At 35.5% G+C, this 72,089-nt stretch overlaps 1 protein-coding gene across 4 annotated transcripts; it reads right to left on the bottom strand.

The window, feature by feature from the left end:
- Positions 1-15,265: 15,265 nt before the first annotated feature.
- Positions 15,266-57,578, bottom strand: LOC121239761 (structural maintenance of chromosomes protein 3). 4 transcript variants are annotated; one of them, XM_041137075.1, is made up of 30 exons: positions 57,253-57,578; positions 56,173-56,213; positions 55,998-56,073; positions 52,247-52,285; positions 52,074-52,141; positions 51,898-51,969; positions 48,972-49,051; positions 48,776-48,854; positions 48,526-48,643; positions 48,274-48,449; positions 47,660-47,905; positions 47,349-47,470; positions 43,971-44,115; positions 30,847-31,019; positions 30,672-30,771; positions 26,206-26,342; positions 25,835-26,036; positions 23,681-23,768; positions 23,454-23,603; positions 22,834-22,985; positions 22,530-22,721; positions 22,203-22,386; positions 22,056-22,126; positions 21,799-21,950; positions 20,245-20,413; positions 19,623-19,769; positions 18,783-18,878; positions 17,239-17,413; positions 16,181-16,372; positions 15,266-15,410 (listed from the first exon to the last, which is right to left on the bottom strand). In XM_041137075.1, the coding sequence occupies exons 2-29, from the start codon at positions 56,185-56,187 to the stop codon at positions 16,182-16,184; spliced, it is 3,615 nt and encodes a 1,204-aa protein (XP_040993009.1). In that variant the 5' UTR covers positions 56,188-56,213; positions 57,253-57,578; the 3' UTR covers positions 15,266-15,410; position 16,181. The 4 variants fall into 4 exon arrangements, with proteins under 4 accessions (XP_040993009.1, XP_040993007.1, XP_040993008.1 ...); XM_041137073.1 differs by having other exon boundaries at positions 15,266-15,761; positions 57,253-57,577; XM_041137074.1 differs by lacking the exon at positions 57,253-57,578 and having other exon boundaries at positions 15,266-15,761; positions 56,173-56,229.
- Between the last annotated feature and the right edge of the window lie 14,511 nt (positions 57,579-72,089).

Consider the following 72,089-nt stretch of genomic DNA (forward strand, 5'->3'; position numbering starts at 1 on the left):
ATCTCTACTTCTTCCCTTCATCATTCCCTTCTCTTAGGAACCTAAGGGTCTCCCTTGCATGGAGGACATGTGGCACCTCCTTTGGGGTGACCTAAACTCCATGCCTCCCTTCATCCATTTTTATCTAGATACATTGACCTTAAGGGAAAGGCAATCCATGGTTGCCAAATGGCACGAGGTAGGCGTGTGACTCTTTCCCTAACCGAGATCTTTCTTGTCTTCTTCCATCCATGGATTCTTCTTAAAGCCTTCATGAGTGGCTTATGACTCTTCCCAAAACCGATCTCTTCACCTTCTTCATCATTACTTCTTCTAGAAACCTTAAAGTCCTATGCATGTGTGACAAGTGGCCAAGAGTAAGTTGGCTTCCATGGGGTTGGGCATGTACTCTAGTAAGCCGAACTCTAACCCTTCTTCTCTCATGTAACTTCTTCGAGAAGCCATCTTGCATGCTTGCCCAAGTGGCACAACCCCTTGTGAATCGAATCTCCCATCCCTATGGATCTAATGATTACATCTTAGGGAGACTCAAGGGCCTTCCATCCAAGTGGCGCCTCTCACTCAATTCAAACCCTAATTAGGTCTTTTCCAAACCCTAAACCCTTAAAAGGGCCAAAATGACCAAGTGTTGGGCTTCTTCATTAGGCTTGGGTGCCTATTGCATCAACAGATCATGGCCTAAGTTAATCTTACACCCTTAACCTTCTCCAACCAACGGACTTATGTCCATTTGGATTAAATCATAAAAATAAAATAAATACGAGTAAGGACCTAACTTAAATCAGGTTATCACGTACCAGACAAAACTACTATTAGATCCACCATGGTTCTCTCCTTTATAACTTTGTATGTCACTCATCTAGACAGGGTGAGCCAAATAACCCCAAAAACATGTTGATCCGATAGATTCCACTCAGCATTGTCCATTTTTTCCATCTTCTTTCCCAATAGAGGAAGGTGAACTCTCTTCTCATAGAGATAATCCTCGATATGCATTCGCCAATAGCCAAAATCTATGTCATTAAACTTCTCGATTCGAGGCTTCACTTCTTCTCCAAACATCGTTCTTTTTTAGATACAAAACCTTGGGCTTTTGATACCAGTTGTTGTGAAAACACCGCACCCACACTAAACAACAATATTGAGACAGACAGTGGAAACAATAATGCATAAATACAGGAATCAAGCACACACAAACACAATACAATATTTACTTGGTTCAAGAATGTGTCTACATCTACAAAGCTGCAGGGGATTTTATTCATACAAGACAACAAACACACAGTGAGTTACAAAAGCTTCCATCTATTCATAATCTCAATTCTCTCTCTCTAGGGCTTCTTTCTCTCACAAGAATGCTCACAAGACACCATTTTCCTCTCTACCATTTTTCACAATTCAATCTTACATATTCTGAATATATATTATAAACATAACATATATATATATATATATATATATTGCAGGGCATCAAAAACCCTAAGGCAGTAAATAGAGTGATTGGCTCGAGTGTTGTGTCGAATGCATCTTGAGCGAACAGCCTATCCAACATTGGCTCTAGCCTACTGCCGTGCGTGTCTCGAATGAACAATCTATTTGAGTTTCACTAGAGCCAACTGTTGAGCGCACCACGAAAGAATTCTCTGCCTAAGCTTCGCTCGAGCGCCTTTTCGAGCGAACTCTCAGCTTAATGTCTTCTCAGTTCAAGATCAGGCTCCATAACCCAATAGAAGCGCAGCAAATTCATGCCACACTATTTTTCTTTTCTTTTTATCTCTAGCTATTTTTATAAGGTTGAGAGAGACAAATATCTTATAATTCAATCAGATTATCTTCAATTATCATTTAATCCAATATAAATTATTATTGCACTCTAAATTTTATTTAATTACAAAAGAGCTCCCAATTAATAAATATTACAATTGAATCCTCCATAAAATATTTGGAGACAAATAAAATATAAATATACTGGCACTTTATTTTCTCTACATCTTAATATCCTTGAGTACCCAATTTAATCTTTTGACTATGTAGCACTTCATCCCTCTAGGATTATAAAAACTAAAGGAATTGAATGTCACTAACTTTACAGTGCACTAGATATAAAAGATCACATTATAAATGCCATAAAATCATAATACTTTATTAAAAACAAACATCTCAAGAATGGTTTTTAGTAGCACTTGTTGAAAAAGAGTCTAAAAAGTCATGTGCTACAATCACTCAATATTGAAATATAAGCAAAATATATCTCCACTCCTCAAGCCTCAGTGTCAACACCTGAGAAATATCACGTCATGTAGAATCCTCATGGTCATTCTCGTTTGAGTTAGGCACACATAAAACAAAATATAAAAATTAGTCAAGTACTCAGTTAAAACTACATCATATAATAAACATTATAGCATTCTAGGTTTTCAATCAAGCATTGACAATCTCAGTAAAAAAAAATCATCATATCATATAAAACATTAAACCTATAAAAAAAAAAAACATACATTCCTTAACCTCATGTCCTTAATTGACCATTACACACTATTATTCTTGTATATAAGGGTTAGCGAATGTTGTGGTCTCAGCTCTAACCAGAGCTAACAGGTTAGAAACTAGACCTCCTCAAGAATGGGCATTATTAGGTGCACCACCAGTGACGCATTCTGGCATTGTAATCTTTTCCTCAACCTCATGGTACCTTCTTCAACATCATGGCTAGACTATTTTACCTCACAGTCACATGTAGTCATTCTTTTCATTTTTTTTCTTTTCCTTTGGCCTTACCTTACTCTATCATTCATTCATTTAAAATATTTAATGTATCATATACTATTCAGTCACACCATCAGTTATGCACTTTCACAATCATATATATTACATTTATAATAATAATAAGGGTTTATAAATAGGGAGAAGGGTTCATACATATATTTATACCTTTGTAAAGATGTACTTTACTATACTATTATAAATTTGATGACCTTTTTCAGTTTACATAAAATCACATAGAAAAACATGATCATATTCATTTACCTCGAGCTTTATACAAATAAATTACATGCACATGTCACAAAGCGTCAAATGGAACCTAGAAACATTCATATAGTTGAATAAGCATCTCCTTATGATAAATAAAGTATGAATGATACAAGATGCAACTAGGCCTAGAGAGTCTAATCATGTGTCTAAAACTTCCCAATTCCAACCCTAGCTAGAGGAATGACCTTAAACCTAATTCCTTACGATTACAGTTTTCTTTTATTCAACCATGAAATCATATTGCATGGCCTCAAAGATATCGTCAATCAATCTTTTTTAACCTACATCATCCACATAAAATAATGACAGGTACACCAATTTTAAAACACAAGACCTCAAGTAGGTCTAAGCCTTAGTCACACCACCTTCATAACACTCATGCTCAACTCATTGAGTCCAATCATAACCCAAATAAAGCTCAAAATCTTCTAATCTAAAGCCTACTCACACATTACACATAGAATCACAATAGCCTAGTTTGCACCGTGTAGCACACAACATCTCTTTTCACTCATTTAAGCACTTCCACCTGGCATGACCTATACTAGGGTTTATACTCCTAATACCACCATGCGCTTGGACCATCAAGTAACCAAATACATGAACCGAATGCATACACCTATACCCACAAATCATATTTTCAATTATACTCCCACTCAGTTTTCACTCTAACTCCATGCATAACACCCCCTACTCGGTTCATGTCATATTATGTTGTGGATTTAACACATATAAGAGAGGGAGGAAGTGAATCATATACCTAGGGGTGGTTCGATGATGCTCGAATAGGATGGAGGTCGGGGCATTTAGGGTTTTGACTTAGGGTTGTGGTGGTTTTGTAGCGATAGTTCTAATTGGCTGCGGCATGGTGCAAGAGTCATAAGAAGGAGGTGTAAGGCAGCCCAAGTGTTTGACGTGTATGTGATGCAAGGCGACAAAATCCAGCGCTATGTGGGTGTGGCACGTGCAACAACTAGGAGGACCTTACCTGGTGGTGATGGGTGGCACACGGAGGGCTGAATGATGGTGCCAAGATTGGGGCTATGAGATGTGGCAAAAACCCTAGGGCAGCTTGAAGTTTACGTGCATGGGGCTTTCTAATCAAGAAGGTATATATATATATATATATATATATATATATATATTATATGTGTGTGTGTGTGTGTGTGTGTGTGTGTGTGTGTTGAGAGTTAGATCCTAGGGTTAGGGTTCATGCGTCATTCTCATGTGGATCCAAGGGTCTTGGTCCTAGTTCCTCAAATATACATGATTGGGCTTGACCCAGGGGTTCTAGATTACAATCCTAACCCAATTTCATCCCCAAACAATTATAAACTCAATAACTTAAACCTTAAACGCTCTTTTAGGCCCAAACCTCAAAATTTTCTATTAAACCTCAATAAAATAAATTGAAGTCTAATAAATATCCAACCCGAGTTAGGCTTTCTAAACTTAAAATCCTCACATGAAATGATTGCGGCTAACTAGTTAACTAACATAAAATAATAACTTAGTTCCAAACATAAAATCATATCAACAACAATAATAATAAATGAATAATATTATTAATAATTTTCTAAATTGTATCAAGGGTTACAGATTATTCTTTTATTCATAAAATCGGATTCTATAGAGTAAATTGACTTTTGTGACTCCTTCAGTTTGAAATTTAGAATAATCAATTTCCATTAAATCTATCTTGATGGAATATTTTATATTTCGAAAAAGATTTTAGATTTTGTCTTGAAGATTAGTAAAATAAAGTCACATTTTGAGTTTACAATCTTCTCATAATTAAGATTCAAATGCAATTAACAATTTATAAATCTCATGACTATACATAAATCACATACAATATAACTTATGGACTAAATAAATGCTATGTTTGATGTTCATCTAGTTTTCAAACAAATCAGTATTTTATAAAATAAAATATTAGTGCAAAATGCCATTCAAATTGGATTATTATGGCTTTAATCCTAACAATCTCTCACTTGCCTAAATCGAATTTGGCATACATCTGATCCCAAACCCTCTATATGACACTCAAAAGTCTTATATATGTGGCAAAGTCTAGGTGAATGGGTCTGCTAGGTTTCGCAAATACAACCTTAGCTACTGCTAGCTCTCCACATGACACTATATTGTTGCATTAGAAAAGCATATATTCAGTTCTACTTTTAAGATACTTAAGTATATGCTTTACTAATATCCAATGAAGCCTGAGATTCAATTAATATATGTTGACCATGCCGACTACAACATTGATATCCAGTTTAGTAACTGCATACATGAAGCTATCCACTACCAAAGCATAAGGTATTTCATGAGGTACTACATGCCTTAAGGGAAGAAACCCCTTCTTGGAGTCTTGCATGCCAAACTTTGTTAGAATCTTATCTATATATGTAGCCTGGGATAAACCTAAAATCCTATTTTTCCAATCACACAAAAACTTGAACCCTAGGATGTCGCTAGCTTATCCCAAGTCCTAGATACCAAACAATTTAGAAAGCAAAATAGCACTAGGAATGTTACTACCTTGTCCTAACATCTTTCCTACATAAGTTCATCAAGGTTTTTATCAAAACCAAACAATTTGATTGCTTGATCAAATATGATGTTCAAGATCTAAACACATGCCTAAGTCCATAAATGGGCCTATGCAACTTACAAACCATGTTTTCTTGGCTCTTAGCTATGAGTCCATCGGGTTGCTTCATGTAGATGTTCTCATAAAAAATGGCCACTAAGAAATGTCATCTTGGCATCTACATGCCATGTCTCATACTAGAAAATGAGCTTCAATGGATAAGAGTATCCAAATAGACTTTAAGCATGGCTACTGGTGAAAATGTTTCCTCATAATCGATTCCTTCTTACCGAGTAAACCTTTTATCTACTAACTGTGTCTTGAACATTTCAACCTTTCCATCTACTCCGTTTTACCTCTTGTAAACCCATTTACACTCAATGGATTTTAACCCTTTAGGTGCCTCTAGAAGCTTCCATACCTTATTAGAATAAAAAGACTCCAACTTGTATTCTATACTTTGATTGCCTCTTCATAAAATCGACGATCAATTTTTTGCCCTTATGGGATGACGTCATAAGTTTCTCCTAAAAGAATGAGTTGATGAAGTGCCTTGATAGCCCTCTCACAATGGCTTGGCACCAGTATAGAATATGTCTGCTCAGTAGTAATATGTGGTGTATCAAATACAACCACTTCATCCCTTTGTGAAAATGGTAAGCACTTCTGACTATGAATCTACTACCATCTACAATACCTTTCCATATCAATCTATCAAGACTATTAATGCAGCTTAGAGGAATTATTTTGATGATAACTGCTTCCTCTCTCAAAAAGATTTCATCAATTAAGGATGATCTCCAATGCTTAATATCAGGATCAATGAGTTCTCACACCTTTGCACTCTCTTCCAACACCTTTATTGCATTGTGAATACTGGATGTGGAGGATTGGAAGCCGCTTGTCTTTCCATATCTGAACATATTTGTCATTTCCTATTCTCCAAATTGTGCCTTTTTCTAGTAATGGTCTAGTAGCCATGATGCTTCTCCAAATAAATGAAGGTCTCCTGGCTAGTTTGGTTTGAAAGAAGGAGTCCTTCTGGAAGTATTTTAACTTAAGAACCTGAGAAGCTAGTGACTGAGGGTTTTGTAGTAAGCGCCAGCCTTGCTTAGCTATCATGGCTAGATTGAAGCTCCCTAGATCTCTAAAACCCAGACCTCCAGTTGACTTTGCTTTCCCCATAGTGCTCCATGAAATCAAATGGATTTTCCTCTCTTGATCTTGCTAACCCCACCAATAGCTTTGCATAAGTCTCTTAATGTTTTTGAGCAGGCCGTATGCGAGTTTTAAAACTCACATACAATATGTGGGGAGAGCTTGCACCACTGATTTCAATAGGATCTCCTTGCCTACCTGAGAGAAAGTTTTGACTTTCTTGCTGCTAATCAGGAGCCTCATTATGTCGAGTATGCTTTTAAAAGAATTCGCATGAGATCTCCCCACCAAAGCTGGCAAACTAAGGTATTTCTCATAGGGTACATTTGATCTGACTCCTGCACTATTCAGAATGATTTCCTGAACTTCTCTTGGTGTATTCCTACTGAACTGTATGGAAGTTTTCTCCTTATTTAATCTTTGTTCAGATGCCTTTTAATACATGCAAAGCATATGAAATAATCTACTCCACTCAAGAGAGTTAGCTTTACAGAAAAATAAACTATCATCTGCAGAGAAAAGATGATTAATATGTAACTGGCCATGAGCAATTGGGATATTTGTTATAACTCCTTGACTCTCTGCATGGTTTAGCATTGAACTCAGCACCTCAGAACACAAGATGAAAAGATAAGGGGATAAAGGGTCACGTTGCCTAATACCTCTTGCAGTTTTAAAGGCATGTTGAGGGACACCATTAATCAGCAGTGAGTATGAGACTGATTCTATGCAATTCATTACTAGATTAACCCAACTCTGATCAAATCTCATCTTGATCATCACATCTTGAAAAAACTTACATTCAATACGGTCATAAGCCTTATTCATATCCAACTTTAGAGTCATGTCCAACCTTCCCTATGAGCTTACTACTCATAATGTGCATTACCTCAAAAGCAATAATCACATTGTCAGATATTAATCTACCAGGTACAAAAGCAAATTGAGTATGAGATATAATATATGGGAGAACTTTTTCAGTCTATTGGTAATAGACTTTGAAATATTTTTGTAAAGGCATTACACAGACTTATGGGTCTAAAGTCTATCACTTTGGAAGAATATTTCACCTTGAGAATTAAAACAATATGAGTTTTATTAATCTCATCAACCTGCCCTCAACATTCAGAATAGTCAAAACAAATTCACTAACATCTTTTCCATTAGAGCTCCTATGGTGTTGTTAGAAAGCAAGTGGGAACCCATCAGGTCTAGGGGAGCTAAGTGAGTTCATTTGGGAAATAGCCTCAAACAATCTGATATGCCTTCAGGATGACATGTGGAGAAGAGCTCCTAGAAATAGGTCTTGGACTGGTCAGCAATAGCCTCTGGAGATACAGCTTCATTTCCACTATCATCTTTAATTCTCTTTATAGTATTGGTCTTTCTTCGTTGGTTAGCACATTGATGAAAGTGCTATGTGTTTTCTATCTTCCTCCCTTAGCCACTTCTGTTTTGCCCTTTTGATGAGCACTAAGATGGACCTAGTCTTAAAGATTTTTTACAAGTTCCAGGTAGGTCAATTACAAGGTTAAGAGCTAAGAAGAACACGGAGGCAATCCAAGAATTGACACAATCCACTTGGGATGAAGCTAGCAAGACTCCAACACTCAAGATGAACTTGAAGGATGAAAATTCAATTTTGACTCATTTGATAAGCTATGGAAGAAGGCAACGACAAGACTTAAAGGCTTTGGGCTCATGAATGGTTTAAACTTGTTTATTTCATTTAAATGCCTTATTTTATTAATTTAGAATTATTGGATTTAATTATGAAAAGGACTTCAGGGGGTCTATTCAAGGGCATATTGGAAAATTTATTATTTTGTTGAACTAGGATTTTAAGAAGTACTGTATCGAACTAGGGTTTCAAAAGTACTGTAGCTGAGTTACTATAGCACCGTACAGTAGCCGCGGCACTGTTCACTCAGGGATATTTTTGGAAGTAGGGGCTTTATTTTGGCTAGAGTTTTAATTAGGTTTTGTTTTAAATATTCTTTGTTGTCTCATTTTAAGAAGTTTATGAAATTTGATGAATTTATTCATTATGAGTTGAGTTTTACTCCTCTTGTTCTTAATTGAACTTTTGAACTTATCAAAGATAAATCACAACCTTTGTGGCGTTCCTCCTTGCAATCTGGGTTCTTGAGACAGGTTCTTCGATAGGTCTAGATTTTAATATCTAGGTTCTTAAAACGAGTTCTCTTCAGGTCTAAATTCTCCATCCATTGATTTGATTTTGGCTTTCTTGGGTGCGTTTTTAAATTGATTGTGGGTTCAAGGGATTTCATTCTCGCGGGTTCATATCATTCCCTTTGTTTTCAATTAATATCCTCCTCTTCAAGAAGCTTGTCAACCTCCTTTTGCAAAGCCTTGATACTGCTCATATGATCCCTTGTGTTATCCTTCTGTAGAACCGAGATATGATGAAGCTTAGAATTGATAAGTTTTTTAGAGTTCCCAAAACTTCCTTTACTCAACTCCTTTAGCTTTGATTGGCATTTGGGCAGGCTCTTAATAGTATTCTTAACCTTATCGGTAGTAAGCATTGGCCTTTTCCAAGTTTCCTCAATTAGCATACAACACCCCCCCCTTTCTTTGGGCCCATTTGACTTCATATCGAAATGGTCTTTCTCCTCTACTTACTCATGTACACCTGAGTCCGTGTGATCATGAGGGGACTATGATCTGAGCACTGAGCTGCTCTAGTTCTCACTATAGTATTGGCAAATAGGTCATGTCAAGCAGAGTTACCAAAAGCTCTATCAAGTCTTTCTTTGGTTAAACTGGACCCTTCTCTACTGTTGCTCCAAGTGTATTTGTCACCTTGGAATCCCAAGTCACTTAAGCCACACTCTTCACTAGCTAATCTAAATTCTTCCATTTGATTGAAAGGTCTCACAGCAGCACCAAACTTTTCATTCTGATGCATAATCTAGTTGAAGTCTCCCACACAAATCCATGCCATCTCATCTGCAGGTTTCAATGCTTTTAGTAAACTCCAACTGTCTGTTCTTTTACTAGTTATTGGTGGCCCATAAAATCTAGTTAACATCCACTCCTTCCTCTCACCCAGCATTACATTCATATCATCTTTCCATAAAAGGGCTATACCTCCACTTAGGCCTTTCTTGTCCACCACAAGACTATGCTCAAGGCCTAAACCATTTCTCACTTTCTCTACTTTGCTTCTACTACATTTAGTTTCAATAAGGATATGAATTTTGGAAGCTTATTCTTCACCATAAGATGAAGCTCACAAATTTATGAAGGGTTTCCAAGCCCTCAGCAGTTCCAACTTATGCATTTCATGGCTGCCACCACCAACTCATCCTGCTGTAGAATGCCACCAACTGAGGCCAATGTTTTTAGTTTTTTAATAGAGCTACTATTGGTATCTTCCTTCCCAATTTTACCATCATCTCTTTTGTTTGAGTTAGAGATAGGAGACAACTCAGTATTCATAGGGTCAGTGTGAACTAAAATGAAAAACTTATCTCGAACCCTCATCTTCCATGTAGCATGCTTTTTAGACTGAGCCAGTTCCTTAATCTGATTAGTCAGAAATTGGTCCAGAGAATTAGCTTGACTAGCAATTGACAAGCCTAATTTAATGGGAATAGATGGCATTAAATTTTCCTTATGTGAAAGATTTGTCATCTCCTCGATTTCCTCAACGGGCATAATGTTTCTATCCCCTCTTTTGTGCTGACTATACTTCTTTAAGCCTTTCCCATTAAGAGCCAGGTCCTCAAAGATGGAAGGAAAGGAAGTCAAATCCGTTCCCTCACTGAGCTTCTTAGGCAACTTTTCACAACTTGCATCTTTTCTTAATTGCTCCATCAGTTGCTGATTTATAGAGATTTCTTCCATCTTGTCCAATGAAAGATCCTGTAATTCTGGCATAGCAGACTTTGTTTCCTTATTGAGAATCTCCTCTGAGTTCCCATGGTGTCGGCCTTGCTGTGGTGGTTGAGCAGTGTCTCCATTGTACCTCTTGGTAGCATGTCCACTAGACTTAGCAGGATTGGCCCGTAACTAAGGACCATACTGACTCTTCCCCCTGTCTTGTTTCTGTCTCGATTGGTCCTTGAGCAATGTTGTATATGTCTAATGACCCCACAATGGAAATAAAAAGAAGGAAGTCTTTCATACTTGAATGGAATCCATAAGTGCTTCTGGTCGATGGTTAACAATCTGCCTCTTTTCAATGGCTTGGTGATGTTTATCTCCACCTTGATCCGAAGGAAGCTTCCCCAACCAAAACATTTTTCATTAGTCTTGACTTCCAACACCTTTCCATACCATAACATATTTTTAACTCCTGCCACTTTTGTCATACTAGCCAAAGGCATATTGTGTGCTTGAATCCAAAAAGTTTCATTGGAAAAAGGAATGTCCTTTAGTGGAGTGTTACCATCAAACTCATGTAAACAAATCAACATTCTATCAAAGGACCAAGCTCTTCCCTTCATAACTTTATACTTGTCACGATCATATTGAAATTCCAACAAGACCCGATTGTCACGAACATCTTTAAACTCTATCCATCCCTCTGGTCTCCATATTTTGTACATTGTTGTCCTAAAGGCCTCTCTATTAATCATCTTGTCAGTAATTATCAAAACTAGCAGACAACACTTTCCTTTTGCTGATGATTTGTCAATTGCTTTTTGATCCAGAACAACTGCTTGTTTCTCTTGATCCATGAGACTAAAACCTTCCAACAATCTTTGAATTTTGTCCTCCATACTATCCTATTCAACAGAGTCTAATAGATAGCCCTTTGCCTAATGCAAAGATAGCACCTCAGCCCTCATAGACGAAGACAACCCTCATATCTCCCTCCAACTTGATATAGCGAAAGAAACTTCCATATGGAGACCAAACCCCGATGCCTAGTGCAAAGTCAGCAATCGGGTCTTGTTGAAATTCCAACAAGACCCGATTGTCACCAACATCTTTAAACTCTATCCATCCCTCTGGTCTCCATATTTTGTACATTGTTGTCCTAAAAGCCTCTCTATTAATCATCTTGTCAGCAATTATCAAAGCTAGCAGACAACACTTTCCTTTTGCTGATGATTTGTCAATTGCTTTCTGATCCAAAACAACTACTTGTTTCTCTTGATCCGTGAGACTAAAACCTTCCAACAATCTTTGAATTTCGTCCTCCATACTATCCTCTTCAGACATAGTCTAATAGATAGCCATTTGCCTAGAGCAAAGATAGCACGTCACCCCTCATAGACGAAGACGACCCTCATATCTCCCTCCAACTTGATATAGCGAAAGAAACTTCTCATATGGAGACCAAACCCGATGCCTAGTGCAAAGTCAGCAATCGGGTCTTGTTGAAATTCCAACAAGACCCGATTGTCATCAATATCTTTAAACTCTATCCATCCCTCTGGTCTCCATATTTTGTACATTGTTGTCCTAAAGGCCTCTCTATTAATCATCTTGTCAGCAATTATCAAAGCTAGCAGACAACACTTTCTTTTTGCTGATGATTTGTCAATTACTTTCTGATCCAGAACAACTACTTGTTTCTCTTGATCCATGAGACTAAAACCTTCCAACAATCTTTGAATTTCGTCCTCCATACTATCCTCTTCAGACATAGTCTAATATATAGCCCTTTGCCTAGTGCAAAGATAGCACCTCACCCCTCATAGACGAAGACGACCCTCATATCTCCCTCCAACTTGATATAGTGAAAGAAACTTCTCATTATCTTTACTATCTAGGTAAGTTGTACCATGTGCGAAATAACTTGTTGATCTTCCTTGTCCTAATCTGAAGGATAGTAAAGAGAAGTCTGAGAAGAGAATATTATTAATTAGATTTTATATATAAATCAATGAGTCGCTAATAAATTTTAGATTTTTTTTAAAATATTCTTTTAATTTTTGTTCCAACAGCATGTCTTTTTTGCATAGCATTTAGGATATGTTAACACATTAGAAGACATGACATGTATATCTGTTAATTGTTGCTCACGTACTTGTTGACTAGCCGCAGACCCTTCTGATTTGCGTGAATCATTTAAATATCTTATTAAAAACAATATATATATAATTTTTTAATTTTTTTAAAGGTTTAAATATAAATTAAATATTTTAAATTATATCATATGCTTTATATTCATTAATACCATCTACATTAAAAATCAAGAAAAAAACAAAATATTTCTGTGCAATGTCACCGAACAATGAATTTAGTCATGTATCTATACTTTTTCTCATATTCGTTTTTTTTTTCTTGACTTTTTTTTAAAGTCATTAACATCTAAGAACCCTTTGATTAAAAATATATAAATTGATAAAACCAAAAAACCACACATTACAAAAATGAAAAGGCTACTAATTTCAAATAAGAGTTAGTAAACTTAGTAACTTAATTACATTCGTTTTTACTCAATAAGTTTAACTTAACGGCATATATGATTTAATTTTCACTTTAATAGTAATACAATTGGAGAAAAGAGGGTGTTGCCTAATCATTTAATAATAATAATATAATGAGATAGTGAACATTGAATAATGTGACTTCAGGAGAACAAAGCTTTATGCTCTGAAAATTAGATGCAGATGTTTTTCCTTTCAAAACATAGATGGAGGAGAGTAATGATATACATATTACATTTTTTACAACTATTTTTACAACTTTATTTTAAATCGATTGCGGTTGCCTAAAACTTGAAACCCAAATAAATAAAAAATATTTATTCTTAATTTGTTTTATGAGATGACATCATGACACTATTACATTGCTTAGTTGTAAAAAAGATCCACAAAATAGTTGTATGAATATAATTATTCATGAAGGTTATCCCAGGATCATGTTTTTTAACTTACCATGTGGCATGTAGTATCAGTTTTACAATATGATAAAAAAGAAAACGTGATAAATAATGACTGCATACATAATTAATAAAAGTGATATATGTTGATACATAAATTAGCACCAACAGGCCGGATGGAAGAAAATAGTCATCCTCGGCCTACGATAGTGGCCCTATGGTCGCTCGTGTGTCAGTAAGGCATGCTTGAGTTCATCTGTGGCAATAAATAATAAATAAAATGTAGATGAGAGTGAGACACAAATTTACGTAGTTCAATATAAAATCTACGTTCACGGGATGTTTGGAGAACAAATCCATTATAATTAGTAATTTGTACAAGCTCTCATGGTCTCTTGTATCTCACAGTACAGTAGAGGTTGATAACCCCTTTGTCTAGAGAAAATAATCGCTCTAGAGTCTCTAGGTTGAGGTAGAATAAGCTTTTCGAGAGAGCCCTCCAAAAGTCATATGATGTCTATCCAAAGATCCCCCTTAGATCGGCTCCCAGAACCTCTTTTATTGAGGTATTGAGTGGTTGGTGAGGAATGTCAACTTTAAAGTCACTTCACCCTTTTCCTTTGCGTGCCCAACTTCATTTTCTCCCTCAACTCTTGTCTTGTCTTGTCCCTTTTCTTTTCTCTCATGCTTTTGTATGAGCTTTGCGGTGGACTCGGCCGGTGTATCTTCGACCAGGTATATTTTTTGGAGTGCTATTTTGGTCCTAAACAATATATAATGAAGTGATAAAAGCTAAAATATATAATATGAAAACTTTGTTTGAAAATCTTGAAAACCCTACATTATACGATACCACAATAACAAGAGTTTTAGAATATCCTGCGATGCAATCACACTTGCTCAGATTAGGGATTTCGAGAAACACTGGGGAAATACACTATTATAACAGGCCGAGATATTTAGAAGGCGGCGTGTTGAGTCAGTCTTTTACCTAATTTTTCTACTATGATTGCGGATCTTACCTGCCTCTCCACGTTGAATGCTTCATTCACACACTCACATGTATATGTATAGGGACGGATTTATTCGAAAGTCAGGTACACAAAAGCCCCAGACGAGAAATTATCGTGACTGAGAGGGAGTGAGCTGAGATTATTCCAACAATTTGAGAGTGCACGTCGGGCACTTAAAAGTTAATACACTCTCGGGGTTAATAACTGCTGTTGTAAGTTGAGGGACGTAAGAGCGATCTCGACCAGCCATGAGCATCGGATATCCAGAGTCAGTGATGCGGTGTGGCAGTCCTCGTAGAGCATGCCGTTCTCCGACTCCGTCCAAAAAAACGGCACCTGGGCTGTCTTGTAGTTGTTGTACAGGAGAGTATCTACTCTTAAGGCACGCATTTGTATTTTTGGTGATCAGTTTCGAGTAAACAGGTACTCGTGTCTGCATCTCATTTTCCTGAATGAAGTGTTTACCGTCTGCACTATAATTCTTATTTCCTGGTTGATAGTATCAATCTCAATGCCAATACATACTCACATAATACGAACATTATATGCCACTACTTACTGGGTTCTTGTCATCATTTCTCCACACGCATACGTACATTATAAATTATTAGTTAAATTATTTTTATTGATTACGACAGGAATGGAGAAAGGTCAACATAAACATAAAACCAAACACCAATCCAGTGTTTTTGCATCCACAGGCCGAGTTGTTAAACCTTCAACTTAAATACAGTTCCAGCTTGCAGCGTCCGGAGCAACATTCGTCTAACACCACAGAGCAGCATCACACAAGTTATAATAACCACAACTGAACATGAAAAATGAAAAATTAATAGAAGAGGATAAAGCTATGACAACCATAACTACTAATTTACATTAGTATACTATTAAATCAAGAGCATTCAAATATTTTTCTCCAAATTCTAAGACCATTCCATGGTTTACAACTTCTGGAAGAGTCTTGTCTGTCCTACGCGATTCAGTAGAGTCTTGCTGCTCAACTAGCAAATCTATATCAGAGTTAAAGAGTCTCGAGTGCTTCGACCTGCCCACTGTTTGTCCCTAATATGTCAGCAGCAAATAGAGCCTTTGTAGCTTCCAAATATAGCTTCTATACTTTCATGGAACTTTGGTGCACCTATGAGTCATGACCATTGACCTACCAACATGCAAGTTTTATATTAAGGGCCACAAACAAACAAACCCAACTTAATTATTTTATGACGTGGACACTCCTAGGAAACTGGTTTACCCCCAATAAGTTCATTAAATTACTGTACCAGTCAATTCCATGAAAAAAGAAAAGCCAGAACAATCACCCCACAAGCAACAAATAAACATAGCTTCGTCATTATTTCTTTAAGTGTAACTATTGGGTATGTCATCTCATTGAACTCTTTTTTTTTTTTTTTTTTTAATGATGAGGAATCCCGAAGATTGTGCAAACTCTTTTACCTCGTTAAACCTCGGATTTGGATTGAAAGCATTCCACCAAGATCAAGGCCCTTACCACTTGAGTTTCATCTAACTCATTTAAATGGAGAATCAAAAGATTGCAAAATTTAATAGCAGTCAGACCTTAATCAGTATTGTGAGATTGGTCATGCTCGATAAAATCCAGTGCGTCTTCTTTGGAGACAACATTGACACGGCTCACTCTGTTTTTATGTGTCACCCCATATATCTTGTCAGAAACCTTCACAAGCTCTTGCCGAAATGTTGTTGTTATAAATTGAGTATTTGCCATGTCTGCCAGACGACGTATCATATCTACCAAACAAGTGATTTAAGGATCCAGCAGCACAATAGCTTAAAGTAACTGAGTTATTGGCTAAAATCAAGCTGAAAGAGAGAAGGTACAAAGAGTACGTAAAAAACAGTATTTAGTTTCTCTAATATAAATTCATGGCCATATGCCATTATACAGAAGGAATGACAACAATATTGACCAACCACAAGGGAAACTTACTGCAATCAGAAAGTGTGCAGGGTTTAGTTTATTGCTTTCTAAAGGCAATCTGGTAATCAAATAGCCCAAAAAGAAACTCAATCAAATGAAGCAACAACTCCATAAAAAAGGAGATAAAAGAGGGTAAAACTGAAGGGTACTTTTTTCTCCACAATGATAAAATCTGGAAATCAATTTTGTCCATATTTTTTTAAGATTTTACTGAAATAACAAAAAGGTCAAACCGAGTACACCGATTGATGTTCCATTTGCTTTGATGAAGTGATCCCAAAATTTCTCCTTCAGGTGCACCATAGAAGAAAGAATGTAAAAGACCCCATGAGTTATGATACATTTATCTTATGCATACGTAAACCTGATTCCCTGGACACATTTATACACAGCTATGCATTCATGCCAACCCATTAGACACAAGCAAAACTAAACTACTCATACCAAGGAGAACTCTCTACAAAAGAGGCTGAAAGCATTACTCTCCATGGAGGGACCCACGGATTGTATCCTTTTGACCACAAAGCAGAGGAACATAAGCTTCATGGCAGAGTGAAAAGCATATACAAGTTCAAGAGACCAACCATTTGGAAAAAAAAAAAAAAAAACAAATTAGAGGGTCTAAACAATTAAATGAGGGAGAGGAGGTATATAGATAACATAATAAGGAGGATACTTCCAACTGCGGTTCGATACTGAGGATCCAATGCTGCATCTATCTCATCAAAAAGATAAAAGGGAGCGGGATCACATCGCTGAATGGCGAATATAAGTGTCAGGGCAACAACAGTTTTCTGGCCCCCCGATAATTGCTTCATCGACTGTGTCTCCCCTTGCCCGGTAAAAGAAACCTGGCAAATCAAAAGGCATCATAATTTTAAATGATACCTTGCCCATCACATAAACATGAATGAGTTTTTCCTTCAACGGTGTTTAACTTCCAACTGTTACAAATGTTGTGCTTCTTAAAAAATAGAAAACCAAAATTGATATAAATCCTTCAGTTGTACTCTTAGATACAATGTGCTACCTTGCATTGTATCCTTCATTTAAAATTAGATACAATCGTATTCAAATAATCCAAATAAATCTTTTTTTTACCATTTGTATTTTTTAATATGCTCGCTACACAGATACCTAAATTAGGAAAGGAACTTCTTATTAAAGCATAAATTAGAGGGTACCATTGTATCCTAATTTTAAATCCTTCAGTTGTACTCTTAGATACAATTGTATCTAAGATACAATGGTAAAAAAAAAATATTTATTTGGATTATTTGAACACGATTATAGTCTCAAAAATCTATCTCCAACATTTGCTTAATAAATCATATTGGGCAGAATGTTACACATGGAACTAATGTCACCCAATAGTCAGTGTTTGTTAAAGCGCCAGGCACACTTAAAGTGCAAATGCCGGCATGCCGGCAAAAGCTTAGGACCAAAGCACAATCATGCACCTGATTGAAGTAAGCCACACATTTTTAAAGATGGATAACAACAAAATGTCCAAGAAATAAATAAAATAAGCTTTAAAAGCAAGATGGTAATATACTTAGCTTATTAACTCAATTTATTAGGACATTATGCAACATGAAACAAGTAATAAACTAATTACATAAATTTAAACTAAACGTTTTATTTAATTCTCTTGTGCCTAACTAAATTGGCTATCAAAGTACATGGTTCAATCAAAGTACATTAAAGAGACCATGACCAGAAAAGATCAAGACTTGTAGATATTAAATTCTACGCTAACATAAGCAATCAAATATCAATCCATCTAGAAAGCCAACTAGGACTATATAGGGTTCCAATCATATACAACACATATGACAACACATGGCTCCATGGTACATAAATGATTGTCAATATCAACTAAATACTTAAGAATATGATTTTACATCATTGTATGGGGGTCTTGAACTAATTATATTTTTCTATTTTTACAGAAAATTACAAAAGTGCGCTTCTATGAGCTTTAAACTCACAGAAAAAGCACCAAAAGGGCCTCTTAAAGCTCGGTTTTGTAAATGCACTTTGCTTTTAGTAAGGGAAGTGCTTCAGCATTGGCACTTTAAGCACATTTTTACCAACATTGCCACTAGTTCAAGTGTACCGCATGCTTGAAGATTTCACCACTATTTTATTTATTTATGTAATCCATCTATCTACTACTATTTGTCTTGGAAATGGAAATAAATGCAAGAAGATACATGCCTTCACTTTCACACCAATGTATTTTTCGACCCTTCCCTCCAAGTCTGCTTCACGAGGCCCATCCTCATCGAGATCATCATCACCATGATCACCATCCTATAAGAAATCACAATCATAACAATCGATGTTGAGCACAGCGAAGGCCCTCCTTTTGTTATAAGAAAAGGGAAAACGAGGAAAGTGAGTAGATCATAATAGACAAGGTTTCCTTCATTTTCTTATTTTTTTTTTTAGAAAAAGCCAGGGACAAACTAATAACCAAAACAAAACTTTCTTGCTTTCTAAAAAGAAAAGGGAGTAATAATTATGGTGCGGCACAAATCAAGAAAGGTACAACTCTTGTAGCACAGACAACTCTTACAAGAACCCTTTCTAAAAGATATCTTCACACATTTTGACCGTCAATTCAGGCCAACAAAATATATGGAAATTTCAAGGAGACAATATAATGAAGCTGGAACGACAATAACTTGTGAAAATGTATCAAATTTACCTGTGCTTAAAAAAGTAGAAAATTTACAAATAAATATATTGCAAAACAAAAGAAAAAAAATACAAAGGTAATAAACAAGCACAAAATAGATGATAAGCACAATGCATCTGAGTACTGGCTCTTCTGAATTGACTAGTGAGGATCTGTGGTGTTTTGTGTCAGGTAGAGCTCAATCTGAGATGCATGGCATAGCTAAAGCTTGTGAGACTGATAATCAGAAAGCAAGTAGAACCTAGCAGATTTTCTTCCCAGAAGCAGAAAAGTCCAAGGACAACACAACTCTCAATTCCCTAGCAAAATGATGGAGTTAATATAAAAGCAGCAAGAGCTGCAAGATGCAAACAAACCTTTTTCTTCATCATAACCAAATGACCATGGCCGCCTTGCACGAGTTCAGAAAAGACTTCTCGGAAGTGCCTAGCAACACCTTTAAAGGTACGTTCTATCGATTCATCCTTCCGCTGATCTAAAACAGATATAAGTTCTCTAATTTTCTGCAGAAGTAAATAAAAGCCTATCTTAAATCCACCTATAGAAATAAGCCAAAGAGACGGTAAAGTACACTTGTGATCGTCCAACTTTCAACAAATTCTCTACTCTGTTCCATTATTCCATTACAATAGGTTACACTTTAAGTTTTAACTTTGCTTCAATCTCATATTTCCTTAAAATATGTTCAAATTAACAGAGTTAATTCACATGCAAGATATGACAAGCTTCTTCAGGCAGGAGCTGGTGGTGGTGGGGGTGGCTCGCTGGCCATGGGAGAAGTGAGGTTGGGTAGCAAATTGTTAGATTCGGAGGGGTAGCAGGAGAGGGAAAAATCTTCCTCTTTTTTTGTTTCGTGGGGATTATTTTTCTCTACTCAAATAAATATGTCATGTCAGCATATTGAGTATCATTTCTTTACTCAACTCTGTTCACTCAAATTTAAGATATTCATGTGATAAGAGTCCCAGAAAAATATACCTCATCACCTGCATCCAGTTCAGCTTGCCTTTTCTGGAGTTCTTCTCGTTGCTCAGTAAAATTTACATATTGGTCAAGTGCTTTCTTGTTTACATGACTGAACTGTTGCAGCTGTTCATTGCACCTGTGCAGCATCTTGTGCAATTCTTTGATACTCCTCCGCTTATACCTATCATTATCATTTTCAAAAGTAATAAAGATGCAAACATGACCAACACCTAGCTGAATGCATACCCCCACACATCCTTAGCACCAACCAATAAACATCATACTTTAATAATGCATACTGCACGCATTTCAAAATATATGGAAGTTTGCAAAACAAACATTTACCAAAACATAACAAATATCACATTCACTGTAAAATGATGTAATAGGGATAAAAAAGTGAGTTCAAATATGAAAGAAGACTGTTCAAATTTGAGAAATGTGAGTTTAAATTTAAAGGTAATATGAAAAGTAAAATGATAAAGTACATTCTTGGAAAGGAAATGCAAGCTCTCTATTTTTTGGCTCAAGATGATCATAAAGAAATATAAGGTATGATTTAAAAAAGTGGGGCAAATTATGACAACAAACCACTGTTCTTTTTTATCTTCTGACATTAAGAGCAAAAACTTCATTTTAAAAATTAAGACCCAAGTTTTGTAACATTTGAAATTTAAACCTTTGTCCAATTGTCCATCAATTTATTAACGGAAATTGGAAACGTAAAAAAAAGAAAAGGCAGAAAACAATCCAGCATTATGGGGTTAACACCACCCCCCCCCCCCAGCGCCCGGCGGGTGCCAGCTGTCTTGTGGTGGATGGATCCCCTCCCCACTGATCGGGGACATCCAGACCACTCGAAAGAGGGCCTACTGCCAACCCCTCAGGGAGGCTGAAAATGAGGGTGACAGCATGGCCTCACCACCCTTAGGACATAGAAGGTAAATGACACTCATTGGCCACGTCAACAACTTCCATCAAGAAATTGATGGAAAATCTGCTACAAGGATTGAATTTCAAATGTCAAAGATCTTGGGTCATAAAACACTCAAATTTAAGACACAAGCAATAACATCCAGCTGGAAAGGGAAAACAGGTTGAAATAAAGCTATGATCATTGAAAAATCACTCAAATTTCAAGTTCATCCATAGAAAATCTTGCATATCAAATTGGTCTGTGTTTTCCAAAAAGCTTCATTTCAATTTACATCCCCTAAATGTCCATTGGAGACATGGGATTGGCTGAAACCACTCTTTTTTAAATAATATCGTTCAATTTTGAACATTAAAAAGTTTAGTCATCAAAACAAAAACGCAATTGAAGACTGAAAAACAGGACAGTATAATGCAAACATAAACATAGAAAAAAAGCTGCAAAATATATTTTTTGCGCTTTCTATTTTTTATTTTTTTCCTTTCTTTTGGTCTCCATGCATGCTTTTGTTTTGCTGACTAGGTGTTTTTAGTTTGACCCAAATTAAGGGAGGAAGGTGAAATTTCAGTTTTTTTGGTGATCAAGTATATACTCAAAAGGAAAAAAAAAAGGAACAATCACAAGAGTAATACATTTCAAAAGCATCTGATGATAATGGACCCAATTCCCTGATCTTCTTTGAGTACTCTTCTTGTTTAGCAAGAAGAATATTTCTTTTACTTAATAGTTGTTCTAATTCTTTGGCTTCATCCTGAAGTGTTCTCTCATACTCGTCCTCCAGAGTCTGCATTGAAAAGTGATCATCTTAGCAACAGCAACAGACACAAGTGATAACCACTTCATAAATAAAACTTGAAACTTTAACCGATAATCAACTTAAGAGGGCAACCTTCAACTTATTCTTTTCATCTTTTTTCATCCGGAGTTGCTTTGTTTGTTCATCAATGCGTTCCGAAACTCCTAAGGAGCAGAGTGTCAGTCAAAACATGAAACACTAAATTAAGATAGGAAATAGGATGAAATTTGAAGCCCTCACTTTTAAGCTGCAGTGTGGCATCTTCGACCAATAGTTTAGCCTCACTTAACTCCTGCCTCTTCAATTCAGCTTCGCCAAGCAAAGTATCAGTTTCTGCAGATGATATTATAGCCTCCAACTCTTGCTTCCGCCTCTTAAGGTTAGTCGTTAGATTAGTCTCAAGCTCTGCCTTTCTCGTTTCAGTCTAGTAATTCAAATGCACATAGATAGTGACATAAATCAAAATTCATGCTCCATGTTGACACCAGTAAAGCTGGCCACCAATCAGGGAAAGCACAAAAAGAAAAAATAAATAAATAAGAAACCATTAATATGCATTTTGCTAACCTCAAGACGGTCTGTCTTGCAGGCAATAAGCTTCTCCTTAAGATCTGCAATTTCAGGGTTCAGTCGTGATAAAAGATCTTTTTCTTCAGGAGTCAAGTGATCAATAAGTTCTGTGCCCATTTCAGCCCGTTTCATTGCCATACTAGCTCTAAGCTGATCAATCTGAGTTCGGACATCTGCAAGCGACTTCTCCTACAAAAAATTTATAGGAATCTGAGTAAAGCAAACTGAAAATTATGTATGGAAAAACATAAAAGTGCCAAACAATGCAATGCAGATAAAGCAACCAAAAGGTCTTAAATACCTTATTTTCAAGAGCTTTAGAAATCAACTGTTTCTGCTTATTGGCATTAGTGATGTCCTGCTTAAGCTGTTCTAATTCTGACTTGTCATGAGAACGCTTGGCATCAGTCTTCTGCTGCTCAGAAACAAGTTCTGTAATCTTTTGATCTATCTGTAAGATTAACTAAGCAAAAACAAAGCATGGAAGATAGGAAATTATCACAATCATGAAGAACACCAACATTGGGAATATCATCTACTGATAGTCAGATTTCCAACTGATTTTAACCATTACAATTTGACAGCTTTAATTTTTGCAGAAATATTTTATGAATACAATGTCTCCAGAAAAATATAAATAAATAAATTACACACAATAACCTCCATTAATATTCTTCTTCAACTTTATGGAAACTTGCCACTCCTTATAAACGTAACAGGCATTCAACCATCATCATTAAGAATTCAACCGATTATGGTTTAATTACAACAAGAATATAGGCCATGATATAATAATGCATTGTAACTCATCAAAACTTGAATGGAGTAATAATAGCAATATGCATTAAATCGAAGCCAAGAAAAACAAAGAATAAAATCAATGCAGCTAAAAATAAGAGGAAGTATATGCTGAAAGGATATCTTGAAGCATATTTCTGACTTCTTCCAGCTCCCTTTCCTTCATGTTGATAGATTTTTTATTTTGCACAATCATATTCATAAACTTCAATTTTGAGCGTCTGTGATCATAAAATCCACCAGTCATACCACCTTTCTTGCTGACTTGATCACCTGTTATAGAATTAATTAAATTGTGAAGACTGACCAAAGTTTGTGCAACAATTTTTACAGAGCATTTCTTAACTAACCTTCCAAAGTTATGCAGTCCAGACCTTCACTACGAGCAACCCTGGTGGCCACATCCAAGTCTCGGCAAATCACTGTCCTAGCAAAAACCTAGGTCAAAAAAAAGCAAGGTCAAAGTACGTCCACATATATCAGCATATGTTACTCACATGTACTGCCTTCGAACCAGTGAGAGAAGCTATCCAGCAAACAATTCTAATGTACTGAGAAAACTTACCCTTTTAGTGAACTCTATTGAATGATATAAAGAAATTAAAACTCCTCAATTATTTAATCTTATTATTATAAGGATAATGATCATACACAAAACTGTTACCATAGACCATCATCTTTCAATGTACAGTTCAGCCAAAAGTGTATGCAACAATCATAAATGATAAATCTCTCTTTATAACTGAAACCTGCCAAGTATGCATTGTATATACATGAGAAATTCCTAATTAGCAACAAAAAAAGATGAAGGAAATCATTTTTTTTTATCGGAAAACAATAATTTATTGATAATCAAGATAGGCATATACAAGAGCATCACCTATGCATGATAATCTAGTGATACAAGAAATTCATGAAAGTTCATGCCATTAAAATCAATTATGATCGTCCAATGGAATAAAGTAATAAAAAGGGAAGTTCTAAGCTCATCCACTGACTGCTCACATTCTTCAAAGCTTCAATCATTCCTCTCCCTCCAAACACACCAGCATAGGCATATCGGAACCATATTCCATATTGTTGCAATATGTGAATTGCCCCGAAGGCCACACCAAAAATCTAGAAGATTGAGCACCCTTCTCAGCATCACCCAAGCTAAACCCTCTTGGCAAAGATTTCATTCCTTAAGGTTGTGGCAATCTCAAAGTGAAGTAGCAGATGATCAATGGACTCCCCACTCTTTTTGCACATGCAACACTAATCCATGACAATGACTCAGCATTCCCTTAAGTTGTCTAAAGTGGAGATATTTCCCAAGGACGCTGTCTATACAAAGAAGGTTGCCTTTAGGGGAACCTTTGTCTTCCAAATACTCTTCCACAGGAATGTAAATCATGAAGACAAAGCCCATTAAAATCTGTAACAGATGCCCAAAGAAAGAAAGCATTGATGAAGAAGGTTTTAAGCTCATCCATTGTCTGCTCATGGTCTTCAAAATTTCAATCATTTCTTTCCCACCAAATACACCACACTAAGCACATAGGTGACACCTTCAAAACTGCGGCAATTTCGGGACTGCAATATAACCCTCTCCAATTAGCAAAGACAACCAACCCTACCAAGGAAGTTCCACAAGGTTCTAGCAACCTCACAATGGAGTAAGAGGTGGTCTACAGATTCTCCACTCTTTCTGCACATCCAGCACCAATCAACCACAATGACATGGTGTTTCCTTAAGTTGTCCATAGTGAGGATTATCCTAACGCAGCTGTCCAACCCCAAAAAAGCTGCTTTTAGAGGTGCTTCAATCTGCCAAATATTCTTCCATGGAGAAAGGTTACTATCCAGAGATATAAGAACCTGATAGCTTGAAGGGGCAGTAAACTTCCCTTCATAGAGGGGGGTCCAGAGGGTCTTACCTACACCTCCAAAACAAAATCTAGTAGATTATAAGAGTTAAAAAAAATCTGTAAAACTTCCACTTCCCAGTCATGAGTTGCTCTGAAGAAACTAATATTCCACAGAGGGGACCCATTGGAAGAATCCAATAATTCGACCCGTAAAGCCTGTTGCATTCTTGCTAAATTATATACTATTGGGAAAGCTTCCATGAATGTTCTGTCTCCACAACATAAGTCTGACCAAAATTTAGTCAGAGCCATCACCCACCTTGAATCTAGTGTGGCTAGAAATAGCTTCCCATCCCCTTCTAAAGCATGATGGCTCTCGGATTTCAAGTGACTGAATATTAGGAATGTGATATAGAAAGAAGCTTTGGACCAGATAATATTAAATAATAATAAAAAAAAAAAAGATAAACATCATATACAAAGATTTAACTACATATTTGCACTCCTACATCTGATAGATATATAAACATTAAATATATATTATATTCCTTTTATAACCTCCATTTCACTCGTGTATACACACACGTGGGTGTACTCAGAAAGAGGCATCATACACCATGCCTAGCCAAAGTCTATAAGTATGCAAATGCTAACCTGCGCAAATGCTGGAGTATAATTGGGAGAAAACTTCAATTTCTTCAATAGGGGAACCACATCAGAACTCTGTGGATAAGATACATGAGGAGCCCTCACCCTGTTCAGAGGTATAAAAGTAACTCGTCCCCCTTTCAATGAATTAAGGTGCTTAATTATCTTTGTTGATATTTCATCATTTTCCACCACCACATGAAATAAGCTGTAGAGACAACAAATATGTAAAAATATAAATCAAACATGGAATAAAACAGAAGCTCATGACACCACTAGCTAGATTAGATGCCCAACTGCATATTACGGTACATGCAGTTCCAAGAAATAAAGGCCAGAAAAAAAAAAACAAACATACAAAGAAAGATTGTATATACCTGTTTCCTGCAGTAACTTCAACCGCAGTGAAAAACCTTTCATCACAATCAAGCAACTCAATAATTGGACCAAACACCCCACGAATGTCATACTCTTTGCAGATATATTTAACTGTTTTCAGCCCTCTCCTCACATCCTGTGCATTGATACAGTGTAATTGAAAAAAAATGTAGTAGATACAACACCGCCTTAATGAAGAACTATGTACCAAATTATTCATCTAACCACTTGAAAGAGTCAAATGAGAGAGAGAGAGTAATAAAAAAACATAATTACTAAATAATTACACAAATTAACCTTTACTAGAAAATTACTAAATAATTAGACAAATTAACTCAAAAGCCTTCGTCACTTATTGTGTACAATTTATGATATCTAAAGCATAAGCATTACAGGAACTCTGGCATTATTTGTCACTTTCTTAATTATGATAATATGTCACTTTCAAAATTGAGAAACAGATGACAAATTTATATTTCATTATATTTTAGGATAAAGGCTAAGATCACTCTTGTCAACCTTTATCCAATTTGAATCATAGTCAACTTTATGGATCTTGTTTCAACTATTTGAAGTCAACTGCTATTATAATACTATCTATTGCCAACAGATTATTTCATGGTTCGAGACAGATCCATTGTCGTTGTAACTTTTTGTTTTTATCACACAGGCTCTCAGCAAAATTTCATCAGCTGCGCAGTTGATGGAGGTTTTCTATCTGGCCTTTCAGTGGGGGCTAAGGAAAAGTCTATCACATGACAAAGTGGTGCCATATGTGCAGATAGAGCGTGGATTATGTACAAAATCTTTTACTCCATTGTGAGATTGCAATACCTAGTGGAATGATCTTTTTAGTCTAATTGGACTGGCTTGGGACATTCCGAGAATAATTGTAAATCTCTTTGCATAATATAGCAGCCCACAAATTGAAACACAGTAGAAGAGGATAGTTGTCTAATGTGGTGCATTTGAAGGGAAATGAATGGTACAAATTTTGCAGATCGAGAGTGGATGATAGAGGAGCTTAGAATTTCTTTTTCAATACTTCATTCCTTTGGGCAGCTTTTATAGATTTTAATGTGCTAAGCTTCCATGATTCTCTTATTTCTTCTCTTATTTCTTCTCCTATTTCTAATTAGGTGTCCTCTTGTATGCTTCCTTTGTACTTGGGTCATGCCTTCATTAGATCATTCGTTGATAGTTTGAAATTGTGAAAAATCCAAGTTTCAACACCTTCACATCACTTGACAACTCATAATAACAGAATGGCGTTGTACATATTTGTAGACAGTGAAACAATTGATCCCCTTCTTTTTCACTGTGACGTAACTAGGGACTTACTAATATTGATTTTCTGTTTGTTCGGGATTAAGTGGCTCATGCACCAACAGGTGGTGGAACTATGGCTTGTTGGAAAATTCCGTTTGGAGGTTATTGCAATTAGAAGTTTGGAAGACGATTCTTTTGTGCTTAATGTGTTGAATTTGTCAAGATTGTAATGCTCAAGCCTGTGAATATTGCATAAGAACAGTGATAAGAGTTAAAATCCATATGTTTTATCCCTTGTACGGTTAGTTGGCTCCTCACAACAGCTCCCATTTCTGTAATTTTCTATATTTATTTCTTTTTAATTTTTGTTCTTTTTCTTCTTCTCCCTAGTTGAGTGTTTCATCTTGTATGCTTCATATGAACATAGGCAGCGACCATCTGTGCCTTTTATAGATTGCTTTATTCATCAAAAATAGAAATTTAAACTTGCAAATGCATGGTGACTTATCATTCAATACTACTGCAACTGTGCAGATAAAATTTGAGCCAAGATGTACTGTAACATACTAGTCTTGGATTTAGGGTTTATGAGTAATTTCCTAGTAAAAGTTTTTCTATTATTATTATTATGATTATAGTTTTATCAGAATTGATCTTTACTTTATATTTTTGTATAATTACTTTTATGATGTTATTTAAAATTGCTAGAGTTTGTTTTTAATAATGATTTTCTATATTACATCAGATTTACATTCACTAGGTTTGGTTTGAAATTTAAAGTTTATTTTCTCTATCTCCACCACACCGTATCTTTGGTTTTAGTCTCTTAGTTAAACACCTTAAACCTCCAACCCGTAGGTTTGAACCCACTTTCTGTCGATTTGAAATCCTAACCTTATTTTCAGCCTCATCCCTAGCTTAGTAAATTTAAATTCTTGTGGAAACCGACTCTGTTAGTGAGTAACGATTTCCACTCCGCACGTCTAACCTCTCAGCCGCATGCACGTCTCTACTCCTCTAAGATTTCCTCTTATTTTCTCTATCTTCTACACTTATAAATAGCACTTACCTCGTACGAGAGGAGTAACTCGTGAGCCACTCCAAATCATCTACTTCTGAAATACCCAGAGTACCAAAACACTGCCGTTTAAGCCTTAGGTTTCTTCCCAACCACCGTCGACCACCATAGAACATCGGAGCACCACCCGTGGGACCAGAAACTGCCGACTAGCTCAGCCCCAGCGCACCCACTCCCTTCCGGTAAGATCTCGACCGCCGCAGCCTTTGTTTTGGTTTTGGTAGTTCTCTCTCTAAACTCTCTCTCTCTCTCTCTCTCTCTCTCTCTCTCTCTCTCGGTGTCGCACCACCATAGGGACCCCCCTGTCGCGTCGCCGGTCACTCCCAGCAACCCAACACCGCCGTTGCCCTCAACCCCCTCTCGGTGAGTCCCTCATTTTCGCACAGCCATCCCTCTATTGTTCTGCATGATTTATTTCCCGTGAAATTAGCTTGTGTCAAAGTAGGACTTCGGCCCTAAGACCATACGCCTAAGTCTTTTTTTTTTTGTAATAAACAGAGTGTTGGGCTTCCTTTTAATAGTCTGGTATTTTTAATTGGCCTTAATCTTATTATACAGTTTTAGTAATTTTTATTGGGCTTAATATTTTAAAGGTCAGTTTTTAATTAAATAAATATATCAGTCAAATGCTATTTTTTATAAGAAAGTGTTGAAAGAATTTAAAATGTGTTTTGAAGTATATTATTGAGCCTAATATTTTGTTAATATTTCCTTTGTTGATTAAGTAGAATTTAATAAACTTATTATGTTAAGAATTTAATAAAATTATGAAGTTAAGAATATTTAATAGAATTTATTAGGTTTCTTATAAGATTTAATAATTATGTTAAGAAATGAAACTTAGATTAAGAATTTAAGTTTAAGAATTATTTTGAAATAGTTGAGTATTCATCTAAATTATAAATAAGTATTTTAAGTAATTTAGATACCAGGATTTATTGAATTGTTTAACATTATCTTTTAGATTGTAGATTTAATTAAGTAGGATATTAGTACTTATGTAATTTCAAACCAATTTAGTGATAGTTATTATTTCATATAGGTCTCAAGTTACGAAGTATTATTCAAGAAGACACGCAGCGAGGTAAGTAATTTGATCACAAGCTTAGGATTATCACAGTTCAGTTTATAGATAATTAGTATTCAAGCCAGTTTTTTCCAGCCAATTATTTTATGTACCACTCATGTCATATGCAAACATGTCATCCAGTATAGCATACTATTTTGTCATTTCCGCATCATGTTTAAATTCAGAAATTATGATTTCGTATATAGTATGTCATACATCTCATGTGTATAAGACACGTAAGTCATCTTAAATTCAAGTGAAAGATAAGATCAGATCAGTTATTAAGATGGCCATTCAGATACATGGTACCAATGCAGTTCAATTCAGGGTGAATGTGCAAGCCACGAACTCAGTCGTGGTCCACCATAGTATGCCAGAATATTATCAGCGGCTCCCCTTGCGGCCGCGGGATGTGGGGCCGGTGCACAACCTCGCACACAGGGTTAAGTGTGTTGGCCAGTCAGATAAATTAGTTAAATCAGATAAATCAGTCAGATCAGTCTGTTAATTCAGTTAAACAGTCATGCATAGCACAAGCATCAGCATGAATAGTCAGGATTTTTTTTAAACTCTCAACATGAAAGTTTTTATAAAAACCTTATATTTAGTATGTTTACGTTGTGATAGATTTCTTGTTGAGTCTTCGACTCATTTTTATTTATTTCATGTTTTAAACCACCCAGGTGATGATGAAGAATACGAGCAGGCAGGCCAGGAGTAGAAGAAGCATTAATTTATTTTTGTTCAGACTTTCTAAAATAAAACATGTTTTTATGACATGAGTTTCGTTCTGTTTATTTAATTTAATATTTTTGGAAGACTTTTATTAGACATTTTCCACAAAATAAATTGCTGATTTTTATTTATGAACTTTGAGATCTCTTGCCGGATTTTATTTTTATGAAAAGTATGTGACGCTCCTAGCCTACGGGAAGGGGTGTTACATGTACACTTTTGATTGTGTCACTTGTATGTAGGTTTCCCAAGGCATTTTGACAACCATGTTTCACAAACAAGAAAGTAAAACAGCTCAAGATACAATTACTCACACCAGGAGTAGCGTGATCAAGGCTCTTTTCTCCCTTCTCAACTTCTGTTATCAGCTTATCAATTTCTGAAGAAAGTCCACTCTCTTTGCCCCATAAGCTCCTACAAAATTAACCACCTTAAACATATCGGAATATTTGAATAGCCTTAATCAATCAAAGGAGCAAAAGACCATACTTCCGCTCATTTTGCAGTTTGTCTCTCTGAACTTTATGATGACTAAACCCTTCACGCGACTGAAAGATAAGGGATTCTATAGCAGCAATTTCAGTTTTGCGACCATCAATGTAGACATCCCGCTCTTTTAACTCACTGTCAAGCCGATGAATTTCATCCTGAAGTTTTTCCTCCTGTAGCCAAAATAAAAGAGAAGACAATAAAACATTTTAAAGTTATCTATGATTGCAAAGTCATCGATAAATTACAAAATATTTCAAGGACAGTAATTAATCTAGGAAAGAAACAAACTTGAAAATGAAATACAAGGATATGAAACAATTTGAGAGCTGGAAGGACGGTGGTATAGAGAAGTCAACTAATAAATCATGTATGTCTGATCTCTGTTTCTCTAAACAATAAAAAGAATCATTATCGTAGTCCAAATGACCAAAAGGCAGAGGAACTAGACCACCAGCAATCAGGAAGATGTAGTAATCAAAATTTTAAGGCAATTGCACAGAAAATGGAAAAATTCCCATGATAGAAAAATTGCAAATAACCCTACTAACCAATGGGTCAACTCTTGTCTCAGAAAATAAAATGGCAACTTTCCACTACTTCTCCATATTCAACTACTTTAGAAATACGTAATACATTTATAGATGCGAAATTATATTAAAGCTATAGAACAGAATAGCAAGCATCACTACACATTTAAAAGTCTTAAGAGTCTCACTTCTTGATCTAGGGTCTTGGAGAACTACAACATGTTTATACTATCAAACCAAGCAAAAGACTAAAGGGTACATTTCATAGACAAATGGAAAAATAGATGCCAGAAGCCTCATTACAGAGATTATTTAAAGGACAACAGCAGGAATCCAGCTTTGTTGAGTTAGCCTTGCTACAGAGGTTATTTAAAGGACAATAGCATGAATGACAGCTATGTTGAGTTACACTGAGTTAGTGACATAGTTAATTGCTTACCTATCAAAACAATGTTACTGACATAGTTGAATCATTTACCAGGAAACATCTATTATAAAGACAGACCATCAAACCAACGGCTCCCTCCCTCACTCTCTCTCAGGGGCCAAGTTGTACTATTCAACGCTTGCTTTAGTGATTTACATTGACTTAACACCATAAATAATGCATGTCCCACCATGTCAATCTTAAGGACGAAGTAGCAATATTCAAAACACTTTATTGATTTATGGAGCTACGTTTACATAAGCAATAGGTAGCAAATGGGGTGCTCCCACCCCCCCCCCCCCCCCCTCTTCCTCTTTTCGTCTATGGTTAAGTAACATTTTTGTTGCCTGATATTCAGTAGTGGCTTCAATTTCATCCCCAGCATTTTACATTTGCAATTAAGAGGCTAACAGTTTCAAATTTTGTCAAGTTATCCTTTCATCAACTAAGAAAAATAGTCCATTATGGTCCTAGGGACAAAGAAAAGATTATAAGTTTGGATGGGCTGGGTACTTTTAGGTCTTGATTATATGGTTGAATTGAATTTTTTTTTTATTGGTACCGGGTGTCCGAAAACAGCGTCTCAACTAATCTAAGAGGTGCACAAGCCCTCAACAAGAAATTTTCCGCAATTGCACCTTGGGTAATTCAAGGGGAAGATCCCTCAGTCCGATGGCCACTAGAGATTGTTTGCACCTAGGAGGATTCGAACTTAGACCTTGGAGGGAGCATACCACCAAGACCAAGGTCTTTACCACTTAAGCCAACCCCTAGGGGTTTGTTGAATTGAATTGAAATTTTTTAGGAATACCTTTTCACAAAGTGATAAAAAAAACCCAAGTAAAAAATAAGAAAGAAAAAAATAAATTTCAAACTTGCATTCTTCCATTAATACTGGTAATTTTACATCTAATGTGAATATTATATTATAATTTAATTTCTTGAAATACAATAGGAAAAGAAAAAAAAAATGTAGCTACCATAAAATTCTAAGAGAGACCAAATTCTAATTTGATGATATATAAGAAAGACCTATTAAAAAATTGTTGTCAATTTGCAAGGTACCCTTAAGACTGGCCATTTAAGAGCATTGGCCAAGGCCAAGTTTGAATTGTCGACAAGAGCAAGAATAAAAGTGTCAAAAATTAAGGGAGATATACAAACTGGACAAGGATATTATATATATATATATATATATTTCCGTCGTAGCCTTAGGGAAGCCAAGCCCCCCCCCCCTGGCCTCGTCGCTGCATAAAGTACGGATATTGTTTACTTGTAATGTTGAAATTGTTATGCCTGTTGATGCGCATGATTGGTGTAGAGCTAGCAGATTTGATTTAGTCCTTGATTTGTGCTTTCCATATTTATGTCAAGTGTCTCTTAATTATAGGAAAACCTCTTTGATTCTAGAACCTCCTAGGGGAGTATAAAAAAGCATGATACCAATGAAAATCTCAAGCCTTGGGGAAAAATATACCTTGGCATATTTGAGTGCTTATCTATTTCTCCAATTTTCTTTTGATAAGATCTTGTATCTATTTAAGTGAGTTTATTTGCAATTCTTCTTTTGATTGTCACCGGGTGTCTGAGAACAAACTCCGACTAATCCCCGGGGGCAATTCTAGAAAGTAGTTACTAAAAGTATTATCACAACATATTAAAAGAAAAAGAAGAGGACTCATAACAATCTAGTTACCCTATGGTCAAAATCCCACTTTGAGGCTGGTTAACAAGGGCCCAAGGTTTATAAGTCTTTCTCAAAATTTTCTCTCCATACGCTTTAGACTTTTCTTGTTGTCAATGGTGGTTGGTGGTTGTTGATGGGGATTATCTGTTAGCAAAATGAACTCTTTTAGTTGTTTAGCTATAGAGTCAAAGGTTTTTGAGGTGAGAAGACTTGGGGGTAGGGTGTCCATTACTGAGAAAGGTTGGAAAGGAGTGAGCTGAATATGGCTGGGTTTAGAGACTATCGGTTGGGTGGCTAACTCATTGGAGGCTTGTTTGAAGGCTGAGAACAAAGGCTACTACTCAGCTCGACGGGAAGGTGACAGAGGCCTTACAGCCCAGCGTTGCTCTAACTCTCGGGGCTCATATATGGCTTTGGCTGTGTATGGGGGGGGAGGGCGCAGGAGCTACATACTCATACCTGAAGACAAGGAAGGAATGGGGTGGAGGAAGATGGTGGCAGTGTTGAAGGACATGGGCAGAGTAGGTGTCCAAGGGAGAAACCCATCGCCTGAGATGGTGGAAACTTGGCCAACCAAGTCATACAAGGAGGTTCTGGAGGTGCCTCGAGCTGTGCAGCGTAAGGTGATGGGAGGCTTGCAAAAGGGATTACCTCCCTTTTCGGCAGATACTCAGTGTGGAGGTGGTGTTGGCAGAGGGGTGATGGGACCGAAAGAAGAAAAAATTCTGATGGAGTTACGTGAAGTACAGGAATCGTTGGGGGAGCTAACTAATAGAGTTGGGGAGTTAATACGGTGCGTTGAGGGTTATGATCTGGAAGGAGTGGGCTCGGGTTGCCATGTGGGCCTTGGGGACACGGGTGGTGGGCTTAAGGGCCAAGGGAAGGGCTTAAGGGCCTTGGGGACACGGGTTGCCATCTGGAGGAAGAAGATGCAAACTGTAGGTGGCCCGTCGACGAGTGGGCCTGAGCCACCGTCGCCGGAAACGACGCAATCGACTCCGTCGAAGGTCGCAGAGGCCACGATGGACGTTACATCGCCGGCGGGTACAGAACCAAAGCAAGTAGAAGAGATTTACGACTGCCTCTGTGCTTACGATGGACCGAATGTTACACAGACTGTCACGATGAAGGGTATCGGCGCACAGACTACGTCGCCGACGTCAGAGGAGCCGTCGGCGAGCAGCGATAAGGTCATAGAAGGTTCGGGACTTATACGTGAAGTTGCTCTGGCTACTGTATTTGAGCCTATGCCTTCGAACCAGACACAGACAGCCCCGATGATGTGTTTGGAGCATGCTGAACCAGTCACAGGTAGCCCCGATGATGTGGTTGAATCAGACTCAGCTATGGGTGGGTCAAGACTCACTATCTTGGCGGGAGCAGATTCTGTTGCTGGAAAGGAGATGGGTACCAGTCAGCTGAGCATTTATGGGGACTCTGGGGGCAGAGAAGAGGAGGAGATGGGTAGCCCGTCACCCTTACAGATGCTCCCACCTCATATTGCACCTCGAGCATCAGATTGGGTACTAAAAAAAGTAGATGAGCTTCATGGTTGGGTGGGGATTTCCTGTGAAGGGTACGAAGACCAATTCTTGGCTCTCCTAGTAGCCATGGAAGCTGGTCGCTCCACGGTACTGAAGTCGGCTGCTAAAAAGGAGAGAGAATTGAAAAGATTGCAATGCTCCATTAACTATGATAATAAGGAAGGAACCTCGGGAGAGATAGAGCAAAAGGGAGGGACATCTCTCTTGTTAATGAAGCCTAAAATCTTATCTTGGAACGTGAGAGGGATCAATGACGTGAATAAACGACTACTTATTAGGTCCCTTCTCCGTAGTTGGAAAGTAGACATTGTTTGCCTACAAGAAACTAAACTGACAGTTATTTCTCTTCGTACTATTAGGAGTTTGTGGGGCGGTTTGCATGTGGGATGGCTGTATTTACCGTCCAATGGAGCTTCCGGGGGCATACTAGTTATGTGGGACAAAAGAGTGGTGGAAAAAATGGAAGATTGCATGGGGGATCATGTGGTGGCATGCTCTTTTAAGAACATAAGGGATGGTTATCAGTGGGCTTTTGCAGGCGTCTATGGGCCTAATCTTGACCCGTCTCGAAGGCTACTATGGGATGAGTTGGCCGGAATTAACAGTTTATGGGACTTACCTTGGTGTATTGGAGGTGATTTTAACGTCACCCGTTTCCCGAGCGAGAGATCAGGTGGCTCGGGTTTCAACTCACCAATGGTAGATTTTTCTAACTTCATTTCCGAACAGAATTTACTAGATATTCCTCTTGCAGGTGGTTCATTCACTTGGTCTAGCAACCGAGAACTTCCATCTTGGTCGAGGATAGATAGATTTTTAATCTCTTCGGAATGGGAGGCACAATATCCAAATCTCATTCAGAAGAGACTTCCCAGGTTGTATTCAGATCATTTCCCCATTCTTGTGAATTGTGGGGGCATCAGAAGAGGCCCAAGGTATTTCAAATTTGAGAACATGTGGTTGAAGTCAGAGGGTTTTCTGGACAGAATAAGACAATGGTGGTCTTCTTACCATTTTAATGGTAATGCTAGCCATAAGATGGCTTGCAAGTTAAAGTCTTTGAAAAAGGACCTGAAGGAGTGGAATATACAAGAGTTTGGTAGTGTGGACAGTCAGAAATCTGTTCTAATGGAGGAGCTTAAGAATATGGAGGGTGTGGAAGAGGAGAGGGTTAGCACTGAAACCGAGCGGGCCCGCAAATCCCAAGTGATTGCGGACATTGAACGGTTATCTCTTTTGGAAGAAATATCGTGGCGTCAGAAATCACGAGCTTTATGGTTAAAGGAAGGGGATAGATGCACCAAGTTTTTTCACCAAGTGGCCAACTCACATAGGCGGTACAATACTATAGATACTTTGTTGATAGATGGGGCGGTCTCTTCCAACCATACCGAGATCTCAGACCACATTGTCAATTACTATGATAAGTTGTTTTCGGAACAATTTGAGTGGAGACCGAGACTTGACGGGTTGGTGTTTGATGTTCTTGACCCGCAGGTTGCGGAACGACTCGAGAGGCCATTTGATGAGGTAGAGGTCAGGTCGGTGATTAGGGGTATGGCGGGTGATAAAGCCCCAGGTCCCGATGGCTTCTCCATGGCTTTCTTCCAGACATGTTGGGATGTGCTTAAAGATGACATTATGGAGGTTTTTCATGAATTTCATAGAAGCGGGCGGTTTGAGAGAAGCCTTAATAGTACATTCTTAGCACTCATTCCTAAAAAGCCCGGTGCTGTAGAAGTGAAAGATTTTCGACCCATTAGTTTGGTGGGTGGGCTATACAAAATTTTATCCAAAGTATTGGCGAACAGACTGAGTAAGGTGATGGAAGGCTTGATTTCGAAGCCTCAAAATGCATTTGTTCAAGGTAGGCAAATCCTTGACTCGGTGCTTATAGCCAACGAATGTCTGGAGAGTCGTATTAAATCGGGAGAGCCGGGACTCCTTTGTAAGTTAGACATGGAGAAAGCTTACGATCACGTTAACTGGAGTTTCTTAATTTATATGATGGAAAGATGCGGTTTTGGCTCTAAATGGTGTTCTTGGATCCTTCATTGTATTTCCACGCCTTGTTTCTCTGTTTTGGTGAATGGCACATCCAAAGGTTTTTTTAAGAGCTCCCGAGGTTTGCGACAAGGAGACCCTCTTTCTCCTCTTCTCTTTGTTTTTGTAATGGAAGCTTTCAGCAAGATGATTTCAGGGGCGGTAGAGGGAGGATTCATATCAGGATTCTCAGTGGGAGAGGCAAGGTCAGGTTTGCTTAACATCACTCACCTTTTGTTTGCTGATGATACACTAATCTTTTGTGAGGCCAGACGGGAGCAAATCCGAGCTTTGAGAGCTCTTTTATTATGCTTTGAAGCCGTGTCAGGCTTGAAGGTGAACTTGGCTAAATCAGAGGTAGTGCCAGTAGGACATGTACCCAATGTGGAGAGTCTGGCATCCATCTTGGAGGGTAAGATAACTCAGCTGCCCATGAAATATCTTGGCCTTCCATTAGGTGCGGCGTTCAAATCAAAATCTATTTGGGATGTTGTAATAGAAAAAATGGAGAGGAAACTAGCTGGTTGGAAGAGGATGTACTTATCTAAAGGGGGCCGGGTGACTCTCATAAAAAGTACTCTGTCTAACTTACCAACATATTTCCTTTCCTTATTTCCGCTCCCTGCTAAGGTGGCTCATCGCATGGAGAAAATTCAACGGGATTTCCTATGGGGAGGGATCAAAGATGAGTTTAAATTTCACTTGGTGAAATGGGCCACAATTTGTTCCCCTATCAAAGAAGGAGGTTTGGGTATACGGAATTTGAGAACTTTCAATCAAGCCTTGCTTGGCAAATGGTTATGGAGATATCACCAAGAACGGGAGGCCTTGTGGCGAACCGTTATTGCTTTGAAGCACGGGGAATCTTGGGGAGGGTGGTGTTCTAATGCGGTGAGTGGACCTCATGGAGTTGGGCTTTGGAAACACATTAGAAGAGGGTGGGACGCATATGCAGCACTTACTTGCTTCAAAGTCGGCAACGGATCTAAGGTGAAGTTTTGGCATGACTTATGGTGTGGTGATCGGGCGCTCAAGGATGTTTATCCACAAGTTTATAGCCTAGCAAGAAGGAAAGAAGCTTCTATCGCAGATCTGATAATCTCTTCCAATGGCTCTTCCCAATGGAACCTTACTTTTCATAGAGATGCACAAGATTGGGAGATGGACGACCTTTCGGCTTTTTTTGATTTTGTGTATTCCACTAGTGTGTTGGGGGAAGGAGAAGACAAGATATGTTGGCGTCCATCAATGAAGGGAGTGTTCACGGCTCGCTCTTTCTACCATTCCTTAAACTTGCACAACTCAGTCCCGTTCCCATGGAAAAGCATTTGGAAGACAAAGGCACCTCTAAAGGCAGCTTTTTTTGTATGGACAGCATCTTTGGGGAAGATTCTTACCATAGATAACCTAAGGAAACGTGGCATTATTGCTATAAATTGGTGTTACATGTGTAAGAAGAGTGGTGAGTCCGTTGACCATCTATTACTACATTGTGAGGTTGCCATGACTTTATGGACAGATGTCTTAGCACGGGTGGGGTTAGCGTGGGTGATGCCGGAAAGGGTGTGTGATTTTTTAGCCTCTTGGAGAGGTATTAGGGGCAACACTCAAATTGCATCCATATGGAAGATGCTACCTACTTGTCTATGGTGGTGCATTTGGAGGGAGCGAAATGCAAGATGCTTTGAAGATCAAGAAAGATCAATGGAAGAGCTTAGAATTTTGTTTTTCAATACTTTACTCCATTGGTCGATTGTAATTGATTTTCATGGCAGGTCTTTTCACGAGTTTCTTGTATCTCTAAGATAGACATTGTGATCGTGTTCATGTATATGTCCCGTGTACTTGGACACTCTATGTCTCCCTTTTGATCAATAAAAATTTGTTTACCGATCAAAAAAAAAGTTTTCAACAATGAAGATTCATAGATGACTAGTACATCTACCACTTTTTCCTCTTATAAGAATTGATTTGGCAAGGAAAACATCAGGATAGTCGGTGACTCTTTATCATCCATCTCTGGTAAATGTTCAACTGTTGTTACCATATCCATGACTTTATCCTCTATGCCTGATGTTCCTAGACTTCTGCAAATTCAGTGTCTATTGCCCTATAACTCAGGTTAATTGTCAAGCCATACTCACCCACATTAATGTTTTAAAGAAGCATCTGGAGAATAACCACATTAATGTCATAAAATCCCTCTAAGAAAGGGAAATTCAAGGTCTGTCCATTTCATAGGCTCATCACTATTCAGGAGAATAGGTGGAACATTTCGAAGAGGTGCCTTTAAAGGCTGCTTTCTTCGTATGGACAGCAGCATTAGGGAAGATACTGACCATATGCCACGCATCGTTGCAGAAAAAGAAATTAATGCAACACCAATCAAAAAAAGAAAAAACAATGTGGACAGTCTGTGGGGTTCTGCAACTTTGCTATTCTTACATCAATATACTCTCTCACACTCATGATGTAGTTCATCACTTCCAATTAAAGAAAAAGGAATCAATCCACCCATTAGTATAAGCACAAAAGTTTGCAGGTTATCTGGGCTTGAGTGAGACGATATAACATCGGCATCCATACGCTGACGTCAGTGCTGAACTCCAGCAACCACATGGTTTGAGGCACCAAAGCCTACTGGTTATTGTGGTGATTTTTGCAGAATTTATTGAAGCCATCTGGTGTGAGTTTTCTATTTCTGGACTTTTGAAATTATTTTTCAATCTGGAAATCCGGAGCTATTTTGAGGTTTTTGTTGCAAGGGTATCCTTCCATTTCAGCCAAATAGGGTATAGAAACACTCAGTTGTTGATGATTTGATGATATGTTGCATTTTTTTGGGTTTTTCTATGGATCTGGTGTGCTCAATTTGTCATAGGTGCTGGTTTTTTTATTGTTGATTTAAAGTTGATACCTTGTTTGCTGTTTGGTTGGATTGTGGACATTTTTTGTGGTCTGGTTGCATCAAACTTCTTCAAGTTTGTTTGATTTTGATTGTTATGACTGATGCAAATCCTTCTTTATCCCTTGATAATGACATGCCTAAATCAATTACCTAGAAAAAGTTGAATAGTCTAAATTATCTAGCTTGGGCACGTGCTGTGAAAATCTTCCATCGGGGAAAACAAAGATTGAAATACTTGACGGGTAATCCACCTGCCATGGAAGATGAAATTTATGAGGATTGGATGAGTGAGGATTCGGTTGTTATGGGATGGTTGTGGCATAGTATGGAGCCTCAAATTGCTACCACAGTTGAATTTTGCGATTCTTCCAAAAAGATTTGGGAGTCTATTGCTGCATCTTTTTCACATTAATGTTTCTTGAGTATATGAGATATATATGAGAAAATCTTCACCACCCAGCAGTATGGAAGACCACAATTCGAATACTTTTTTTTTATAGGTAATTGATTATATTATATTAATACGAATAGGCAAAGCCTGAGTACACAGGTAGTATACAAGTGATTACACCTATTTAGGGGGAATAAATAGAAATAAGAAAAGCATGAAAATCGAGGCCATTGAAATCTACAGCTTTGGCCCAAAGAAAGAGAGTTCTAATAAACAGTAATCCAATCTCCTCCAAAGAGCACTCCCTACCTTCAACACAATTCGAATACTATAGTATTCTTAAGAATTTGTGGGATCAACTAGTACAGTATCGTCCCTTTACTACTGATTTGGAGCAACAGAAACTTCATTGGGAGGATTTTATGATTACTTGTTGTCTGGTTTAGACACTAATCTACATGGGTTCAAAGATCAAATTCTTGCTAATCAGACCTTACCTACAGCAGCTAATGCATATTCTCAATTGTTGTGCTCATAATTGGGGCAAAACTTGGCTGTCACCTCCTCAGAGTCTTTTGCTTTAGTTTCAAATAGTAGCGGTCGTGGAAGCCCCCTTGGGGGTTTTCGTGGTGGCCACGGAGGCCGTGGTCCCCGTCATGGTGAACATGTTAACAAGGAAGTGTGATCATTGCGGTCATACTAATCATACTAAGCTATATTCTTGGGTGAAGTACGGCAAGCCAGATTATGTACATCAAGTCATCGATGTATCTACTTCTACTTCTTTTGGGAATATACCTTCTGGCTTTGATTCTCGTGGCTTGTGATGCACTCACTACTCACCTTAGTGAGCTTATTCAGCACCTAAGCACTGCACTTCCTTCTTCCACTGCTACATTAGCTGATTCAGGCAATGTTGCATGTGTGGAAAATCTCATCTGGTCAGAGTTTGTCTTCTGACCTTATCTCAAGTCATGAGGGGGAGTCTTCATTATCTTCTCCAACTCTTCCGTTACCTTTACCATCCTTTCCTCCTCCCATACCCTCAAATTCTTGTCCTGATTCTCTGTTTCAGATTTATCAACAATCTCGAGATAGGTTTGTTGTTTCTTATAGCCCTAACACTACATCTTTTTGTTAGAGGCCCCGGATCCATTCTCCTCTCCCTTGGATATTGATGAATTACCCATTGCCTTACGACGAGGTAAGCATAATAGTACTCAACACCTGTTGCTCGTTTTGTTTCATATGATCGTATTTCCTCTTGCTTGTGCTTTTTGCATATGCCCTATCCTCTATGCAAGAACCCATGGGAGGCCATAGCCACATCTAGGCCCATATTCCAAAAATACTAGTCAATGGTACAATTGGGAGCCCCATTGAGATCATTATAAAGAGCAAGAACTTCTCTCTCCCAAACAATGTGGGATCACATACGCCACCTATACTGATCACTCACTATGAAGTACCACAATCTCCCCCCTTTAAATTCCTTACATTCTCATCATGCCAGTCCATCGTAAGTGTCACGACTCAAGTCCCACACTTCTAGTTTAGATAGGCTTTGACACACACCCTATGGGAGGCCCTAGCCACATGTAGGCCCATATTCCTAAAGGATTAGTAAATGGTACAATTGGAGCCCATTGAGATCATTATAAAGAACAATAACTTTTCCCTCTCATGCAATGTAGGATCTCATATGTCAACTACACTCATCAGTTAGTATGGGGTATCACAATTTATCTCCATTCTCTTATCTTATAAGCAGGCCTTGGCTTTGGAGCATGCTATGAATGAGGAAATGAGTGCACTTCGGCCCTGGGAGCTTGCTACTCTTCCCCTAGGTAAGCAATCAGTTCGTTGTCACTGGGTTTATACTACTAAATATCTTCCTGATGGTTCTATTGAGCGTCTCGAGGTGCGATTGGTTGCAAAAGGGTACACTCAAACATATGGTGTTAATTATCCAGAGACTTTCTCCCCCAATGCCCATCTCACTCTGTTCGGAATCTGCTTTCAATTGTTAGTAGTCATTCTTGGCCCTTATACCAAATTGATATAAAGAATGTCTTCCTTCATAGAGATCTCCAAGAGGAAGTGTATATGGATCAACCCCCTCGATATATTGTTGATGGTAGTGAACACATTGTATGTCAATTAAGGAAAGCCTTATAAGGTTTTACGCAATCTCCTCGTGCTTGGTTTGATAGATTCGGTGCCATTGTACTTATGGAATCTAGCGTTCCAATGCTGACCATTCTGTCATTGTTCAACACTCTTCCATTGGCATCATTGTCTTGCTTGTTTATGTGGATGAAATATTTATCTCTGACAGTGATTCAACAAGCATTACCAATTTGAAACAATATTTTAGTAAGCAATTTCATACCAAGGACTTGGGTGCTCTTCGCTATTTTCTTGGGATTAAAGTTGCTCATTCTTCTCAGGGTATCTCTGTCTCAATGAAAATATGTTCTTGATCTTTTGTCTGAGACTGGTCTCTTAGGAACTTGACCTACAATACTCCTAAGGACTCTACTAATAAACTTGATGGTGAGCAAGGTGCTTTGTTTACTGATATCAATTGATACCGACGCTTGTTTGGGGAGTTAATTTATTTTACTGTGACTCACTCTAACATTACTTGTGTCGTTGGAGTGGTTAGCTAGTATATGCATGCTCCCTATCAACCTCAATTTGATGATGTTTGTCATATCTTGCATTATCTTAAGGGTGCCCCTGGTCAAGGTTTGTTATGCAAACCGGCTATTAAATTTTCGATCACAGGTTTTAGTTATGCTGATCGGGCTTGAAGTCAGTCTAATAGACACTCCACTTCTGGCTATTTGTACCTTTGTTGGTGGTAACTTGTTATATCGCATAGTAAAAAGCACAATGTTGATTCCTGCTCTGGTGCTTAAGCTGAATATAGAGCTATGGCTCATACTGGTTCCGAGATGTTATGGGTTTACTCCTTCCTTTGCGACTTAGGTTTTGATGTTTCTACTCCTATGCAGATTCACTGTGATCAAGCTACAATCTTTATTGCCAACAATCCTTTCCATGATCGTACTAACCATATCAAAGTAGGTTGTCATTTTATTCGAGATTTATGGATACAGAAACGTATTGTGACTCCCTATATTCGCTTCGAAGATCAGCTGGGTGATATTCTCACCAAACCATTATCTCATGCCTCCTTTCAGGGATTCTCCAACAAGCTGGGCATTTGATTTGTATGCTCCAGCTTGAGGGGTATTGTTAGAGCTGTCATATTTTGTATAGGAACTTGTTACACTTAGAAATTAAGGGTATTGTTGTATTTATGTTATAGTTACTCTAGTATAAAACATGTATGCTGACAGTCAATAGTAACCGACTCCTTTTTCACATTTCCAACTCTTTTTCTCCTCTTCCACTCCTTTTCTCAACTTTAAGTGCTTCTCTACTATGGTATTTTTCCAGGTAGCTCTTCACCAAACAAAACAAATTTAAGCCTAATGTGCTATCAAGATAGAATATCTAGACAACACTATATTGCATCCAAAACCATATTGCAATGTCCTCAACCAAATTGTTGTGATTTCTTACCTGCACCAAGTTTGAAGAAAGCACCCGGTTAAGATCATCAATTTCCTTTTGAAGCCATTTATCACGAGCAGCTTTACTTGCAAACTGGGTAGCACGGCCTTGTTTTTGATAAAGAATGCTAAGCTGCTTTTCTCGCTCCATTATCCTGTCACAGTTATGATGAGGAAAAGATATTAGCAACTAGTAGCAAGTTTTCTCAAAAGCACACAAAAAGCTCAATCGCTCTAGCAAGAATATCACCCTAAACAAAATACACATGCATTTGCATAATATTTTTTTTATAGGTAAAAATAAATTTATTAAAACCACGTAAAGAGGCATAGCCCAAGTATATGGGGTATTACAAGAGAAAATACCTAGTTACAAGCTAAGAACTAGTGAAAGAAACAAAGAAATCATGAAAACAGGTCCCATCCAATACAATAGCCGATGCCCAGAGAAATAACATATGGTAGAAAAAATCTCTAATCCCTCCCAACGAGTGTTCTCTATCTTCGAAACAACAATCGATCCTCTCAAGCCAAATACACCACATCAAATATAGGGAAACCATCTTCCAAATGGCAGCAATATGGCGATTATTCCTGAATTTCTCGCCAACAAGCCAGAAGATCCACCGCCCTCCTAGGCATCACCCAAGCCATACCAATCATATTAAAAATCTCGTCCCAGAGATCCTTTGCCACTTCACAATGTAGAAGTCGGTGATCCACGGATTCTCCATTCCTTTTACACATGAAGCACCAATCCATAATAACGAGACCACACTTTCTCAAATTATCGGTTGTCAGAATTTCCCCAAGAGATGCCAGCCAGCCAGACGAAAACAGCAACCTTGCAAGGCACTTTGCTCCTCCACATGAGCTTCCAAGGAAAGTCATTAGGGGGTTGATATGACATAGCCTTATACAAAGATCTGACTCAGAACTTTCTTGTTCCCAGGGTGATCCACAGCAACCTATTCTCCCCACCATGTTCCATATTAAAGGCATACAACATGCTGAAAAAATCTGAGATGTCACCCACCTCCCAATCATGTACAGCTCTAATAAACCTTACATCCCACTGTAAAGAGCCATTGGAGTTGACCATGTAATCTGCCACAGAAGCTCCCTGATCAAATCCAAACCTAAAGAGAGAAGGAAAAGCATTCTTTAGTGTAATGTTCCCTCACCAAATGTCATGCCTAAATTTAATCCAAGATCCCTCACCCACCACAAATCTAAAATTGCTAATAACCCCCCCCCCCCCCTAATTTCGAATAAATCTCCACACTCACACACCATACAAACCCCTCACTACATTTGAACACCACCCTCCCCAAATGCTCCCCATATTTGACATCAACTACATTCCTCCGAAGGGCGTCCCCCCTCTTAGTGATACTGCCATAACCATTTCCCTAAGAGTGCCTTATTAAATATTCTCAGCTTTTGAACCTTTAAACCTCCTCTTGAGATTGGGATACAAACCTTATCCCAATTACATAAATGGAACTTGTTCTTATCCCCCATACCACCCCACAAGAAAGCATGAAAAATCTTTTCAATTCTATTAGCCACCCTTGCAGGCAAAGGAGATAAAGACAGAAAATATATAGGAAGGTTAGATAAAGTGCTCTTAATTAAGGTGATTCTTCCCCCTTTAGACAAGTACATCATTTTCCATCCTGCCAATCTCTTCTCAATATTTTCAATAACACCATCCCACATCGCCTTTGACTTATGAGGGGCCCCCAAGGGGAGACCAAGACACCTTTTTTTTTTATAACTAAGATACTTCATGGGTAAAGATGACACCTTGCAACCCAGAATATTGGCCAAATCCCATATATCAAGTACGGAACCAACAGGTACCATTTGACTTTGTCAAATTCACCTTTAGACCTGAAACAACTTCAAAACAAAGTAAAAGGGTCCGTAGCAAACAAATCTGTTCATGATCCGGCTCACAAAAAATTAATGTGTCATCAGCAAAAAGTAGATGCGATACATTTATGCTGCCATACGATGAACCTCCCACCAAAAAACCTGAAAGAAAACTTTCATCCACCGCCGCCTCCAACATTCTACTCAAAACATCCATTATTAAAACGACGAGGAAAAGAGAAATTATCCCCTTCTCTCAAACCACGGGAACTATTAAAAAAACCCATGGGGGTGCCATTCACCAAAATTGAAAATCTAGCAGTGGTAATACAATACTCCATCCACTTCCACCACCTCTCCCCAAATCGATACCTTTCGTGTAAGTACAACAGAAAATCCCAATCAACGTGATCATAAGCCTTCTCCACATCCAATTTGCAAAGAATATCTAGATCTCTTCCTCTGATTCTACTTTCCAAGCATTCATTAGCAATAAGCACAGAATCAACTATTTGTCTCCCCTTTACAAATGCATTTTGCATCTTCGAAATAATCTTCTCCATAACCACACTCATACGATTGGCAAGAACCTTCAATATGATCTTCTACACTCCATTCACAAGACTAATGGGGTGGAAATCCTTCACTTCCACTGACCCTGCCTTCTTGGGAATGAGTGCAATAAAAGTGACATTAAGCCTTTTTTCAAATTTCATAAAAGAGTAGGGATTCAAGAAAGACCTTCATGACGTCCTCCCAAACAATGCCCCAACAGGTCTCAAAAAAAGCCATAAAACCGTCTGGAACCGGAGCTTTATCTTTGTCCACCCCTCTTATCACGTTAATATTGCTAGGACACAGTTCAGATAAATAAAAAGGAATACCCACAGAAATAAAAGGGATAAAAGAAAAAAAGCAATAATTTTAGTGATTGTAAACACATCTCATCTAAAATGTTGTTCAGTGAAACAACCTGCAATGCAATAACCGAAACAATCAAAACGATCGGAGATGACATTAATGAAACGGAAGTGACATGGGCAGGAGTGGTGTAACTGTTCAGAAATTTATTTCCACTATAATGTGTTGGTCAAGCAAGCCCAGTTTGGCCAATAGGATGCCACTGCCTTGGTATATTATTATTATTATTATTATTATTATTATTATTATATAGGTATATATGTACACATACATATCTCACCATATTAAGATAAAAGAACTAAACAAATTGAATCCTAAAAGGAGAAAAAACACAGATTACAGCATTAAAAAGTTGGCAAATATAATGAAAATAGTTCAGCTACTTATAAACCATTGTGTAAACACACCACTCACTGTGAAACCCATTACAGTTAAAAAAAAAAAAAAAAAGTTAAAACACCAATATTTTGTAATGCTAGCTGATGTGGAAAGCTTCTACATCATTGGTGTGTTGGGTGTGTAATTAATCGGAGTTGTAAATAGATTTTAAGAATGAAAAACTGGTATCTACTAACCAGGATAGACATACCCTTTTGCTATCTCCTTTTCCATTATGACCTGATTCTCATAAAAGGGACGTATTTTTTCAAGTTCATCCATTGAGTCCTGAATTTCTCTCTGTAGAGTCCCTAGCTGTCTCATAGCATCCTCCTGAAACACGCAATTTCAGCATCAACATTTGCCAAATTCTTATGTAAATGCACTTGTGTATGCATATGTATCTACACACACATATACGCATACCTATATATATACATACAAATAGGTATGTTTTTTTTACAAATACGTATGTAGATATATATAAAATAATATACTATGAAGAATTGACCATAACAATACTTTAGCCCGGTTATTTCCAGAGATCTTTTCTTGTAGGTCTTTGACATCAAGCTCAAGTTCTGTGTGCTTCTTTATTGTTTCAGTCCGTCGCTTTTCCACTGCTTCTTTCTCTTTGATTAAACCTTGAACTTCTTTTGTTAGATCTTTCAACGTCTCCTCCAAGTCTTTAGACTTTTCATGAGCATCCAGCACACTGTTATACATCTTTGCTGATGTTTCAGAAACTTTGTTCCGTGCCTCTTCGACCTGGAACCAATATTGTATAACCTTCAGCATTAAAGCAATTGCTATACAAAACTTTTAAAATTTTTAAATTTATACATGAACAAATAATTCACATGTAAAACATAGATCCGGAATACCATATGTTACATGTTTGACATAGAAACTTTTTTTAAGTGCAAAAAGTGCAACTCAAGTATACAGTAGTATACAAGAGAGACATCTATCTAGAAGGGGAAAAAGATGCTAAACATTCGTGCAAGTTGAGACTGTTAAAGTCTACAGATACAGTCCAAAGGAAAAGAGTGTTGATAAAGTTCTTGAGCTCATCCAAGTATTGAAAACAGAAATGACAACAATACTCCACATCCAAGCATCCAAAACTAACTGACCTCTGCTAGTTTTTGTCGGGCATCATGAAGTTCCTTATCATAAATAGTATACTCTAGAGATTTCCGCTGCTTGTCAAGCTGCTGATATTTTCTCAGTTCCTCTTTCTCTTCATCCAACTCCTTTAATCTCTCATCCAAGTACTGAACAACTTGAATTATTTGCTTTCTTTTATTTCCTGATACACAAGCATAAAATAAAGTCATATATACATCTTTACATACATAAAAGAAAAAAGGAAAGAAATGACTCACCAGTTTCTTGCATAATTTTCAAACTTTCACGTCGTCTCTCCTCATAAACTCGAGTGCCACCAATTTCCTTTAATAAATCCAATCTCTCAGAGTCTTTCATCAATGTCAATGATGCTATCTATAAGAAAAGGTTCCAGATACAATCAAAGAAGGATAAAATATATATAATAATAAAATAAAATAACCATGAATCACATGAATCATAAAGCAGAAAAACTGAAATTTAATTTAGTTGAAACATCGCTCGTACCTTTCCTTGCTGCACAACATAGTAAGGGTTTGAGCGAGAGAACCCAGCACTTTCCAATAAGTTCATAACTTCCGTTTTCCTGCAAATCATGTTACCCGTGTTAGGCTTCATCATTCAATGGGAAGTCCAAGATGCTTATAAACAAAACCATGTATGATGTAAAATATGAGTTTCCCAAACAATGGTCAATACTCACGTTATGTGCTTTCCATCTAAGAAATACTCATCCTTCTTCAAGCCAATTGTTCGACGCAAGCGAACTTCCTCCTTGTCAACCTGAAAAGAGGTGAAGAGCACTAAGATAGTAGACAAACAAGAACAGCCCAGCGAAGAAAGCATCCGGCATACCCAACTCGTGTCCAAGAACAAAAACAAAGGGAAGGGTACCAGTAATTACAAACTACAGACATGGAATATTTCATGGTACCATCAAATATGGTATAAGCTATCTTATTTAAAGTAGAGAGAGAGAGAGAGAGAGAGAGAGAGAGAATAGTTTTTATATACACGAACTACAATTCGGAGCTGATAAGACCACGATTGTAAACCTTCCCCCAAGATAACCTTGTCATGTATCCCATCACTTCAGGGGCCTGCATGCATGCCCTGGTCTAGCATTTTATATGGACACCAATACAAGTATCAAGTGCAGATAACAAACTCAAGACAAGGTGTCTGACCGAATGTTCAAAACATGGAATGCAAAGATAAGGATACAAGAGTTGGGTCTCATGAAAATAATACAATGAATTATACTAGACAATTAAAGCAATCAAATTAATTCTGCTCTTTGGCTTGGCGAGGTAGGAGATTAAACTTTCAAATCATTAGTCTGGCACCCAAGCTCTCGATTATTCAAATTGCTTCATATATTTAAGTCACAACATGACTTAAGTGTATTCGATATTAAATGAATAAAAAGGGGGAAGAGAGAGAGAGAGAGAGAGAGAGAGAGAGAGAGAGAGAGCTAATTGATAACATAGACGTGTTTATGCTATGACCTTGACTAATTGATCTGGTAATTGGCATGTCAATAGGAAGACTAGTGGATCAGTTTTCGTAGATGTTTGAGGTAATAGAGGTACCCCAGCTCCAATCATACGAACTAATTACCAAACTTCTGGATGAACTTTTTAGATAGAAATCAGCAGTTTAAAAACGAAATTCCAACCACATAACATGTACCATAAAGTAACTTATAACGTAAGAAAATAACAGCAGTCTTCTAAGGACTCCTAAGTTGACTCCAATAAAACTTCCTACCTATGGCCTTAGAGCATTGGCATTAGCTTCATCAAAAGCCTAGCCAAATGCAAAATTTGATGAATTTCATCAAAATAGGGCTGCATTGGATTAGTCAAATAGATAAATGTGAAACTTTGAGCTACAGTAAATGTATAGGTTTCTTCAAATTTGAAGATCTACTATTCATTCATCAAATATATTTTTTATTCACTTTTAATCTCCAAAGGTCTTTTTTATTCACGTTTAATCTCCAACCGTCTTGTAATAATAATGTAAGAATCAAATTAAATTATTAATCAACATATGATTAGTGTGATTGTAAAATATGAAAAAAAAATAAAAATATTTTTATTAAAAAAATAATATTATATTATTATTTTGATGAATTCAATGGCTAATTCAATGTGGAGTTATGGCTAGGGAAGTTTTGGATTTATAGAAATCATGTACTTTTCATCAAATTTTAGAGATAACTTTGATGAAGCCAATGTCAATGCTCTTACAGCCTTATTTACTTCTAACTCTTCAAATAACGAACTCCTCAAACTAAATTAACAGGTACACATCAGAACCTCTCTCTAGCAAACAAACTGAACAGCGAGCACACACGACAGCAGCACTCTTCCTTTTTTGCCACAAGGATACGAACTTCAGATATGTTCATGACACTACTAGTTGACCACATTTCTCACACATAATATAAGTGTAATGCTCTTCCCATCAAATCACGGCCCTTGTCCTCAAGGTTGAATTCTGTAAATTGTTTGACGAGGCACTCATTTTCCCATGTAGCATAGGCAGGAGAGTAATACAATCAATGCACCAAAATATCAGATTGGTTCCAACTTTTATGCCTCCCCGGAATAGCTTGTGGCTCAATGTATGTACCATGAACATCTGGCAACTAAGGTGAAATGCACTCATCCCCCCCCCCCCCCCCCCTCCCCCCCAAAAAAAAACAAAAAAAAAAAAAAAAATTTAGGGCAGATGAAAAACTGTGGCGCCTTTAATCCTCATCAAGTCAAGCAGATAGACTACCTTTCCCATTTTTTATATGTTTTTCTGAAAGTTTTTTATAGACTACCTAATTTTATAAGTTACTGAAGCACCTTAAATGGCCAAAAAGTTTTAGCAGCAAGGTTGTCATTTTCTCTGACCTCAAGCGGCATTTGCCTTCGAACTAAATTTTCATTTTATTATGCAAAGCTCTAGTTTCACATGCAACACAAGGATTAAAAGCCTAGTGTAATTTAAAGATTTCATCCAACAATGTTTTATTTACCCATGAATCAAAGACAAGATAAAACAATCATAAAAAAATAAAAATAAAGAGACGCAATCATTTAGCAAAGAATAACCAGGACATATGATGATATGCTACAGAATACTCTAAATTGTTCATTAGTGATCACCAAACAGAGAGTGAAGAAATCAAATTAATCCTTATTCTGGCTTCACCCAAACAAAAAAACTCTCATCTTTGGTAGAACTCAAACTTTAGGAGGCCATGTGGACAGGGTCCCGCCTTCCACTAACTAATGTGATTGTGTCACAACCCTGGAAAGAAAGAACCTTAAAAATGGCTTCCTTACTAAACCTGCATTAGTCGTTTTCATTTTTCCCCAAGTTATTTCAATAACCAAAACAATTTTCAGATCAATATGCATAAGAGTAAGTATAGTAGCAGACTCAAGGATAATCATCTACATCCAACAAATGCACCAGTGTCATGTACTACCTGCTGCTGGAAATAAATGTAGTAAAACTTGGTGAATTTTCTGATTCACAAGCTTAATGTAAAAATAAAATAATAAGCTACCTAGGATTTAAAAGAAGCATCAAGGAAAAAGAAAAAGTGTTATGTTACAAAGTGTTACCGGGATGCGATTGTCGGAATTGTCAAACACAATCTCCACGAATGCAGATAAAACTTGGTGTCCTGCACCTTCCTGTTAATAATGGTACAAAAAATACATTAAATCTAGAATAAGTAACATCAAAACAACAACTCAACATGGTTGCTTGAAAATGAACAGTATGTGTTGAACCATACATGAAGCAGGGCATGCCTATCTTCACTACGCAGGTTCTGGAAGAGATCACTAAGTACAAATCTAATCGCTGTAAAGACACATTTTGCATATCAAAAAGGAGATTTATTATTTTTGCAATAAAATCACCGGTAATCAAATTAAAAAACTTCACCAAAAGCATGTAGTCACTCACCATGGAAAAAGTTCGTTTTTCCAGATCCATTGGCGCCAACTGAAGAGGACAGAGTCATACACATTTAAAACTAATAATACCAAGAAGGATCGGCTAAATACTTAAGTCTTTAAAGCATATACTAATATTCCAATAACATATTAGATAGGAACACACATTTATTTATATAGATTTTTTTTTCTCTTATTGGTGAGTTAGACGTGCCCCAGTGAGTTTTGAACCCACAATTTCAACCTCTACCTTATTCTTACAACAGTAGGAAGCACCATTGGAGTTGAAGCTCATAGTGTCTTTTACATAGAAATTTTATAAGTAAAGGCACAGATTTTATCAAAAGCTCTGGGGGTGCAACCATGGTACATTGGATACATACAACAAGAAAACACCAAATTAAGGGAAGGGTAAAGAATGGTAACAAGAATTCAGAGATTCTACAAATGTGGAAAGCACAAGGGCTCAAAGTGTAAAGCGCAAGGGCGCACCTAATTGAAGTAAAATGCACATTTTTAACAATGATGTGTAATTTTTTTTTTTTTATAAGTAACAATGATGTGTAATTACAAACATCCATAACCTACAATAAAAAGGTTTTACAACCTACCCTATTAACTCAATTTATTAGAGTATCATGCAACATGAATATCAAGAAATCAACTAATTACAAAAAATATAAACACAACATGTTATATAACACTCTTGTGCTTTATTATATACACATCTATGATATTTGACAGCCATAATTAAAACAGAGTGCATGGTTCAATAAAAATTAATCCCTAGGGTAGGCTCAAGTGGTAAAGGCCTTGGTATTGGTGGGTTTGCTCCTTCCAAGTCTAAGGTTTGAACCCTTGGGAGTAATCAATAGGGCCACGTCCCAACAGAGAAAAGCTGATGATTTACCTAATCCATGTGATGGGGAAGTGTTACATAGGTCCAAGGTTTAACCAGGTAAAAACACTCTGCATTTCTGTAGTCTCTGAGATTCCTCTTTCATAAAAAACTACCAAAAGGTCATGACCAAAAAAGCTCAAGTATTGTAGGTATTAACTACTATGCTAACATAACCAATAAAATATCAATCCATGTAGAAAGCAAACTTCGAGTATTATACCAGTTTGTCACAGCCGAGCCCTCAATCTTATGGTAAGGGCTGAAGTTTTTGGATTTTAAGCCCATGGGCGGCCTATGATCCCTTGCTGATATAACATTTATGGATTATGGGCTTAGGAGCTCTTTTAATTTTGGCCCAAGAAACCTTAGATCAAGTCTGAAGGGTATTTCTGTAAAGGTTAGGAGTCCTAAATCTATATGGAAGCCAAGGAATCCTGCAGCCAATGGAGTCCAAGCAGCCCTAGAACTCCAAGCTGCCAACCTTCCTTATCCCAAGAACTTGTCCCATTAAAATCTTAGGGATTGCAAGTCTAATCAAAATGAATCTCAACGGCAAGCTGCCATCAACCTGCAACAGAACTGTCAGTAGGAAACCAAGAAACCACAGGAGACTCCCAAAAACAACAACCAAGAACCACCAGCCTAAGGCCTGGTTTGGTTTCACAAAACTTTGAAATCATCTCATCCCATCTCATATCATCTCAACTCAACATCCAAACATCATTCAAACACAAACATGTTTCAATTTCAAATTTTCAACTTTTCAACTTTTCACCTAATCATTACAACTTTCTCAAACATGCAAATAAAACACAAAAACCAATTCAACTTGTTTATATCCCAAAACAAAAATTATATTAAAAAATTATATTATAACCATCTTTTTAACTTAAAATTTTTTATTCAACTTTTTTGTCCATAAAAATCTTAACCCAAATCATTTCACTACTATTCACAAATTATTCACAGATTTCTCATCTCATCTGTGTAACCAAATGAGGCCTAAGAGACATGACCCATGATAATCCAATTCCCGCAAAAAAGCCATCCCACATGGTCCTAGCCACCTCTCAATGTAAAAGCAAATGATCTACTGATTCACCATTCTTCTTACACATGCAACACCAGTCCAACACCATTAGCCGTCGTTTTCTCAGATTATCTATCATGAGAATCTTACCTCAAGGATGTTGTCCAAACAAAAAAAAAAAAAAAAAAAAAAAAACCTGTTTTTAGAGGAGCTTTCGTCTCCCAAATATTCTTCCATGGAAAGGTGTTCATTCCCGAGCTCGTTAAAACTTGGTGGAACGATCTGACTGTGAGTTTACCTTTCTTGGAAGGGCTCCAATTCATCTTATCTATGGTACCCTCCGTCATGTTTACGGATTACATTCCATTGAGGGGAGCCACTAGAGAAGACCAGAAGGTCAACTATCATTGCATCCTTCGCTCGTTCAAGCTCAAAAATGGTAGGGAATGTGTCTTGGAGGCTTTGTTCACCGCACCATATGTCGTACCAAAATCTGACTCGAGAACCATCACCTGCCACAATGTGTGCATGTCTCTAGAAGATATCCCATCCTTTTCTAATGCACTTCCACAGACCCACCCCATATGGACCGCGTACCTCATTCAAGCACCATCCTCCCTAAGCCTCTCCAAACTTTAAATCAATAACGGACTTCCATAAAGTCCCCCTTTCGTGTTGGTACCGCCACAACCATTTACCCAACAAAGCTTGGTTGAACTTCATCAAGTTACGGATCCCCAATCCTCCCCCAGAAATTGGTGTAGAAACAATTGACCAATTTACAAATTCCCAATCCAAATCTTATTGGGAGACTAAGGCCCCGTTTGGATTCAAAGATGAGTTGAATAAAATATTGTTAGAATATTATTTTTTAATATTATTATTGTTTTGGGATATGAAAAAGTTGAATTGTTTATTATATTTTATGTGGGAATTTGGAAAAGTTGTAATGATGAGATAAGATGAATTGAAATGTATTTCCAACCCAAACCGGGGCTAAGAGAATCCAGAATCAATTAGGAGTCCTAAATCTTCTCAAAAACTGAACAAAGCTTCTAATAATAACCCAATCTGCCTGTCACCCATCTCTCTCATTGAAAACCTAAAGATTTCTTCGAACATCAGCCATACACTTCTAATGTACGCCACCAGTTGATAGACCATCTTTTTCTACATTGCGAGGTTGCAAGGGAGTTATGGGCTGGCATATTTAGTAGAGCCGGGTTGAATTGGGTTATGCCCAAGAGTGTGGTGGAGCTCCTAGCATGTTGGAATATGCATCATCATAGCTCTGAACTGGCAACGACATGGAGGGTGGTTCCTTTGTGCTTATTGTGGTGTATATGGATGGAAAGAAATGAGAGGTGGTTCAACAACAAGGAGAGAGGTGTGGGGGAATTATGGAACTTCTTTGTATTTTCTTTGGTTCAATGGCTTTCTGCTATAGTTTTAAAGGGAGGGAGTGTTCATGAGTTTTTGCTATCTTTTCAGCTTTCTAGAATGTAATTATGTCTCTTTTGTATACTTCTTGTGTACATGGGCTTTGTCTAGTTTCATTCGATCAATAAAGTTTCTTATTTATCAAAAAAAAAAAATGTATCCGCCAGCCTTAGGGAAGAACAGCCCATATTTTCTCCCACAAAACCCTTAGAAGCTCATACGGGATATTAGTCACTATTAACCAGAATTAAATTATATTTCTCATTTCATAAGGAACTAAAGCAGCAATAAACGAACAGGCATGAAATTTTTTATACTAATTCATCAGGAAATAAAAAAGTATTGAGCAAAAGCAGGAAAATTATCATATCCAAGGTAGAAAAGCATTACCAACACAATTAATTTTAGAACTGAAAGGCTCAGTTGCAATTTGTTCTCTGTAGCTCTTAAACCCTTCAATTATAACCTAAATTTCAAACCGCAGATGTCAAAAGATATCTAATAATTTAACTGAAAGGGACCGTCAAGAAAACATATGACAACACTTCAAATGTCTTCTTATTACCTGCTTGATGTACATGCTGAAGTTAGCAGATTATCCAACCTCTGCATGAGAATTTGAATGAAAAACTATCAGGCAGCTGTCGATATTAAATGCACAAGTCAAACGCGTTGTACAAGACTTATAAACCATATAATTAGCATATCCACAAACAAGATACGATGTTAAGCAGTTCCTAAACGCTAACTAAACAACTCCCAAGCTAAGAACTGTGGAATTGGATTGCACATTTGCACTTATTAATAAAGATCTTCTTACTTATCTAAAAACAAGAAAAAAGTTAAGAACTGTCGGAAAATTATTTTGCAACGGCTGTACATGCCATTTGACTGGAATTTCTTTTCAATACAGCGCAGTACTTTCAAAACACCAGCCAAGCAATGCCCAACTTAATCGCTGTTCTATCGGCATATCAAAAGTACTTTTCATGCCGTTCTGAAACAAAAAAATAAGGCAATGATAGAATTCAAATCACAGACATACTTCCTAAATGCCAAAGAAATAAAGATTACGCAAATCAGCATGTCTGAATTACTTCATATGCTTTCTAAACCCTAGAACCTAAGCGATTTCTGCTTCTGAAGCGAGAAGACCAACTCCACAAGCAGCCATATAAAGCTAAAACACCCGCATAGGTGACGGTTCTGGATCCAAAGCAAGAGCTGGTTAATTGGACTCCGAAGCTAGCCTACTTCTAATGCTGAAAACGAAGTATATGTCCGAAATTAAAGGGCAAAGGCGCAGAAGTGAAAGAAATCCTTGGTCGGAGATGACTCTAGGGTTTCACAAACTGCAAAATGTCTATTATATTTTTCTTTGCACAAGTGAAGCTAAAAATCACAGTAGGAGAACTGAGTTCAAAGCAAGAGCTGGTTAATTAAGCTCCAAGGCTAGCCCACTTCTCGTGCTGAAAACAAAGTATGTGTCCGAAATTAAAGGGCAAAGGCGCAGAAGTGAGAGAAAACTTTGGTCGGAATTGAGTCTAGGGTTTCACTAACAGCAAAATTTATACTAAGTTTTGCCGCGCACAGTTGAAGCTAAAACTCACAGTAGGAGAAGTGGAATATGTCAAAAAAGGCTTACCAGAAGCTGGAAACGTAACACATCTACTCCAGAGAGAGGGAGATAGACAAGGAAATGGAGGACCCGAGTCGAAAGAAGGGCAAGTGTTCTGACTTCTGAGGAAGCTTCCGAAAACAGGAAGGTAAGGAAAGTTGGAGGTAGTTAGGGTGCGGATTAGAACGCCAAAGATTCGATAACACAGGGTTGGAGTTGGAGGTAAAGGCGGCAAAACAGAACGATAGATTTTGCATAGGCCTTGAAATAAAAACAGTATGCGGGAAGTATCGCCATTTTGCGAGGTTGCCAATACCGGACAGATCCCAATCCAAACCAACACGAAATTCGGATTTGAATTTAGGCCTCGTTTGGTTAGGTGGTAGCCGGTACAAATTAGTATTTTATAGTTTTGACCCTCAACAGTTTGAGCCAAGACATAAGTTGAAAGAGGACAGCTATAGTCACGAAAAGATTACACAAAAGCAATCACACAAACTAGCATGGTTTTATATGATTCGTTAAATTTACTTTACAATAAAAATAACTTTACAATCTGACAAATCACGTGAAGCCACATCAGTTTGTGTAATTACTTTTGTATAATTCATTTGTGGCTAAAGTATTTCTCAAGTTGAAATTATTTATGATAGTGAAGTCTGACTTTTGAGCTATAAGATAGGGTTGTGGATCAGCCGGATATTTTGGCGGTACTGTGGTGACAAGATCGCTCTTGAAATAATAGCTATGATTCAAACTAGTTATTCTACAGTAGGGAGGGGCTCCTCTAGTTACACCCAAGAAAAATTGATATGCTAGTTGCCCATGCCTCTCCTTTTACTTAAAAAAAAAAAAATTGTCTCGTTGGTTATACAGATGAGATGAGATAAAAATTTAAAATTGAATAAAATATTGTTAAAATATTATATTTTTAATATTATATTTATTTTAGAATTTGGAAAAGTTAAATTTTTTATTATATTTTGTGTGAGAATTTAAAAAAATTGTAATCATAAGATGAGATAAGATAAGATAGTTTGTATTATATAACCAAACGAGACCTTAATATAAATAACTTCAAGTTAAAATGGATTTGATATCTTAAAACACGATTAATAAACAAATAAAGAGCTTAATCCGCTCAACTCAAAATCAATATACAATAATTCGTTCAAATTTTATTTTAAAATTAAAATTTTATTATTATTGGATTATAATAGTAATATTTCTCAATATGCTTAAATTTTTTTGCTGGAGTCGTAATTATGGACCTATGCTCGTATTTTTTATTATTGGGTTTATAATATTTGTTTTATTATTAGTTAAAATTTGAAAAATATTTATATTTTTTATTAGTAGAGATATTGTGGCAACTAATAAATATAAATTTTTATTTTTATTTGAAATTATGTTAATCAAGTTAAATGAGTTGTGCGTGTTAATTCAATATATTTACATGAAATGGATTGAAATTAGTCGTGTAGTATTAACATATTTCTAACTAATTATTAAACGGATTAAAATGTGTAACACGACACGACCTGTTATTTAAATAGGTCATATTAGAGTTTTAAAGTCTAACTCATTTAACTTATTAAGTTTCATTTGAATTGACTTATAAAATCGAATATTCACGACTTGACATAGCATCGTATTCAAATTGTCATGCTTAAGATAGATAGCGTTTCTAACATTTAAGAGCATTAGCATTGGCCTAACTAAATGTAAGTGCCTAGTCAAATTTTGCCTAACTTTTACTAAAGTGGTATGTATTAAATCTTAGTCAAAACTCTAATGCTTCACTTTAAAGTTACAACAAAGTCAAACTATTCTCCAAGTTTGGAGTTCAACTATTCATCTCCAAAACGATTTTTTAGTTTAAGAATATTCTCCAAGTTCTATTGTTCAGTTTCCATTTTCTTTTTCTTTTTTTTTTCCTTTGGTTGAAGTGTATTTGTTAAATAATTTGGTTGAGAAAAAAAAACTAAGAAACAATAATTTTAAATAAAAATTAAATTATTAATTCATATATGAAATGTATTTATAAAATTTTAAACATTTTAAAAAAATTATTATTACAATTTTAAAATAAATAATCTAATATAAATTAATATTTATAAAATTTTAAACATTTTAAAAAAATTATTATTAAAATACTGTTTTAGTGTCTATAAAAAGGGGGTTCACGAGGCAAGAAGGGCATTCAGAATTCTAATTTGATATCCCTTCCTCTCTCGCCCAAACCTCTCCAGTCCAAGTCCTGTCCTCCTCTCTTTGTAAATCCTCAATCATCCTTCCCTCATGTCTTCAGCTCCCAACTCCTTTGAGAATTAATCTCCTTGTAAGTATTATATTTTTAATGAAGAAGTTTATTTCATATCTCTTTTCTTTAATTTTCCTCATGCATATGGTCGGTTATACCGCCTGCCTACTTTGCTATCATGCATATGGCCGGTCTTACCGCCTTTAATTCTTAATAATACATTATATTCTACTAATACCTTATTATTTTATACCTGGGACACGCCTTTGGTATCAGAGCCATAGGTGATAGTATTGTTATTACTATTTTATTTTATTGCTTATTTTATTGCTATTGATATTTCTATCTTATTTTCCTGATATTTACGATGGATTTTTATTATGCTCATAGTACTGGATTTCGTGATTTGTATGAGTTAAAATGTACAGAATATAATTTAAGAATGGATCTACAAATCTTGATGGATAATATAAAAGATCTTAAAAGACAACAACAATTAATGAGGCAAAATTATACATTAATGATGACTAAATACCATGTATATCAAAGTAGGCAGTCTGCAATAGAATACTATGAAGCTGACTGCACTTTCCTTAGAAAAGAAATTAATGCCATAAGAAACCATCTAAAAATACTTGCTTTATAAAAAAAAAAAAAAAAAAAAAAAAAAAAAAAAAAAAAGAGTAAAGGAATCATTGATACAAATTTTACAAAGATAACCCATAACTAGAGAGAAAAATGTATATTGGGAAGCTTGTGTTGGTAAGCCAAGAAAAACCGATGGTCAGCCCATTTAAGCCAGAGGGCTCTCAGGGTGGTCCCGGTGGTGTTCCCTCAAGTTCTTAATCTACTTATTTCTCTTTGGAAATAGGAAATTTTTGTTGAAAATCTGAATCAATGAATTCTTTATTCAAGCCTAATGAATCTACCACTAGCATCCCGATAGAATCTGATAATATTAATCAAGAAGACTATAGTATATTAGATATAGAAAGAAATCTACAAGATTGGACAATTCCCGATGTTCCAAACAATCAAATATATAAAATCTCAACTTTTTCTTCTAAATTTTCATTCCTTACAAATTACACAATTAAAACAGTAGAGAAAACTATTAGTTTAAATAATGACTATGAATCATTACATCTCTTAACAAAAAAGGCTATTGATCAACACAAAAAGAATTATTCTTTCATCCATATTGGATTAGTACAAGTAGCTATAAAGCCACTCACTCGAAACGGCTTAAATACCTCAGTATTGCTTTGTTTAAGAGACGGAAGACATTATAACTTTCATGATTCATTACTTGGAATGGTAGAATCCAGCCTGTTCCAAGGACCGGTCTATTTTAACTGTTATCCCAATTATTCTTTATCATTATTTGATGGTAACATTTTACACGCCTTAATACTAAATATTAAAACAAATGGCTATCAAATGATGAAAGGGTCACATGCTTTAACAGTAGTTTACATGATTCATTATAAATTAATGAAAACAACATTAGAACCACAAGCTTTAATTACTAGCCCTAAAGGATATGCATTATTATTACAATCTAGCACACAAAATTCTAGTATACAAATTCCTAAACAAATCAATTGGAATCAAGTCACACTTCCTAATGAATGGCAATTAGAAAATATCACTCCAACACCCAAAATAGAAAATAATTCTAAAGATAATCTCGAATATATAGATCAAAAAACGGATGGGACGGTTCAAATAGCTTTTCAGCCTTTCAGAAGATCTTTTTCACATTATTCCTCTCCAGCACCTTCCAGTTATCATACACCCAGATCTATTCTTACATCAATTTCTAGAAATAAATCTCAAAATTTTGACACCAGATCTTTTGATACTAGATCCCAAAATCTTGACACCCAGATTCGAGGGATCATTCCTGGAAACATTATTGATACACCAGTATATGCTATTAGGAATCCTGATAGAGCATCTACCTCCCAAAATCCTGAAAAAGAATCATCTTCTCCAACGTATTCTCAAGTAGTTGGAGATGATGCCCAAATATATACCCTGAATAAAGAAGAATTTAAAATTAACAAAGAATATCTCAAACAAGATTATATGAAAAAAGAAAATAGTCACAAAAGAATAACATTTTTCTCAACCTTTACAAAAATAGAAAGAGATTATATTCAAGAAAGATATTACGAAGATTTAGAGAAAATACATATCAATATTCCTTTCTTTACATGGTTTGAGATATATAAATCAAACCAATTATCTACCATAAACAGGACTACTAATCAATGGATTAAAGGAGAAAATAACCAAATTATTTATGAAGAATATCCCCCTTTTGAAGCCATCAAGTACAATCAAAGGAATACTCAAATTCTGGCTACACCAATAAAAAAACATAATATTGCAAATACTGAAAAAAACCTTGATAATATAATACAACAAAACAATTATACTAATTTATATTTAAAAATCATGGGTAAGCAATTAGAAAGGATTGAAACCCAAATATCTCCTATAAAACCCACTATTAAAGAAATAAAAGAAACTCCCTTATTTGTTCCCCACGAAATTCCATCCCATTTAAAATCAATATTTTCCAAAAACAAAAATGATTTATTGGAACAGATATCTAGTAAATTAGAAAAATTAACTATTAGCAACACTGCCACCACCTCAAAACAACCACATATTAATGTATTAAGCAAAATAGACTCACCCGTAATATCTGACTCTGAAATTAGTAATATTGAAAACCAATTTAAAAATCTAGATTTACAGATAAACAAGATTAGAGGAGATCATGTTAATAACTTTTCGGCTAGAGATTCAAAACATCATGTCTCTATTACTCGTAATTGGTATCCCAGACCTACTCCACCGGATATGCAATTCGAGGAAAGAGAACATATAGTAAGATCAGCCTTCGCACCAGATGTATTATACGAATGGAATATAGACGGATTATCTGAATACGAAATACTAAATCATTTTCAAGAAATGATTATGGTAGCCAACGTCTATAAAAGTAACAGAAAAACTGATCATCAGGTAGCACACATTATTGTTACAGGATTTACTGGCCAACTAAAGGGTTGGTGGGATCATTATCTTTCATATGATGAAAGGTCACGTATATTAACAGCCTATAAATATGATGAAAATATGCAAATAATTAAAACGGAAAATGATTTACCCCTAGAAGATGCTGTCAATACATTAATATATGCATTAACCAAACACTTTGTAGGTGATCCCGTTCAATTTAAAGAAAGAACTAGTGATTTATTGATTAATCTTAAATGCCCTCAATTATCTGATTTCCGTTGGTATAAAGATGTATTTCTAACTAAAGTTATGATCAGAAATGATTGTCAACAGCCATACTGGAAGGAAAAGTTCATAGCCGGACTTCCATATTACTTCGCCCAAAAGGTACGAGAATCATTATTAAGATCAGACGGTACTATTGATTTTCATAATCTTACATATGGTGATATAATAAGTAAGATTAATAAAACTGGATTAACTATGTGCAATGATTTAAGATTAAAAAAGCAAATGGAGAACGAAAAGAAATTTGCTAGAAAAGAATTAGGTACTTTTTGTGAACAATTTGGTTACACTCCTTTATTAGCCCCCTCAAGAAGACACAAAAAGGGAAAAAGAGTTTATAACAATTATTCCAATAAAAAACGAAAATACAGAAAACCTTATAAAAGACAAAAGATAAACAAATATATAATAAGTCACTAAAAAATCCTAAAAAGACTAATAAAAAGAAAAAGCAGATTGTTTGTTATAAATGCGGAAAAATAGGACATTACAAATCAAACTGTAAAGTTAAACAACAAATTAATGAATTAGATATACCCGAAACATTAAAAGATAAATTAATAGACATTTTTATAATAAAATCAAGTGAAGATGAGGTTAGTTCTTCAGAAGAAGAAGAAATTTATCAATTAAAAGAATCAAGCTTTTCAGAACAATCTTCCGATAGTGAATTAGAAGAAGATGAAGTACATATCTGTAATTGTCTAAGTAAGGATAATTGTATCTGTAACAAAACCATTAATGTACTTTCAAAACAAGAAGACATTATATTAGAATTAATAGACAAAATCAACAACCCTCAAGAAAGAAAAGATTATTTAGAAAAATTAAAAGATACATTTAATAATCAAAATACTACAATAACTTCATCCTCAACACCTTACAATTTTTCAGAAATAATAAGTAGATTTAAAACTGACAAACAGAAAATTACGATTCAAGATATACAGCAAGAAATCAATGAGATAAAACAGGAAATCAGAAATTTAAAAACATCTAATCTTAAATTAGAAGTTTCAAACGAACAACTATTACAAGAAATTATATTATTAAAAATAGAGAAAAATGGGAAAAACTTCCATGAAGAAAAACATAATATTGAACAGGGAGAATGTTCAACATTAGATGAAACGGACAATTTCATTAATATTCTCAATAAGATAAATTTTCAAAAATGGTATGTTGAAGTAACAGTTTCAATTAATCAAGAATTCTCTTTTACTACAATTGCCCTATTAGATACAGGAGCAGACTTAAATTGTATACAAGAGGGATTAATACCTTCTAAATATTTTGAAAAAACAAGAGAAACATTATCCCAAGCCAATGGAACAAAATTAAATATAAATTATAAATTATCCAATGCACATATATGTAATAATGGACTTTGCTTTAAAACAACATTCATCTTAGTAAAAAATATTAATACCAAAGTAATCTTAGGAAATCCCTTTCTTGCACTACTTTACCCTTTCTCTGTAACAGAAGAAGGAATCTCTACTAAAATTCTTGGACAAGAAATACAATTTAAGTTCATATTTCCCCCAGTACCAAAAGAAATTAACTCTTTAAAGAAAATTTCATTAACCAGAGAAATTAATTTCTTAACAAAAAATAAAATTAGAAGAAAGGAAAACCAAATAAACTTCTTAAAACAAGAATTAAAATATAAAAGAATTCGAGAACAGTTAAAAGACCCATTATTAACCCAAAAAATTGATAATTTCAAAATTACAATTGAAAATGAAATATGTGCTAACCTACCCAATGCCTTCTGGAATAGAAAACAACACATAGTTGAATTACCCTATGAAAAAGAATTTTCTGAGAAAAACATTCCAACTAAAGCTAGACCTATCCAAATGAATAACGAATTACTAGAATATTGTAAAAAAGAAATTAATGATTTAAAAACAAAAAGATTAATAAGGAAAAGTAAATCACCATGGAGTTGTGCTACCTTTTATGTCCAAAAACAGGCAGAATTAGAAAGAGGAGTTCCTCGTTTAGTAATAAATTATAAACCTTTAAATAAGGTATTACAATGGATTAGATACCCAATTCCTAATAAAAAAGATTTATTATCCCGATTATATAATGCTACAATATTTTCAAAATTCGACATGAAAAGCGGGTTTTGGCAAATCCAAATCGCTGAAAAAGATCGGTATAAAACAGCTTTCACAGTCCCCTTTGGACATTTTGAATGTAATGTTATGCCCTTTGGATTAAAAAACGCCCCTAGTGAATTTCAAAATATTATGAACGAAATTTTTACTCCATTCACTCATTTTTCAATAGTATATATAGATGATGTATTAATGTTTTCTTCATCTATTGAACAACATTGGAAACATTTAAATATCTTTGTTCAAGTTATCAAACAAAATGGATTAGTTGTCTCCTCATCAAAAATAAAACTATTCCAAGAGAAAATTAGATTCCTTGGACATGAAATTTATCAAGGAACTATTACACCAATTAGTAGAGCAATAGAATTTGCTGATAAATTTTCAGATGAAATAAAAGATAAAAATCAATTACAGAGATTTCTAGGAAGTCTCAACTATGTTGCAGATTTTTACCAATCTCTCAGACCATTATGCAAACCATTATTTAAAAGATTAAAAAAGAATCCACCTCCTTGGACAGAAAAACATACTAATATTATAAAACAGATTAAAGCTCATATTAAGAAATTACCATGTTTAGGGCTTCCATCTCCTCATACTTTTAAAATTGTTGAAACAGATGCCTCTGATATAGGTTACGGAGGAATTATGAAACAAAAATTATCATCCAACTCAGAACAAATAGTTCGATTCCATTCAGGATGTTGGAATCCTACTCAAAAGAATTATAGTACTATTAAAAAAGAAATTTTAGCTATTGTATTATCTATTTCTAAATTTCAAGATGATTTGTTGAATCAAAAGTTTTTACTTATAATAGATTGCAAATCAGCCAAGGAAGTTTTAATTAAAGATGTGAAAAACCTGGCTGCAAAACAAATATTTGCCAGATGGCAAGCTATATTAAGTATTTTTGATTTTGATATTGAGCATATTAAAGGAGAATCTAATTCTCTTCCTGATTTTCTATCCCGAGAATTCTTACAGGGAAAATCATGTCATCTTCAAAGTCCAAAATAAAGTCCAAATCTTCATACGCACGGCCGCCATCTCCTCCCTATCCTTCACCTTGTCCTTCTGCAACTCCAAGACCTTATACGGTATTGGGATCATTACCACAAAATATTAGACCCTCTTACAATCCATTTTCACCATTAGCCTCTCCAAAATTACCAACCTATTCCAAAGCTGTTTCTCTTCCTTCTCCTTCCCAAATTATTAATCCTCCATTATTATCTCAACCTTCTTCATCTCCTATTATTATCAAATCTCATTGGCATCCGGTCTTTCCTATTGAATCTGAAATACAACATCTGTCTGACCCTCAAAAATTACTTGATGCCTTTCTCCTACCGGACTGGCATTATGTTCCACAAAACATTAAGAAAACCCAGCATTTTTATGAATTTATATTAGTAGATACTGACTCAATTATTCTCTCAGAAATTCCTTGTTCCCTTCAAACTCAACATTCTCCACCAGCGTCTCCAATTATTGCCTTTCATAAAGTTACTATTAAGCAAGTTCTCACCCTGGAACAATGGGGAAAAAATCCCTACTTGACAAGAAAATTCTCTCATCCCTATGATACTCCTTATTATGATTATTACGATTACCAGCAAGCATGGACAAAAATGTTTTTAAAACAAAACAAAAATTTGCGTCATTCATGGTTCCTTCATTTTGATAAACTACAGGAAATTAAAACACTCCCGAAATGGTTCTCACTATGGTGAGAATATTATGGATTTGAACCTCTTCTCCTTCCTCTTCCCCTTCAGGAAAGTCTCCAAAATTTCATCTCACAAAATGACAGCCCACCAGCATTAAACCATTGCTCACCCTCTTGCTCTTCTTTCTCAAAACAAAATTAAATTGGATTATGAAATGGGAATACGTTATCAAACCTCATCCCTCTCTCAAAACCATTATGTTCCTAGCCCGTCAAGTTTCCATCAAATGGTGGGAAAAATACAATTATGATCATGTACTGAAGATGTTTTCAAAAGTTACCAAAGCTCCGGAAGTCCTAATCCAGCGAAGCAGATTCCAAGCACAATTGGCATCCATTACAAACAAAAAGGATTTGAAAAAATTAGCTGAAGTAATGTCACAAATATCAGACAGTGACGATGAAGAAGAAGCACAACCCAGATTAACTCCACCACAGCAACCCGCATTATCACCAGCCCATCAGGCCTCTCCTTCTCAACAGGCCTCTCAATTTCAAGGCAACCAAGCTGCATCTCCTTCTCAAAATTATTCACCTTACCATCCGGTACAACTGATGGATTCTCAAGACCCGTTTGAATTGGAATTAGCAAATTATGATCCTCAGAATTTGTGACTACAAAAAATTATTATCTGACTAACCAGCATGACATGCAGAAATTATCCCTCTAAAAAGTTATTCGCGACAGATTATTGCCCAGCAAAGCGACAAATAATTCTGTACTAGATTACGTGTTATGTACTATGTTTGTTTTTAGCGTCGGCTGATACTGTTCTTTTCTAATATAAATTAATATTTATAAAATTTTAAACATTTTAAAAAAATTATTATTAAAATACATAATATTATATTATTATTTTAATTTTAAAATAAATAATCTAATATAAATTAATATTTTCAATTACTTTTAACTTTAATCAAAACCTCAACTTTGTTAAACTTTGGATCTAGACCATTGTCCCTTCTTAAGGGTTCTAATCTACGCTACTCTCAATGCGGTGTTTTTTTTTAAAGTATATTTAGCATTATGAATAATTATTTGAGGTGCTTTGCGCTGTACTTTTTATTGAGTTTTATGAAATTAAATTAGAAAATTAGAATTAATTTTTTAAAATATGTATTTTTTAAAATATTTTTTTTTTTATTTTTCTAAAATTTGCTTTAATTTTTAATTTTTTTAATTGTCATTAAAATTTTGACAAATATTCTGATAAAAAGTTGAGATAGTAAATATTTTTTAAATTAAAATAAGTTTCATTTGAAGTTGAAAGGTCTTTTCGAAAATTTTAAGAATAACCAAACAGTAACATAAATCCGTTTGGATATTTAAAATATCTCAATATATATGTGAATAATAGTAAAATAGTTTAAATTAGGAAGTTTTATTGTATTTAAAAAAATTAGATAGAAATGATTGAATAAAAATATTATAAATTTAAAAAATTATTTAAATATTATTTTTTAATATTATTTTTATTTTAAAATTTGAAAAAATTATATTATTTTTTTACTTTTGTTTTGAAGGTTGAAAAAATTGTAACGATTAAGTAATTATTAAATAAAAATGATTGAAAATTAAAAATTAAAAATATTTTATATTTAAATGGTGTTAAGAAAATATCTAAAAACACTTAAAAACAGTTTTATTGTCAAACAGAGCCATAGTATTTTGTTTGGACCATTTCCTCTCGTTCTGGGGGTTGCGGGTTGGGTTTGCTCTCATATGACCCTTGTAATTTAAATCTAATATTTTTCTTTTGTAATGATACAATTACAATTGGTTTATAACTAGTTTACAACTCATTTTAAATTAATTAATATAATAGTAACACTTTATTAAAAAATAATTTCAATTTTATTTAACTATTCTTCATTTTAAGTAGAGTTGTAAAGTAGTTGTAGAGTAATGGTAAATTTATCATTTTCCTACTTTCTTTTTATAAAAAAAAAAAAATTAAAAAAAAACTATTATATAAATTTGTTTGTATCGGAATATCTCATAACAGTTTTAAAAATCTCTGACATCTTTTAAAGGGAGATTATCGTTCAGGTCTGTTGGGTTTGTAATTTTTTTAAAATTGATAACTATAATTTAAAAAGCATAAAACTGATAAGGAAAATGTTTGGTGCCTCCCAAATGTGTCCCAAAAGTGTCCCTAATGGCTAATATTATATAAAAAAATATTAAATCACATAAAGATAAATTAAAATAAAGTTCAGAGACAAAAAAATTAATGAAAACTAGAAGAAATTAGAGATTTCATAGTATTAATATTTTTTTATAAAACTTTTCATATGATTTTATAGTTTTATGAGTTTATAAGTTTTTAAAATTATTTTTAATTTTGCTTATAATTTTTTATTTTATGTATTTAATAAGTATTTAATAAGTATTTAATATTTTTAAAAATTTTATGTGTTTTATTTATCATTTTGTTGATTTTCGCAGATTTTATAAATTTATTTTATTTTGAAGCTTTTTTCTCTTTTACTGTTTTTTAAATCTTTACTATTTTGTGTTGATTGTATAAATATGACGTGTCCATTTTTGTAAAGAAGTGACATATAACTGTCATATTAGTTTTTTTTTAGAGTTGAACAAAAATTTGAAATCTGACTTTGAATCCATATCTATTCCGATTTTGAAAAAAAAGAGTCGGAGGCGGATTTCTTTTTTAATTTATCAGTCGAAGTCAAAAGTATCGCTGGACCGACTCGACACCTCCAACTCCGACTCTAACTCCGAATCCGACTTCAATATTGTACATATGTTATAAAAATGTGTATTACCTATATATTTATCATATATACTAGTATAGTTATATAGTTATATAACTAGAATTTATATAGTTGAATTTAATAATATACTACTATGGGCTAATTATTATAAAATAATATACTTATATTATAATATAAATAGTCTAACTATATCTTAGTATATATAAATATCATAATATTACTACTATACATAATCAAGTATAGAAATAAGTTAGACACTAGTATTTAAATAAGTTTAATATAATAAGTTAATAACACATATACTAATAACATATAATTAGATACTATAAGATAATTCTAGTATAAAAATAAGTTAAATATTAGTATAAAAGTAAGAGAAATTCTATTTACAATTCCCACTTTGGGACTGTATGTGCATGCCATTTATTAAAGGAGAAAAAATCATTTTAGGAGGGATATTTTTGTAATTTTAAAGATAAAATTGTCTAAAATTACATTGCAATCCTTAAATGGGGACTGTACCTAACATTGCTCTAAAAGTAAATAGGAGTGTATTGATTTAGTTTTAATTTTTAATTTTTTCAAAAAATTGAAAATTGAAAGTTCAAAAAAAAAAAAATCTTTTAAATGGGCTAAATATGAAACTAAAAAAAGCTCAAAGCTGAAAGTCCAAATCTAACTCTAACTCCAACTTGACTCTGCTCCAATAAGTCGAAGTTAGAGTTAAATCGAAACCTACACAAATTAGAATCAGAGTCGAGTTCGGATTTAAACTTTGACTAAATCAATACTCACCCCTAATTTGTTTGGTTAGGAGATTGATAGCATACAAACGGAGGGACCATTTTGAAAGCAGACCCTAACTGCAGGTGCTAAATCTACACTTTTTTTAATTTGTCAGTCGAAGTCAAAAGTATCACTGGACCGACTCGACACCTCCACCTCCGACTCTAACTCTGAATCCAACTTCAATATTGTACATATGTTATAAAAATGTGTATTTATTTATATATTTATCATATATACTAGTATAGTTATATAGTTATATAACTATAATTTATATAGTTGAATTTAATAATATACTAGTATGGGCTAATTATTATAAAATAATATACTTATATTATAATGTAAATAGTCTAACGATATTTTAGTATATATAAATATCATAGTATTACTACTATACATAATCAAGTATAAAAATAATTTAGACACTAGTATTTAAATAAGTTTAATATAATAAGTTAATAATACATATACTAATAACATATAATTAGATACTATAAGATAATTCTAGAATAAAAATAAGTTAAATATTAGTATAAAAGTAAGAGAAATTCTATTTACAATTCTCGCTTGGGGATTGTATGTACATGCCATTTATTAAAGGAGAAAAAAAAATCATTTTAGGAGGGATAGTTTTGTAATTTTAAAGATAAAATTGTCTAGGCTTGCATTGCAGTCCCTAAATGGGGACTGTACCTAGCATTGCTCTAAAAGTAAATAGGAGTGTATTGATTTAGTTTTAATTTTTAATTTTTTCAAAAAATTGAAAATTGAAAGTCTAAAAAAAAAATCTTTTAAATGGGCTAAATATGAATCTAAAAAAAGCCCAAAGCTGAAAGTCCAAATCTAACTCTAACTCCAACTTGACTCTGTTCCAATAAGTCGAAATTAGAGTTAAATCGAAACCTACACAAATTAGAGTCGGAGTCGAGTTCAGATTTAAACTCTGACTAAATCAATACTCACCCCTAATTTGTTTGGTTAGGAGATTGATAGCATACTAATGGGAGGACCATTTTGAAAGCGGACCCTAACTGCAGGTGTTAAGGGTACGTTTGGATGTTGAAGTGAGTCGAGTTGAGTTGATAAAATATTATTAGAATATTATTTATTATTATTATTGTTGTTTTGAGATTTGAAAAAGTTGTAATGATGAGTTGAGATGAGTTGAAATGAGTTGTGTTTCCAAACGAAGCTTAAATCTACACTTTTTAAACCCTAGGTACTACTTTTGAAAAAAAATGTAAATCCCATTTACCTGAACAGTAATTTTCCCTTTTAAAATTGAACATTTATCTGGTTTTAATATTTTATCATCCAAGTGTTAGAACCAATTAAATTATATTTACAATCAGAAAGTTTAGAATATACTCTTGTGAGAGGTTCTAGGATTTACTTGTTATAGTAATTGAGATAAGATGTTGGGCCTTTCAAGAATTTCTCAAACTCATCTCATATAATCATTACAATTTTTCAAAATTCTTACATCAAATATAATCAAAAAATTCAATTTTTTCAAATCTCAAAATAATAATAATATTAAAAAATATTCTAATAATATTTTATTCAACTTTTAACTTTTATTTCATCTTAACTCACTATTTATCTCGCATGAAAAGTATTTTCTAGATTGTTTTTTTATGAAAACATGTTTGGAATCATAATAGAAATTTTTTTAGAAAATTTTCAAAATATGTTTGTAAGAACTTTTGTGAGAGGCTCATTTAAAACAATTTGTGAACATTATTTTGGTTTGAGAGTTACTTGTCAATTTCGTGAGTTTGCTCCATCAAACTTACACCAGTGTAATTGTACTTTTTTTTTTAATCTTTCTTTGAAACATTTTTAAGCATCTTTAAACATAAAAAAAATATATGACTTAAGTAATAGT

The sequence above is a fragment of the Juglans microcarpa x Juglans regia genome, chromosome 7D, assembly GCF_004785595.1.
Source record: "Juglans microcarpa x Juglans regia isolate MS1-56 chromosome 7D, Jm3101_v1.0, whole genome shotgun sequence".
NCBI classification, from domain to species: Eukaryota; Viridiplantae; Streptophyta; class Magnoliopsida; order Fagales; family Juglandaceae; genus Juglans; species Juglans microcarpa x Juglans regia.

Bases quoted from the DNA above. Each gene is read 5' to 3' on its own strand.
- LOC121239761 (XM_041137075.1), bottom strand. The intron at 26,343-30,671 runs GTGAGTAATTGT...ATCAATGCACAG, and splicing joins TTGATCACGCTACTCCTGGT to GATGTGAGGAGAGGGCTGAA. The intron at 22,127-22,202 runs GTGAGGGCTTCA...TCTGCTCCTTAG, and splicing joins TGCCACACTGCAGCTTAAAA to GAGTTTCGGAACGCATTGAT.